This window comes from Periplaneta americana, chromosome 15 (genome assembly GCF_040183065.1).
Source record: "Periplaneta americana isolate PAMFEO1 chromosome 15, P.americana_PAMFEO1_priV1, whole genome shotgun sequence".
Classification (NCBI taxonomy): domain Eukaryota; kingdom Metazoa; phylum Arthropoda; class Insecta; order Blattodea; family Blattidae; genus Periplaneta; species Periplaneta americana.
In genome coordinates, this window is record NC_091131.1 from 79,785,097 (window position 1) to 79,857,185 (window position 72,089).

At 36.9% G+C, this 72,089-nt stretch overlaps 1 protein-coding gene across 2 annotated transcripts; it reads right to left on the minus strand.

The window, feature by feature from the left end:
• Positions 1 to 30,313: 30,313 nt before the first annotated feature.
• LOC138715144 (nebulin-like) lies at positions 30,314 to 60,080 on the minus strand. 2 transcript variants are annotated; one of them, XM_069847694.1, is made up of 9 exons: positions 59,976 to 60,080; positions 49,817 to 49,903; positions 49,656 to 49,719; positions 46,749 to 46,835; positions 43,720 to 43,769; positions 43,535 to 43,636; positions 35,269 to 42,675; positions 35,040 to 35,126; positions 30,314 to 30,731 (listed from the first exon to the last, which is right to left on the minus strand). In XM_069847694.1, the coding sequence occupies exons 2-9, from the start codon at positions 49,892 to 49,894 to the stop codon at positions 30,612 to 30,614; spliced, it is 7,995 nt and encodes a 2,664-aa protein (XP_069703795.1). In that variant the 5' UTR covers positions 49,895 to 49,903; positions 59,976 to 60,080; the 3' UTR covers positions 30,314 to 30,611. The 2 variants fall into 2 exon arrangements, with proteins under 2 accessions (XP_069703795.1, XP_069703796.1); XM_069847695.1 differs by lacking the exon at positions 35,040 to 35,126.
• Positions 60,081 to 72,089: the final 12,009 nt, after the last annotated feature.

Below are 72,089 nucleotides of genomic sequence, written 5' to 3' on the forward strand. Positions count from 1 at the left end.
TTTACGTGATTCATACGAGAACTTCCTATGGAGATGGTAACCATAGAAATCTGTAAAGTTTCCACTTATGTCAGAATCTTAAGGTATTAATACAATAAGAAGAAAAATGCAATATACAGTATACCTAAAAATTTTGTACGCTGGATAAATTCATTGATTAATCACTCATCCAGCCATCCATCCATCCATCCATTAATTAATTCATTCATTCATTCATTCATTTCTTCACTCATTCGCTTATTTCTTTCTCCGTTTATTCCTTTATTCGCTTATTCCTGTATTCCTTTATCCATTTTTTCGTTCGCTCATTTATTCATTAAATTAATTCATTAAATTCATTAATTCCATCCATTACATTTCATTCATTAATTCTATTCACGCATTCTATTTCATTTCATCCACTAGTTTATTCCATTTCATTACATTCACTCGTTTATTCCATTTCATTCCATTCATTTGTTTATTCCATTTCATTCCATTCATTCGTTTATTCCATTTCATTTGTTCGTTTATTCCATTTCATTCCATTCGTTCATTTATTCCATTTCATTCCATTCATTCGTTTATTCCATTTCATTCCAATCGTTCGTTTATTCCATTTCATTCCATTCATTCGTTTATTCTATTTCATTCCATTCGTTCGTTTATTCCATTTCATTCCATTCATTCGTTTATTCCATTTCATTCCATTCGTTCGTTTATTCCATTTCATTTCATTCGTTCGTTTATTCCATTTCATTCCATTCATTCGTTTATTCCATTTCATTCCATTCATTCGTTTATTCCATTTCATTCCATTCGTTCGTTTATTCCATTTCATTCCATTCGTTCGCTTATTCCATTTCATTCCATTCATTCATTTATTCCATTCCATTCTATTCATTCGTTTATTCCATTTCATTCCATTCATTCGTTTATTCCATTTCATTCCATTCATCCGTTTATTCCATTTCATTCCACTCATTCATTTATTCTATTTCATTCCACTCATTCATTTGTTTATTACATTTCATTCCATTCATTCATTTATTTCAATTCGTTCTAGTCATTCATGTATTCCATTTCATTCATTTATTCCATTTCATTCCATTCGTTCTTTTATTCCATTTCATTCCATTCATTCATTTATTCCATTTCATTCCATTCATTCATTTATTCCATTACATTCCGTTCATTCATTTCTTCCATTGCATTCCATTCACTCGTTTATTCCATTTCATTAATTCCATTTCATTTCATTCCATCCATTTGGTTGCATTCATTCATTTTATTTATTCACACGTTCATTATTTATTAATTTATTCATATATTCATTTGCGTTTTTATGTCTTCCTCTTTTCCTTCCTTTCCTTTTTTTTAAATCTCTCAATTTATTGCTTTCTTTCATCTTTCTTTCGTTTTATAGTTCTACAGTCCAGTGAAGACTTTGCCTGAGTCCATAACTGGACTTATTTCGATCTAAGGAGGTCAGCATTTCGCCAGATTTCAACCCAAGGCAGCACAGAATAATATAACACTGACTATTGTCTCACAACTTTCCCCAGACGGGACATAACCCACGGAGCATTAATTCTACGTACGTCTCAGATCCAGTCAACAAAATCTATAAATCACCGCGACCGTGACGTCGGAAACGCCCTCAAAATGTTTAAAATTCATCAGCAAGATTAAAACGTAGCGTTAGTAGTTGTTCGAAACGCTGCACCAAATTTCACTTAGCTATAACAGCATGAACTTGCATCGTTTTTGTGTTGTGGTGCTACTTTTTCTTTAGACATATTAAAATAATGTCCTAGGAAAGATAGTGTAAACCATGTCATTCACTTGTTATTCATATAAGTAGTGTCTCTACTTTGTCATTAATTTTCATAGAACATTAGTGTCAATCATAGCATTTACATCAAGTCATTAACATGAGCTGTGTTGTCATTTTGTTATTACAGAAATGTTGATGAGTTGCTACAGAAAAGAATGTTTAAATCATAGTATTTGCATTCGCAGTTCACATAAATAAAAAATAAATAAATAATAAACATGTATAATTTTAAAAGAAGCAATTATTGAAAATACAATTTTTAACTTTGAATGTTTTAGTGGTTGGTGGTTCAGTTGATGTTATATTGGACGTGTGCGTAAAAGAAGTGGCACTCGTTGATGTACATGGTTTATTCCTCAACTTACTCAGGATTTCGAACGGTGTTCTTCATTTATTTGTAAATATAGTTTCAGAGAAAATTCATAGCTATAAACAGTGATCTTTTTTAATTATTGTTCTTGAATGCCAATGCGAGTCATATTTGAAACTGCTGTGCATCGACTGGAGTGGTTTGTAATTTTCTGTTTTTTGACTTCCAGACCAGTTTGAAATGTTGGCAAAACAAAGAAACAAATGTTAGAGTAGTGATAAAAACAAACAAATGCTAGGGAAGGGATAAAATTAAATAAATGCTAGTGACGCGATAAAATTGTGCGATAAGCAGCCATGATTGGTTGAAAGACGTCCTTTCGTACCGTTTTATTGGTCAAAAGTAGTATGACGTAGTAAAAGTGTAATAGTAATTACAATACAATGATCTCTTAAACTGACTGAGCATATTGGTTATTAAATCACTGGCCTTCTCAAAACACGCTAAGAAATGTTTCACATAAAGTTATTTTAATCTCGAAAAAGAAGCAAAAACGAGCAAAACTGTATTAAACTTTCTTTTAAAATAACTCAAAGAATAATCCCTTGAAATTAATGACATTACTTACTGTTCACTCTGTATAGATGAAGGGATGTTTGGATGGATGTATGGATAGATGGATGGATGGATGGATGGATGGATGGATATTCCATTTAATGTTATGTGAGGTAAATGGAGACAATAATGGTGAGTGGATGGATGGATGGATGGATGGATGGATATTCCATTTGATATTATGTGAGGTACATGGAGACAATAATGGTGAATGGATGGATGGATGGATATTCCATTTGATATTATGTGAGGTAAATGGAGACAATAATGGTGAGTGGATGGATGGATGGATGGATGGATGGATGGATGGATGGATGGATATTCCATTTGATATTATGTGAGGTAAATGGAGACAATAATGGTGAATGGATGGATGGATGGATATTCCATTTAATATTATGTGAGGTAAATGGAGAAAATAATGGTGAGTGGATGGATGGATGGATATTCCATTTAATATTATGTGAGGTAAATGGAGAAAATAATGGTGAATGGATGGATGGATATTCCATTTAATATTATGTGAGGCAAATGGAGACAATAATGGTGAGTGGATGGATGGATATTCCATTTGATATTATGTGAGGCACATGGAGATAATAATGGTGAATGGATGGATGGATGGATGGATGGATGGATATTCCATTTGATATTATGTGAGGTACATGGAGACAATAATGGTGAATGGATGGATGGATGGATGGATGGATATTCTATTTAATATTATGTGAGGTAAATGGAGACAATAATGGTGAGTGGATGGATGGATGGATATTCCATTTGATATTATGTGAGGTACATGGAGACAATAATGTTGAATGGATGGATGGATGGATGAATATTCCATTTGATATTATGTGAGGTAAATGGAGACAATAATGGTGAATGGACGGATGGATGGATATTCCATTTGATATTATGTGAGGTAAATGGAGACACAATAATGGTGGATGTATGAATGGATGGATGGATGGATGGATGGATGTATGAATGGATGGATGGATGTATGAATGGATGGAGGGATGGATGGACGGATGGATGGATGGATGGACGGATGGAAGAAAGGTGAGTGAACAAACAGAAGGATATACAAATAATACTAAACTACTGCGCATTTTAGAGGAAGAATTCTGTCAGTGTTTAAATAACGCGACATAAAATGTGGCAGCTACCGAGTGAGTCTGCAGAAAGGTCGTGCGGGTGGGGAAAATGCCTTTGACAGTTTCTAAGAGGCGCATGCAGAGTGATGTTGGCTTGCACGGCAAAAGCATTCTTCCCATACTCCTGCAAACGTTTATCGGCACTAAAAAGCCATGTTGTAGGTTATAAGCAAAAGAACGAAGGCATGTAATATCAGACAACACGATGAAACGAGACAGACCTGTCAACACATGCGTACTCTCGCTCTAAATCTACTGTCACTTTAATGCTGTCCTCTGAATCAAACACCGAGATTTGATCTCTGGAGATTCTAGGATTCCTATGATTAGTACGCAGGTAGGATTGATGCATATTGTAATCTGATGGCGAATTCTGAGACTCGTTTCGCCAAATATCATCTTGGAATTATCAATTCCACCTATACTAAATAATCGCACATTTTATACACAGTTATTAAATAATGGATTATTTAATAAATTTCAGGAAGGTGAAACGTATTGTTACACATTTTATAACAATTTATTTTCTTTGTCATGTTCGAAATTGTATTACTATTTCAATTTCTTTCAGTGTACTATAAATAATAAGTACATGAAATAAATAATAATAATAATAATAATAATAATAATAATAATAATAATAATAATAATACTTTAATGCAAATAAAGAGACGAATTTTCTTATCATGGGTTGCAGACAAAAGTTAGTTTTCTTGTTTGTTTCGTTTGTTTCCTTGCTTGCTCGCTCATTATTTATTTATTTATTTATTTATTTATTTATTTATTTATTTATTTATTTATTTATTTATTTATTTATTTATTTATTTATTTATTTATTTATTTATTCGTTTATCTGTCTATCTGTCTATCTATCTATCTATCTATCTATCTATCTATCTATCTATCTATCTATCTATCTATCTATCTATCTATCTATCTATCTATCTATCTATCTATCTATCTATCTGTCTATCTATTTATTTCATTTATCTACTTATTTCATTTATCATACATTTATACATATTTGTAAGTAAGTAAATAGGACGTTTATAAATAAAGCGTGAAGGAAAATGAAAAATCTTTCAGCATTTCCAAATGGCATGTATTTGTCACCTCCACGTGGATAACTCTACAAAAAAGAATTACCAAACACAAAGGAAGCTGTTGGAGCGTATGCGGAGACTAAGAGGAAGTCGGAAAATAGGGAAGATTGAAGAATTCTGGATTTTCAGTGAAAGACTTCCCATAGACAAAAAATCATGACTGAATGAACTCTAATATACCTCGTGGTAAATAGACTTCGATAAAGGCAGATCTATAAAATATCTTATTTTCTACACTTTCCTCACTTTTGGGTGATTTTTTTCTTTAAAGGTAAGTTACTTTTGTTTTAATATCTATTTTGAAGTTGTAACGGTTCATTAATTTTTCAAGATAAGAGGAGATACCTGGAGATTACCTTCTCAATCACTCAAGACAACCTGTCCTTTCGCTAATTTCATTATATTCAGGATATCCTGATTTACTTTAAAATGATACATTAAACAATTCTGCCATTTGCTTATAGCGTAGACAAAATGGAAAGGTGACAGGTTTCTAGGAGTCTAGCTAGTATGTTATTGACAATTACGATTGTGCTAATAACGACAAAACGACTTCCGCTTCCCTCGTTATTTTCTTTCACTGTCACTCAGTTTTCGTCATGTAGTCACATCCTAAGTTTGGAATAGTCTCTCCTCTTTAAAAGTGTCATTTCACAGATTTCTCAAGAGGATTGCTCCTGTACAGATTTGCTCATGTCGCAACTGTAAATTTTGTTTTATACTTAAATGTGTCTTTAGCCTGCCGCTCTGGTACAGTTAACAGTAGTTGTGGCTACAATCTCAGAGGCCCTGTTCTTGATTCACGGCGAGAGCAATGTAGATGTAACTCTTTCCCGTGGGGAGCGGCGTGTTTCCCTGGCGCTACATTGTCTGTGTTAGATTAAGCTCTGGCTTTACACTGTGATAACATAGCACAGCCAGAGCGTGCTGGGTGTCTAATATTGGATATAGTCCCACTGAACTGACAAAGCAATCAAATTATTATCGTTATTATTCATTATTTTCTTCTATTACAAAGGCCATTTATTCATACAATGAATATGAATTCCATAATGTGTACAACTGTACGCAATATATATTATTACATTTACATTCAAAGAGAGGGAATAAATTACAAGAAAATAGAATTTTCCTTAATGTTTACGCGGGACAAACAACCTTCCCAGCAATACCACAGTGTTCAGTGATAACTTGTGGATTTAATTTAACAATTCTAATCTGTACAACTCTCGAAAACACCCTTGGAATTTATTTTGGAGCTGGTATAGGAGTTTATTTTGCCTGTCTGTAAGAACATGAGTTTTTCGTATATACAGGGTGGAAATGAAATACCCTTGCAGATTTTCGGAGCGAATATCTCATGTCAATATGTAACAAAAAACTATAATATCATATTGGTGGAAAGTTTAATTTTTTTTTTCGGAAAAAAAAAAAGTGTTTTTTTTTTTTTCAAGTGTTTAACAACCTCTTATTCGGTAACTGTTGCGAGTAGGTCGTGATTTTTGTCCATATCGATAGGAAATCTAATAGAGAATAATTTATCCCTCTGGTGTATTTCATTAGCGTGGACGGTTTTCGTGTAAATGTAGGCCTAATTTTAAAACCTCTAATTTCAAGCCACTGCATGATACGAAAATGTGACAACGTCGAGACAGAGAGCAGCTCGCCTACGAGATACACCGAGTTCGTTGACCTCTTACATCCGTATCACGAGTAGTGTGTATTAGCGGCGATGTTGCCGGAGTGCTCAAACTTCAAACTTAATTTTCTAATTAACCGTGCATTTAATCACAAAACGTAATATAGATTTTCTATTCATTTAAATGTGCTCTATCGTCCCTTTCAATCTTCAAGGTTATTTCACTTCCAACCTGTATATACTCCAAAATTCTTGGAAACAGTTTCTAGATATTAGGCTATGTATTAATAAACCAAAATTTTCTAGAAGAAGACGTGGATGATTCTAAAAGACCAGTTTTTTTTTTAGTTATTTAATGGCGTTGTATCAACTACTAGGTTACTTAGCGTCGATGGTATTTGGCAAGATGAGACAGAGAATTCGCCATAGATTACATGACATTCGCCTACGGTTGGGGAAAACCTTGGAAAAACTGAACCAGGTAATCAGCCCAAGCGGGAATCGAACCTGCGCCCGAACGCAACTCTGTATTGGCAGATAAGCGCCTTAGCCTACTGAGCTACGCCGATGACTAAGACTAATTTTTCATTTTTAGTGAATTGGAATTGGAACTCTATACATTAGGCCTAAGTCATGCTTAGAAAGAGTTAATTGTGCGATATGTTTTATGAAAGAGTGACTTAACTAGGAACTGTGATTGAAGAAAATACCGTCGTTGTTCCTGCAATAACTCCTATGTGACATATTTATCGATTTTCAGATTTTTGCTCTATTAAATAACTTAAATAGTGATACAGCAAATAATAAAATCTCCTATATGTAATTATATTTCTTTGTTTCGAAAATGTAAGAATTCACAGTCTCCTACGTACGGCTGCCATAGGATGAATAAATGTGTTTTTTCTTCTTATGAAAAATTTTATATTTTACACATAGGAGTTATTGCAGGAAGAACGACGATACGTTTCTTTAATCTGCTGAGTGATGTGTGAATTATGTCTAATTTGCTAGTTCTCAGTTTTTTATAGTACACAATATTGATTGAATCGAATAAATTAATTCTTCGCAATGAACTGAGTTATAGAATTAAATACAAATTATTTTCCTGGCAAATTTTTGTACTAGTTTAGCATATTCTAGGAGCTAGATACCCGGAACCTGTCTTACAAAGTTGAAACATGAGACTCTTGAGAAGAGTGCTAAAATAATTCATGTGAATATGGTTTCTGTTTTCGTTCGTTAATTTCAGTGAAATCTTTCTTTCACCGATGAAAGATTTTTTGATGTGCGTGTGGTTCCTCATCCCACTCACTGAAGCTGCCACTGACCCGCATGTGTTCAAATAGCATTACTAACAACAGAAATTCTAACAAGTCTATTGCAAATCGAATTACTTCCTGAAACAAACTGATTTTTGCATGCAAATGGTTTTATGTCTTCTGGAATTACGTTATAACATTGCACGCAATTTCCGTGATAATTGTTTGTAGAGTTGGAGGCAACTAGCTCCACTTGCGGCTTGTAATGGTATTACAGTGTGTTTCTCGTTGACCTAACAATTATGAAGTTGTAAATTATATTGTTTCTAAATTTCGAAGTTCAACAACTCATTGTTAAATTTGCCTCAATATGAAATTCAGTTCGTGTCATCCAGTAATAAGAACAACACATTCGAATTTCTCACTATGATTTAGGTAGTCCTCAAGTACTACAGTCATACTGTTAATGTTAATAATGTAAGTATCAATTTAAGTTAAGTATACAGGATTAATACTCTATATACAATAACGATAAATATTTAAAGTCGAATTGTTCATGATTATTCATACTCAAAGGCCAAAGACAGGAGCAATATCATGTACAATGAATGTAAGAGAATATTTTAGAGAAATATTAACGTCCGAAAATATATAAAATTGGCAGCAGATCATTTCGAGATATTAGAAATGAAAATGATTTCACAAATTCAATCTTATTCTTGTTTATAAAATAGTTTCATTATACGGAGTATTAGGAGTATGCATGCACCGCTACGTGACGTTGTTTCCTTTTGTAATATGACACAACTTTTCTTAAAAAAAGTTCATAGAAAACTTTTCAACATAAATAGGTATCATTATCTCAGAAACTATTAAAGATAGAGTGATGAATTTTTTTCATGCATGTACATTTTATGGAGATCTATACAACCGGTGAATACGTATTACTGTAACGTACCAACGCTCTCCCAACTGAGCTACCCGGGAACTCTACCCGACACCGATCCAATTTTTCCCTCTATATGCACAGACCTCAAAGTGGGCTTAATAAGTCACACAGAGTTAGTGTGCTCTCAATGTTGGTTGCTTGACGGTTGTCAGCCCACTTTGAGGTCTGTGGATATAGAGGGAAAAATTGGATCGGTGTCGGGTAGAGTTCCCGGGTAGCTCAGTTGGGAGAGCGTTGGCAAGTTTAACCAAAGGTCCCGGGTTCGATACCCGGCCCCGGAACAATTTTTCCCTCGAAATTATTCAAATTAACTTTACAGGGAGTTATACCTGAAAGCTTGATTTGCACTTATTACTGTATTTTGTAAAATTATTGAATTACAAAAATTTTGAATGAAAAATTAGCCTAAAAATACATATATAAATGATATTTTTTATATTTAACCCGAATATAAAAAGTAACAAAAGGTTTCACCAACTATTGAAAATAGGGTGTGGATAATAATACATAACATTTAAAACCTCATATGGGTAGTGGTATTGATACCTATATATGAAGTGTCCCATACAAAACCTGCTAAATGTGTAATTTTAGATATTGTGAAAAATGATAAAATTATTATATCTCGGTAACCGTGAATAATGCAATTCTTTTTTAATATAGCTAAGTTTGCAAACATATTGGCAATAGATTCGTTCAAATTACTGCAGCAGATAATGATATTTTAAATTGTACATTAAGCAGAGTTTTAAGTGAAGTTCCTACGAATCATCAATAAAATTAAATTTACGACAGTATATTTTACTCACTGCCTGCTGGATCACATCCTATGGCTGCTTACACTGCCTGCCCAATCAGCCCTTATGCGCGAGTAGCCGCTAGGTGGCAGGTAGTGATTTTGTATATACTGATAATGTTAATAGCGGTGGGCACTGCCTGCCACCTAGTGGCAAAATAACTTTGATTGAGCAGGCAGTTTATGCAGCTATAGGATGCGATCCAGCAGGCAGTGATTTTACTGAAAGATAAAATGTGGCTAATTGTTACATTTTTTTTTTCACAAAACAATGCTGTCGTAATGTAGATATAGCAACAGGAATGTTTGGTTGTTATGTATGAGTATCTGGATGATTATTAGAACTATGACATGGAATACAGTTTATATGAAAAATCTTCAGATAATTAAAGTTATTTCAATATTATACAGTGGCATCAAAAACTTTTTCCTTACATTTTTATTGTACCTTGTTTTTTGACTATACCATGCAAGCTTTGCTTAATGGTAAGTTTTAGTTGCCATGGTAATATTTTACACTGCATAGGTACAATGAGGACATAGTTAAAAATGTAAGGAAAAAATTTTTGATGTCACTTTGTAACTACAAAACAAGTGCTATTTTTAACATTAGAAGAACCGTACCGATCCAGCAAGCGTCCTTTAAAACTTCACAGATCGTACGGGATTTATGTTAGCGCCTTTATATATTGAATAACTTGTACACAAATTTGATTATTATTATTAAAGTTTCCTAAAAAATAAATCTCTGACATGAATGTAAAGAGAGTTATACGTGTTTTTAATTTAAAGGACCACCACAGTTCATTTTGACCGGTAGCAGCTATTGCTATATGCAATAATAAGCTTCTTAAACTTTTCCTTGTTTTATTTTATATAAATAAGTAAATAGATAGGCAGGCAGACAGACAGACAGAGAGACAAATAGATAAAAATAAACCCGATGTTGAAATGAGTACGTGTAAACTTTTTGCTTGATTTAGAGAAAAATATGTTATCTTCATCGATTAATTACACTGCAGAAAGATTTTTTTAAGTCTGCAAACGCTATTACATTACTAAGCGACCTTAGTAGGCTACTTGCATTAGGTAGATTCTGATACGGGATATTACTACTACATTAAGCAGGTTTTGCACAGAGCTTTACTTTTATAAGCTTTTTATATGGAAATATGGTAGAATTTGATGCCCATAGTTACTACATTTAGTAGAGTATGTTCTAGAGCAGCGATGCAGAACTCCGCTCCAATTGTAGCATACGACACGAGTCAGCCCTTTCCCCAAGGTCACGCGTCATCCACATGATAAGGTACAGAAGATTTGTATTCACTCGGTCTTACTAATAAAAACTCTATATATAGACGTTTAACTGTCTTACACTTATACAATGAGTAGCTCGTTTATAAGTCGTGTGTAAATTCCTTACTAATAATCACTACATACGTCGTGTATAACAGTATAACTGTTACACAGCTACGTCATAGTTTCGTCATTACTTCGTTACGAAAGGTAATAGAATATCTGAGGTTCTCTACTGGATCCGGTAGAGCGCTCTAGTGTGGCGTGTTAAATATCGATAGTACAACTGGCTCTAATCGATTACCACACTACATTTTGGTCAAAGAGTACAAGCTACAACAATATTATTCTAATAATTCTGTGATCTTTGGTTTGTTCTTCTGTGGTTACAAGGTAAACATCATCATAAAATGACAGTCGATACGAACAGCTGTTAAAGGGGCGGCCATTTTTTTCCCTATATACAACGCTTAAACAAGGGGTTTCGTGTATATAACTACTGCAAAGCAATTCCCATTGTATAGTTACAGCCTGTTTACACGTCCATAGCTTATTCACGGTTTATTAATAACGTTTTCTGTGTCAACTCTGCATAAGTCTCGTATAAAAACTATACACGGTTTATTAGTAAGACTGACTGTCTAGAGGTGGAATTCGAAGCAATATCGATCGGAAAAGTAGGCCTACTTCTGTATTCAAAATAATCACAAAGCACGTTGCCTCATTTGTGAACAGTTTATTGTTATAATTATTGTGGTCGGAAATATTTTCGTAATTTTTTCCGTGAGCACGAGTTTGTTGTAATCCGACACGTGGTTGTAGGCGAGTCACGGAGAAGTCATTCAACGCTTGTGAACTGTGGAAGGAGAACCAATGCTTTCCCCATGCTTCCACCCCTATCTCTGTGAGTTCTGCATCCCTGTTCTAGAGTACCTGATTTGGTATATAATTCAATTTTATCAAAAACTGAATTAAAAAGATTTTGAACCGGATTCCCTCATAAGTTGAAACTTTCTTTTTTTGTTTTATGTGCACTTCATAATTTAAAAGTTCCCAAAGGATTCATTCTCATATTTTTATATTTAAAAAGATGTGTTTAATATATGGTAAAGGTTTCAGGGGCCTATATTTAATATAAGTGAAAATATTAAATGTTAAACATTATAGCGTTTTTAGCCACAGAGTACAATACAATTACTGCCTGATGTCCTTAAACATCAACATACATTATCGGTCAAAATTTTTCGGTCACCTATCACAACTATGGATTTGTGATTAAAACAGGGATTTCGTTTTGAATATTCTATCATATCATAATGCTAGAGAGAGAAAATATTTATTTTGTTGGTCTATTTAGTTTTTCCGATGTGTTTGTACATTGAAATAAAGTATATAGTTGTTTTCATAGCTGATCGAAAGCTTTTGATCCATCTCTAACACCTTCAATAAAATAGTCATCATTTTAAGTATGCACATTTGTAGAATGTCATAATAGTCTTAAAAATACTATATTATTTAAGGGCAATGTAAATCTGAATACACAAAGTTACACAATCTAAACAAATCGAACATTCCGAACCAGTACATCAACTAATGTCTAAATTATAAGATATTTATTACTTTAAAGATGTGCTTTTTTCTAAGACATGAAATCAAAACAAAATCTAATAGATCTACGCGAGTCGTCTTCTTCCTGTCAGACGTGAGATCCTGGAGCCTGCAGTTCCTTCGTGCAGAACTATGAGTTAACTCGTACAAGTCGCCTATAATCCACCACCACTGTCATCTACCAAACCTCGGACAAACTGTGAGGACAGCTACTACGACGGACTGCCGATTCAGTACCGCACAAACTAAATGGTGCCCTGCTTTTGAAACAGAGATGATAATTAAAGAAGAATTGTGAAATTTACTGGTGGAACAAAAGGGGAAGAAGGGATAACCCTGAGAAAAATCCTCACGACTTTGCTTTGTCCGTCACACATATGAGCCGTTCAGAGCAGAAGTGGGTAATGAGGTTTAAAGTAAAAATTTTGTAAAATACAGCACAAAGTAGCAATTAATATGTCCTTCGTCCTATCCGCTGACTACTAATAGTTCAAATAAATTTAATATTAATTGCTATTTTGCGCTGTATTTTACAGAATGTTTTCCTTAACCCTCGTTACCCATTTCTGACTTACACCACTTCTGCTCTGAACGGCTCATATAAATCCGTCAAAGCCGGGATTCGAGCTTGGGTCCAGCGTCATCCTAAGCCAGCGCTCTACCAACCGTATAATAAAGGCGGCAGGTAAGATTGTCATACATTCCGAAAAAAATCCGAGTTTTCCCGATTTTTGGTTTTCAAACATATCCTGTCTGAAATGAAAATGTTCGTCAAAATTCCGACTTCGAAGGAATGTATATAAAATTATGATAAGGAAAGTACGTGATGTTCATTTTAATCACGAAATAATCAACGTTCTTATAATATCTTGTACCTCTTCTGTGCTTTCTTATTAAATTATTATTTAAGAGCAGAACAACTACTTGATTTGATTACTAGTAACATGAAAAATGTACACCATACTGAATTTTTGACTGCGTAGTAAGCATTAAACAACACATAGACTGAATATTCGGATGTCATATGACCTCAGCAAAACCCCCGCTGTAGCCAGAATGCCTTCACGCATAATAAACACAAAGTGTGACTTTCATGTAGCGCTAAAAAATGTCCTGCAAGCAGAGTCGAGGGTGTGAATGTTGGCACAAAATCATATCATTTTTTCACAGAGCAGAGAGAATTGACACCAAGGTCAAGAGGAATATTCACTGACATCGCATCAAACAACTGTTTCTGCTGTTTTAAACTCAAAATTCATAGTTTTCTTCTTCAGTGCCGTAAACTGGGGTTACTTTGAACACAGAGGAAACTTTGAACATTTTCCAGAAAATCATATTCAGGTTTCTACATGCTGCACGTTAATAGATGGAGGTAAATTTGGTATGAGAATGATTTTTATGATAATTTACCTCCATCTATAACAAGTGCAGCATGTAGAAACCTAAATATGATTTTCTGAAAAAATGTTCAAAGTTTCCTCTGTGTTCAATTTAACCCCAGTTTACGGTACTTCTTTTTTCTATCTTTGTCTTGTTCTACCTTCTCTTTTCATATCGACTTACAGTCCAGGGCCTAATCCAACATTCAACTTCGCAAAATTTTCAGTTTTCAACTTTTGAAAAGTGAAGAGTCTTTCTGTTCCTCATTAAATTAGAGACTTCTTTGCATTTTTCATTTCATTCTGTAAAGTTTTTGCATAATAGTAGTCATTGCAACTCTATATTGAGCTCCATTTCCTAGCCTATCAATGCTTATTTGTAATAAATTGTTCTTTAGATAAAACAGATAAACTTCTCACTTTTTGGTTCTAAAACAGGTCCAATTCTGTCAAGGACATGATCTGCTTGATTTGATGTAATTAAAAAAACTTTCACAAAATTGAGACAAATTGAGGTTATGGAAATTTATGTTGTTTTTATATACTCTTTTCTTGAGTTCTTCGTCACTTGAATCAGTTAATAATAAATGTTATCTTCATATTATATTTTTTCTCTCAATTATTTCGAATCCAAAGCAATAATAGGCTCAATATAATAAATTGAATTCTAATGGCAGTCACTTTTCAAAATTTTTGTAATAATGGAACAGAAGTAACCTAATAATATACAGAGTGGTTCACGAATTCTCCCCTCGTTTACGGAGGTGATTCCTGAGGTTATTTGGAACAAAAAATATAAATAAACTAATGAGATCACATTCATAATTATGGAGTTACGGTAATTTGAAAACGGCAGAAAAAACGTTTATTTCAGGATTTCACTGACAAAAATGCAAAAAATAATGTAAATACAAACAATTGATTGTTTATGTATCTGTCTCTTTTAGTTACAGTGAACTTAAATTACATTTTCGAAAATTCCTCCCTGAATCTCAAGACAACGGGGATTTAACGGGTGTGAACCGCACGTGTAGCATTTCGTAATTTCACACGTTTGTTCCTTATTGTAGCCGCGGCATCCAGAATGCGTTGCAGCAACTCTTCGCGTGTTTGTACCTCAACCTGATACACGATGTCTTTTATCCACTCTCAGATGCAGTAATCTAAGAGTGTTAAATCTGGGGATCTAGGAGGCCAGGTAATAGGGCCCCGCGACCAATCCATCGCTGTGGGAATTGTTGATTCAAGTGAGCTATTACACGTGGTAGAAGTGAACAGGCGCCCCACCATGTTGTAAGTACATTTGGCGTCTTCTTGCCAGAGAAACATCTTCAAGAAGCTGTGGTAACTGCTCTTGTAAACATTGAAGGTATATCGCGTCTGAGTATTTTTGACAAAGTAAATATTCAACGCCTTGAAAACGGTACAAATATTAAAGTTAGATTATATCAGTGTTCATAAATTATATAGGGGGTCTGACTCTAATCATGATTTGAGTCATTCCTGAAGGAGGTGTAAATAAGAGAAATTTTACATTTTATATGTAATAGAAAGAAGTGACATCATTCAGTGATAAGACATCAACACAACGTATTGCTATCGAACTTGGTTACGCAATCAATGGGATTTAAACGGGAATCACAACGCTGTACTAACAGCAGGTTATCTGGAATCTGTAAAGTTGTGATAGCGAGATGGTATTTTGATCAGATGATACCGAAGATTCGCAATAAGATTACTTACATTAGCCTTACAATTAGAAGAAAACCTCGGAAAAAAACCAACCACTTATCATTAACCTAAGCGAAAGCCTAAACCACTTCCCAGCATAACGTCGCAATACACACCTACATTCTTAATCCTATTCTCTAACTATTATATTATGTAACATATCACAGCCATAACTAAATCACACTACAATTCTACCTACGCATAACACAAACTGCAACCACAACTACAGCAACATAGAAACAGACATGAAAATTTTACACATTAACAACAGAAACTCGACATTGGAGAACAATATGAGATTTATAGACATACAAAAAAAAAAAACACCCACAATACATCCTTAACACTGAAGTGAATTTCAGAATACACAACCTTTTCGATAAAACACTACCAATCATGAGCACACCCACCATAACAGGAAGCCAGACTAGAATTCAGAGAATGGTGGGAATTACATCGAAACTAGTCGATCAGATAAAATAATACTATATTATTTAAATATTATCGTAGTGAAGTTATTTATTTAATTTAAATAACAGTTCATCAGTAATATAAAGGTTAGAAATATACCCTAAAGAATAAATGATCTTCCAAACCGAAGTACACAGAAGGAAGCGACCGGACAATTTTATGTTTGTCAGCCGGATAGCGCATGCGCGATGCCAAGCGCGGAATGAAGAGCAATACTGTGTGGACAGGTGACGGCGCTGCGATCGAACAGCTGACGAACTGGATGATTTAAGTACGTCAGTCTGACTCAGGCTCAGATTTTACTGCCCTGATTAACGCTCCATAATAAATAATTAACAAGGGGATTGTAATTACTTCAGGCCTGTCTATGGAACGATAGATGAGACTATCACAGAGATAACGCTGTCACACTGGTACGTACATCCTCAGGGTTGTCCAGAACAATTATAACACCAGTTAGAGTACGCGACAACATAACACAAACGGTAGTAATAGTAATAATGTTATGTTTTATTTAACGACGCTCGCAACTGCAGAGGTTATATCAGCGTCGCCGGATGTGCCGGAATTTTGTCCCGCAGGAGTTCTTTTACATGCCAGTAAATCTACTGATATGAGCACACTTAAATGCCATCGACCTGGCCCGGGATCGAACCCGCAACCTTGGGCATAGAAGACCAGCGCTATACCAACTCGCCAACCAGGTCGACTAGTAATAATAATAATAATTATTATTATTATTATTATTATTATTATTATTATTATTATTATTATTGCTAGGAGCGGATTTATATGCATTAAAAGTGGAAAAATATGCATGCATGTATTTCCTTGAGAACTAGGATATATGCACTAAAAATAAAATAAAAATTGATTTCATCTTGAGCATTTTACTTTCATTTATCGTTAATATATGTTATTAATACCTACAAAAGTTCAAATCCCTTATACTTTTTAAGTTGCATTGAAATTGGAGTAAATTATTATACAAGGCTATTCATAAGTCCGTGAAGCATTCTAAAAATTCATAACTACTAAACTACCCAACGGATAACAAATTATTTTACACTAAACTAAAGAGAAACTCTCCAAGTTTTGTTACACTCCTCACAGATGCTCAATGTGTCCACCTTTGCTCATACGGCAGACGTTCATCTTGCCTTTTTTTTTTCTCTCTATTTCTGTTTTCTGTTTTTCCGCTTTCTTAAACTAGTACGTACACAACACCCATGCCAAGACGGGACTCGAACCCACAACCTTTCGGACCAAGCGATAGAGACATACCGTGCCCCTACTGCTTGAGCCATCCAGGTCGGCTACGCCTCATACTTGCTCCAGCATGTCACGGTTGACCACAGCCACGGCAGCTTTAATCCGGTGGCGAAATTCCTGGAGATCAGCAGGGAGCGGAAGCTCATATACAATATCCTTCACAAATCCCCATAAGAAAAAAATAATACGGATTTAAATCCGGTGAACATGGTGGCCACTTCATTAACGCGTTATCTTTTCGTTCTATGCGTCCGATCCATCTTTGTGGAAAATTTCATGATTCACTGTTTCTTCGCTGGGTCCCGGACGTCCTTGCTAAGGAGTGGCGCACAGACACCCTCCATCAATGGAATTTCACATACCAATTCTTGATACTGTTGAAAACAAGTACTGCTGCCTTTGCGCTGGAAATCGTCGCTGCACAGTCACAACGGACGAGGTCTTTGCATATTCCAACACACAAAATAATAATAGTTCACGTTCAGTAAACGCCATTTTGCCACTATTGATAACTACTGCCACTTAGTGAAAAATCATGGCAACTAAGACCGGCTTTTCTTATTAAAGAAAATTTGGAGAATTTCTCTTTCTATCTGCATATCAAGTACCATGATTTGTTGCGTACTTTATTAGTTATTAAACTTTAAAATGTTTCACGAAATTATGAATAACCCTGTATTACGAGTATATAGACTACGTATTTACAAGTAAGATAATGAAATTATTCTGGTATACACAAGACACTTTAAGATTTGAACCTGAATTTTTCCGTTCCTTTCTTCGGAACGAAAGTAAAGTCGGAATTCAGTTTCAAAGGTTTAAAGCAAGTATATACCTACTCTAAGTGAGAGTATTATACTAAAAATTTGTCGGCCATTTCATGCACAGCTAAATTCAAATTCGATAATCATCCTCGTCTAACACTCTAATTTCTGGCACAGTGAATTCCGCCTTAGAAGAGCCCCCTACTTTAAAAATATAACTAAACATTATTAGACCAATAGAATCCCATAAAGGTCCCAGATTTTGACCATATAATAAAAACAAAACAAGATAGGTTAATACCTTGAATCGTCCGTCAAAAAATGCTGAAATATATACTGTATATGCATTTATTTTTACTTATTGTTTATTTGCTACTCATTTATTTATTTATTTATTCGTTTGTTTGCTCCTGCCCCAGCTCCTGTCCCTGTCCTTGCCTTTGCCCTTGCTATTACCAATTATTAATGTTCTTTCTTCATAGAGTCGTCCTCAGTGGTCCAGAGGTCACTTTTAATAAAGACTCGCGGGTCCAGACTCAGCCGGTAATGACCGATTTTGAAGAGCGATGTGATCATTAGTTGGTTCAATGATTTCTCACAGTAAATCTTTCTTCATTTTAAAGTGTGTTATGATTTTCTACATATGCTTATTATTCACTCTGACTATGATCATATTAGTCTTTTCTAAGTTTTTTTTAATTGTGGTTTATTTAACGATGCTCGCAACTGCAGAGGTTATATCAGCGTCGCCGGTGTGCCGGAATTTTGTCCCGCAGGAGTTCTTTTACATGCCAGTAAATCTACTGACATGAGCCTGTCGCATTTAAACACTTAAATGCCATCGACCTGGGCAGGATCGAACCCGCAACCTCGAGCATAGAAGGCCAGCGCTATACCAACTACGCTACTGAGGCCGACTCTAAGTTTCTGTAAACTAAAGAACATGTAAGTCCTTTTCGGATATATTTTTTTTGTCTATGCAGCCATAGTACATCTCTAAGTAACTTCGTTCCTTTTCTCCTATTCCCTAATCACCAGGCTTCGGCCTAGGGACACAGAGTAACCAGTATCAGGTTTAGAGTACACGGAGTATAAATGACGTCATGACTGCAACAGCACAGGTGGGTCCGTAATGTGCATTACCGTTGTGTGTATTGCTGCTTGGCTGCGGTACGTGTAACAGGCTTCAGCGTAGGGACACCTGATTGAAGGTTACAACTTACGTTAATGATTTAATGGTAGACATTTATTGTCTACACTAGGAATGTAATGTATATACTGCATCTGTACAAAGTTAAATATATTTTGTACCGTACTATAACGGACTGTTTACATTTTGAGACACGAAGTAACGGCGCACTCCATCTCCCACTCCACTCGACCAACAGAACACTATCGCCCGTGCGTTCTGAACTTCATGCGTTTCTGTGCCCAGGACCGAAGCCTACTAATTACATACTGTCGAGCATTCTAAGGTTTTATAAGCTCAAGAACTATAACATTTCGTCGAAAAATGTTCTCCAAAGACTTCTTACAAGTGATACAGTGTTATCAGTATAACATTTAGCCTACCACAATGGCTACTATGCAAGGTTATATGAACTCATTCCAGTCAGTAACAATATATTTTGACAGATTTCTTATTTGTTTATATGAGACGCAATTTACGTTTTATAAACTGCGGGCGACAATTTCTTTTATGAATGTTCATGGTGATCATGATAATGATGATGATGATGATGATGATAAATAATTAAAAGGACTACAGTTTTGAGTATTACTGTTATTCTTATTGCTACAAACTATTTTCGAACTTCTGAAGTTATTATTAATAATTCAAAATATACTTTAATTTCTGTTCTAAATTAGAAACATGTTTTCCAACTTTATTACTAATTTAAATTTCAAAATTTTGGCTAAAATATCAGGTTCAAATAATCAACTAAAAACACCGTCTTTTTCCACTACAAATTTTATTTTAAGTCTCTGAGACCTCTTGACTTGACCTTTTGTTTCCTCTAGATGAGAGATAACACTTTTAATATTAATGTACTTCTTTCTAAAGGAAATGCTAACTTAATAATACTACAAGCTAAAGACGGTGTCAATAGTATTACTCAAGTCATGTGTTTTGGCACCCCTGTAATTTTCCTATATAAGCACATATATCTACCATTGATTATTGTATCCACACATAAAGGGGTAGATAACCGCGATCTATTCATAGAGCGACGTGCGGCGATTTTCATTTCGTTGGTCTTTCTGTCAGAGTACCACTTTGCCCACAGTTCGTCCACAAAACACTGTAATGTAATGGCGCACATTTCTACTAACAAGGCATGTCCACAGGTACTGAATAGACGCATATGTAGTATGTGTATGTCTCACGCATGTATGTGCCTATGCATATAGGATTAACCGTAAGTAATGTCATTAATTTCAGGAGGTTATTCTTTGAGATATTTCAAACAAAAAAGTTTAATATAATTTTGTTCGTTTTTGCTTCCTTTCCGAGAAAAAAATTATTTTATAAGAAAAGCATTTTTGGGAAAGCCATTGATTTAATTCCTTCGGTCAAATTAAGAGAACAATGTATTATTAGAATAAATTATTGAAAGAATTTTAGTTTTGTCCTTTAAATTTTATTCGAACAAATGTAACTTTTCGTTCTGAAAAGGAATTTTAAAATGTTATATTTGTTCGGAACAAATTTCTGCACATTTGAAAGACAAAGCTAAAATTTATTATCATAATACACTGCTCTCAAATTTATTGACGTGAGCATATTGAGAATTAAATCAATGGCTTAAAAAACGCTATGAAATGTGTCATATAAAATAATTTTTATCTCGAAAAGGAAGCAAAACCGAGCAAAATTGTGTTAAATTGTTTGTTTAAAATATCTCAAAGAATAACCCCCTAACATTAATACATTGCTTATTGTCACTCTGTATATATGCGAACGATCACGTAAGTATCCGATTCACACTTGGTGTTAAAGACGCTGCCACTTTCATTTTGACCGAGGGTACATAGACCTATAGCCTAATATGTGCGCGTGATTGTTTCTTTTTGTGAATGTTTCCACTTCAACACCGGCAAAAGAACTAGAATCCGCAGGAGCATCAAACAGAACCGCTGTCACTCAAGCTATCACGAAAGACAAATGCATTTAAAAGATGGGACAGCGGTCTAGTGAATCCACAGTGTTGCTCTCGCATACTGCAAGGCTTCGTAACGTACGAGGAGACCTGTTAACGTCAGCAACGAATTTCATATTGTCTTTGTCCTGTGGTCGTACGTCAAATAATGTACAGAAAGCAAAGTTTCCTCATTACCTGGTGTATGTAATTTCACAGCAGGAGAAATAATTGAATCGCAATTTGTTAAAAGGTAATGAGTCCATGGAAGTGAATTGTTGGAAAACTGAATTTATAAGTTCTACCAACAAAGGTCGCGCTTCTGGCATTATTGCAAAATAAAAAAAAAATCCTTCTGAATTAAGAAAAATATCCCTGTCCAAAATGTATTATTTGCGGACTCCCAGAATGAGCTTCGGGGACCCCACTTTGAGAACCAGTTCTAGACAGTTATTGTAGGCCAGCGGTGTCCAAACTGGGTATCGTGATTACATCCTGTAATCAAAGACATTCATCCTAGTAAGAGAGTTTCCTGTACATTGCTCTTGTCTCGCTCACGTACTGAAGGTAAGCAGTGTTGGTACCATGTCGCTCTACAAACCCTCTGTCTCTAAGAGCAGAAACAGAAAGTTTCGTAGAGAATGGGAAGAGCAATTTATTAGCTGTTCTGTCGGAGAAAATGTAACATGTTGCTTTGCTCAACGGTTCAGTTAGTAGGGCATTACACTGAATAAACAGGCATAACAGATATTATTATTATTATTATTATTATTATTATTATTATTATTATTATTATTATTATTATTATTTATTAGCAAGTGTTACCATAATTCTTATATATGTGCCTGAATATATAGGCCTACATCTTCCCTTGAAGGATAAAATAATTACTAGGCTACGCTATATCTCCATTTTATTTATTTATTTGTTATTCTTTTGATGACTATTATCAGTTATTTACTAGTTATTGATTTAATAATAATAATAATAATAATAATAATAATAATAATAATAATAATAATAATAATAATAACGGAATACTAATAACAATATTGATCGCATTATCAGTAGCAGCAGTAGCAATAATCAATAATAATAATAATAATAATAATAATAATAATAACAGTAATATAGAGAACCTGATTGAATGTTACGTGCTAGTGTAGTAATGAAATGAGCTATTAAATTCAAAGAACTGAAATTAGCCTTTCGTCATGAAGAGGAAGATGACAAATAAATGTAAGGAAGCCAGCTATCTAGAGGCGAACGAAATAGTTCCTTCTCTTAAGCATTCCAACGAAGAAGAGTTTTTTTAAAAGGGTAAAATAATCAAGATGACTAAAATAATTTGTCCAATGAAAGTTGTTAATTAATTTTGAAAAACTGCACATTTTTCTTCTAAATATTCAGGAAATTTCTGATTGTGTTCATGAGGAATATAAAAAAAAAGCAAGAAAATTTGTATATATTTTAATTGGCTCTCGATGACAGTAGTGACATTACTGATACAGCAAAATTTGCTATTTTTGAAATACATTAAAGATGATATGTTACAGTTGTATGAACACTAATAAGTACAATAAGTTTATTGAAGATGTTAATCAGACATGTTTCGGAGATGTTTCTCCATCTTCAATGACTAATTACAACGATGTGGTTCAGTTGTTCGAATCGTGCCCTCGCTTGGCTTAAAGGAGACTAACTGAACTGAACCACATCGTCGTTGTAATTAGTCACTGAAGATGGAGAAGCATCTCCGAAACATGTCTGACTAACATCTTCAATAAACTTATTGTACTTATTAGTGTTCATACAATTGTAACATATCACCTTTAATGTATTTCATAAATCAATTAACACTGTATTATTGACCTAAGATCTGTGTTTTATCACTTGCTATTTTTATTCGCGGGGTTGATGAAGAACTCAATGTTAGTGCACGAACCACCACTGGTTGTAGTTTTCATGCCAAGTACCTCTACCCCATCTCCTTACTTCGTAGCCTGTCTCTCGCGTGTAATCACTGCCATATCACTGCCGTCCGAGTTTTGCCACCGCTGTTGTAGGCAGTGCATAATTCTCCCGCATGGCGCTAAAACTCGCCCGTTTCGAACAACATCCCCTTCTCCACCTAGCGGCGAATACAACAATCATATTGTCCGACTAGCAACGAGATCTACTACGAACACAGCAACGTATATTCTTCCTTTCGAATTTTTTTTGTAAAAATACACGGAAACTGATATAAATGAACAAAAACATAGCAACCACAAATTTCGTACTACAAAATAGTTCCAAATATAATTTATTTGTTTAATATATGTTTCAATTTTAACCTTTAATTGAACATAAACATAAATGTAACACATCAACAGTTAAGATACGTGTGTCAAGGTCAACGCTACGATAAATGGTAGCATTCATAGCACAGGAACAACGAGTTAGAAAGAGAAAGATATAGAGTGGTCATTGCGCCGCCATGTTTGAAGAAAATTGAACGACCGTCGGTAATGAACTTATGCGCCCAAAACAAAGTGGGCGTGGTGATAACTAACATTAGAATCGTCAGCTGTCTTAATTTCGTTTGCATAAATCAGTTAAACTGAAGTGGAAAAACCTAGTATTTCGTCAAATACGTGCTAGGAACTTAATCTAAACTTATGTACGCTAAATTTAAAACACTTGAGCTATTCCTAGAAGGAATGCTTAAAAGAATAACCTAAGCAAAATTGTCATGTAGTATGACAAGAAGTCCTAGCAAATATACTGAAGAAAATGTTAATATTCCTAGGTTCTTTTAAATGCGACCTGCAAGATTGCCTATAAAATGAAAGAGTATGATTCGGATGATTTATTAAATTGTTTTCCCAGTCTCTACACGTTGCAAAACTATTTACTATACCATAAGATATAGAATGAAAGTAGGCCCTATCTGTAGTAAACAACCTTTACCTCCAAGCTTGTAACGTGGGTGAAACATGACAAAACACGCTTTCAGTTTTTTTGTTACAGTAAAGTATAATTATTATCGAAATGTGAACGTGAGGCCAACAGCCGGCTGGTCTGTCTGTCTGAGCCTTTCAAGGGCTGTTGCACCACAGATAATTATTAGTGTATAATTGAGCACCCACGTACAATAATGGGGTAAGTAGTTACGAAATATATTCATACTTACCCCATTATTGCACGTGGGTGCTCAATTATGTTCTTTCATGTCCTTCCAGTCAAAATACTAACAACAATACGACCTACCCCAGAGTTTTGCTTATTTTGGATGCGAGTGTCGAAATACAATTTTAATATTTGATTGCTATTACTAGGTTTGAAACGGAATTGTAGCGGTTTTATCCGTATTTAGTTTAACTTTATTACTAGTGAACCATTTATTTGATTAATCGTTTGTCTTCGAAATAGGCCTACTTCTTATAAGCTACAGCTCATCGTCTTCTTGTATAAGCAGTAAGGATAGAAGGAGCAGAAATAAAGGATGCCTGTGTCGAAATACAGTTTTAATATTGTATTGCTATTTGTTTTTCACTGGGTCTGAAACGGAATTGTATTGGTTTTATCCGTATTTAGTTTAAGTACATTACCAGTGAACCATTTATTTTGTTTATGCCGGGCGTTGTTAACATTTATGCATGAAAAAAAATGCTGCTAATTAACAAAACTATGGACTTAACTTAATAAAATTTACATGAAATATGATATATCAGTTGTCTTTTTCCTTTTGACATTGCAGTTATATGCAGCACACACAACAGGCATGTTTTTTCTTCGTTTTTTTGTACTTCTTACCTCCGTTATACAACATTGTAAGCAGACGAATTTTTACAAAGGTGGGCGCTTAGCTCAGATCTGCCATGTTTCGCGGTGGCACCGCAAAGAGCGCTGTACAGGACAACATGGCCACTCTATAGTCTTCTCTTTCTAACTCGTTGCACAGGAAGAATTCTTGAGGGAAGAACGTGCACGCAAACAGGAATGGTGATCGATGATCATAATCCAATTCTTGGCTGAGCTTGAAATTCGAACCGTTGTCCCAAGAAGTAATATACTTGGTAGTGCTCTTCTTCTGGAGGAAAAGTGGTGGAACACTGGATAGAATACATTATAGCAGACGGAGAGATGATTACTGTTCAGTGCACGAGAATTTTGTCGTTTTAACCTCCTCTTCGTCCAAGTCGTTTTCGTAAATGTGTATTATACCCTATTTGTTCTAGTCAACTGACTGTACCGAGCAATATTTTGTTTCAAGCATAGCAGTATTCTGTACAAGTCTCTTTACTACCCTGAGTTGATGTATTGGAATTGGAATGGAATTTACGGGATGGGAGCATTATGGCCCAGCACTGCGACCTCTTACGATCTATTGCGCTAACCCTCAAGCTAGGCGCACTCCCAAACCGACACCGGCTGACTACACTAAGGTTCGCTGCGTACCCAGGTTTCGAGCAGGCAACCCCCCCTCGTTCATAGACCAGCCCCCTCCGTGCATCGCCAGCCGACAATGGAAATACTATGGAATAACGAGGAAATGGAAAAATGGTGACGGAAGAGTTGATTTAAACAACAGGACTTGTATAACACGCGATGTAGTTAACTTCATAGGTTCGGTGCCCGAACTTCCATCCCATGCGTTATCATTTAAGATATTTCGTTCCGTTCAATACACAAAGACGATTACGTTTATAACCGATAGAATAAATGAGTATTTTATGTAGATAATACTTTGAGGACGATTAGTTATTCCTACAGAAGTCGAAAAAAATAGCGTATAATAGTACCGTGTGCAGAACAATAAACATTCAATGTAAATTGTAAAGGCAAGATAACGATGAAAGCAGGACTATAGAAAATTATAAAAATTCACGGTAATTTTAAAGATACGGTGGAAAGGTATGATGTCATAAAATTCCTCGGCCTCACATCACTTAAATACGTCCCTGAACTAACCCACTAACCTTTTCACATTCCTCTGTTTAATGTCTCTTAGCTATCTCCTCATTTAACCCATCATCATCATCAACCGTCACAATTAGGCCTGTGTAGACCTGTTTCGGCCCCATCTAGCAGTCTTCTAAAGGGTCTTCCTAACCGTCGCTGTCCTCTGGGTTGATATTGCATTATCATTTTGGGAATTCTTGAATTGTCCATTCGTTTTACATGGTGTAGCCAATTTAGTTTGTATCTTGTTTATTTTTAATTATACTGACTCTACTTTTAATTGTTCCAATATTTCTTCATTCTTTTTTCGATCTAAAAGAGTATATCCTGTTGTCCGTCTGAGAAATTTCATTTCCGTTGCTTTCATTCTACTCATAAGTATGTCTTTTCCTTATTGTCCAAATCTCGCTTTCATTTAACCCATCCAACCTATAAAGAAACTTAAATCAGACATTGGTCCCTCTCTCTTCCATGACATACCTTTTCATCGCATCTTTAAAATTACGAAATTCACAATAATTAATTAACTAATAAACTTGCTGAAGAGTGTGTTGAAAACAGTGCACAATATCCAGTTGTAAAGAATGACTGAACAATAAAAATAACTTACCTTTCTGGTTCATCTCTTAAGTTCCGTTGGCGATCTACAGAAGCAAACTACATCTTACTATAGTATAGGTTTATTTCCGTCCTTAATAAAGTATATTCATTCTATACAATTTGTAAGACTCCGCACAAAACTAAACGCAAAACTGCACTTAGTCACGTCAGGCTGAAAAGACGTATCACTAACTAAATCAAATAATATAATTACACTGAGTAATTAGCATAAAATTTTGAATAAAGATATAACCACTCAGATTCATAGATATAACCACTCTCAAAAGGAACTTAAGTATTTCAACGTCCAAACGATGTCACTTCTGCCACATTCACTCAGGTTCTCTGTCTACGCATCACTTGTATAACTGAAAGCTACATCATCTGATAAGCTGAGTTTGCTGTGCAGTAACTGGATATATGAATTCGAAGAAGCCCAAGTCTCTTTATTTTCAATTAGTGAACGACCGCTACGTACGTAAGCTAACGAACACTATCTCCCGCGTATTAATACACCACTCATGTTTGAACATAGCTCTCTCTAGTCTAGAGAGGACTATGGTTTGAACCGGTTTGAACACATAGAACTGATGAACCAGAACATATGATTGGAGTGTTAGTAAAGTACTGTCCAATCGCTCGCAGAAAAACTTGGGGAAGGAGAAAGTCAAATGAGTCAGCTACCGAAACTCTGAGAATTTTGAATTTAGTTTTATAGCTGATCGATCCATATGAAGAATGTTATTATTGTCGGTATTGTTACCGTGACTAGTCAATATAAATATTACAAATATTAGCGTTAATGATATCGAATTAGTAGCAATGCTGCTATTGATTTATTAATTCCAACAAAATCGCGACAGAGGTATGAAGAGGAATATGAGAAGTTTGAATAATGACGTAAGAAATAAAAGGTAGAGAATGTTTCTGAAAAGGTTATGCTGACATATTTTTTATTGAAAAGTGAAAAGGAGAAATCAATTCTCTATGGACTCATTACTCTATGCTACGGTGTACGATCTCATTGAAGAAAAACGTGGACATTAGTAAGTACACACAATTTATTGTTAGCTTTTTAAAAGCGGGAAAGTGAATTGTGAAAATGTTACTATTAATGTGTATAACAAAATGTTTACTATGACATTCAGTGCGGTAAAGTTGGTAATTTTTCACTCACGACACTCAGTGCGGTAAAGTTGGTCATTAGAATATTCGTTTCAATGTTATTATCTTTCACTTTACGTTATCAAAGCGGATAATAGCTATTTATGCAACTATTGGAATATGAGCATAATTACCGCTCTCATTTAATTACAGAACTCGACTTATGCTTCGGTAATGATTTACATATCGCATTCAGTGCGGTAATAACTTACATATCGCACTCAGTGCGGTAATCAATCAATTCTACACATCCAACCAAAAAGCCATAAACTAAACACACTAGAACAATATGAAATATACCAACACACAAACACATCCAAATGAAATTCTCAACACACAACTCAATTTCAGAACACACATACTCTTTGACGCCACATTATACTACACAAACACAACCCCACAGGAAACAAAACAAAAGGCGCCAAGACCAGAACAACCAGTTCTGATGATGGCCAATAGCAGGCCGAAACATGTAACAAGGTAACATAAAATTTAACACGCGAAAGACATACAATACGTTTTCCAAAGTGATATAGTGTTAAAAGTTGTGTAATCAAGATGTAGCATAATATAGCCTATGTATAATTTTATCATACTATGACGGAAAACTGACACTGCAGATTTATGAAATGTATAAATGTAAAATATAAAATCAAAATATTTCCTTCATTAAACACAAAACTAATGTAACGTACAAAGCAGAAACAAAAGAGCATCACAACAATACAACAATGGTCTTAGCTTATTACATTATGTATATTAGGTGTAATTTAATTATGGCACGAAAAAGATGCATAATTTATTATTAGAGATGATAGATTTTCGCAACCACGATATGCAAGGTGTGCCCAAATACTGCAAAAGTGAGTAATTTGACGCTTAAAATCATGTTAAGTTCATTGCTGTAGTGTTTAATCCGTAAAAACTATTTTTATGGCAAAGCCCGATATTTTACTCGTACTTATCACATTCGGCCACGTGAAATTATAGTTTATGGTAACAAGAAACACGTTACGGCAAAAACTCTCTAATAGCTACAATATTCCGCCTTGAGCAAAGACAAAAGATTGTGGCATGGATGGAGATGTTTCAGTGATTCCCAAAAAATATGAAGCGTACTCCATCAGTGATCCACATCTAGATTAACCATTTACAGCATTTATGACAAGTTCGTCGAAACCGGCTCAGTTGCCGACAATTATAAAGCGAACAGCGGTCGACCACGTACAAGCCGATCACTTGAAAGCTTAGTTGTTGTACTGTACAAGACTTTTCTTACTTAGTCCAAGCTAATCAACAAGACGATACAGTGCAGATCTGGTTAACTATATGGAAAATCTGGTATTGTGTTTCACGAACATATCTTAACAAAACATTTCAACAAAGATTTATTGGTACAGGAGAACGAATACAATGGCCAGCACGTTCACCGGATCTTACTGCGATTTTTGGCTGAAAGACTGTGTATATGCAAGCAAGCCACGTAATGTTGAAAGTCAGCGAAAGAGAATAAGGGATAGGCCCATAGTTGCTACAAATTCACAAGAAATGTGCATCTAAGCTCTGCATACCACATGGGAAAGATTCCTTAAAAGTGCTGAACAGGATAGTGAAAAAGTGGAAAAAATTTTAACTTAGTGTAAGTGTGAATCAGTGCCCATACCACATACGTGTTTACATTTTTAGAGACACGCTGCATATGTATATACATAGTGTAGTATAGCATAGTATAATATATTTATTTATTTATTTATTTATTTATTTATTTATTTATTTATTTATCCATTCATTCATTTATTTATTTATTTATTTATTATAGACCTATACATATATGTATTTGTATTTTAATTATTTATATTGTATTTATAGCCTATTTATTTCTCCACAATCCCATGATTCTCTTTCATGCCTGTTAGAGAGCACATTTTTCCCACGAAAAGGTGGTGGCTTATCACGAAAGACGGTAAGATTATGTGTGAAAATTGAGTTAATTAGGATTAAGTAGGAGGCGGGTGGTGGTCCTTTGAAATTGGTACTAGCCCAGTATTCGCCTGGAGAGATTTGGGAAATCACGAAAGGCCCAAGTCAGGATAAACGGGCTCTGAGATCGAACCCCAGATTTCCCAAAATAATATCATCATTCGACCCTGCTCGGTAAATTAGCATAATATAATTTCGAAATGCACTGAAATTGTTAAAAGGAAGAGAATTGACAAAGGTTTTTATAATGAAAGACAGTATTGCGTGCAAAGGTTGAGGTAATGGAGACTTTTTAAAATTAATGAAAAACAACCATTCGACGTTAAGTTTATTTTCCAGACAGTCCATGAGGTTCACACTATCTACAATATAGCTGTACAAGAATATATGCATACATATGGAAAATTATTGCTGTATAATATCACAAATTGAATTTTATTTTGTGACAATGTTGCAAATTGTTGACTGGAATTGAATAGTAATTCATGAACATGTCTACGATGTGCGACAAATTAAAGCAAGATATGATACAGGGTTAATATAAGAGTTGCATTTAGTTGTATAGGAAAGGTATCCGTTCGACCGAAAGCGGCACACATTCTTTCAGAATTAAGCAGAGGCAGCAATGGTGGTAGGCTCTGAAGTCTCGATAAACATGGGAACTTTATCCAAGAGAGGAGCCTCAGTGATGTTTTTGAGGAGCACATCAAAGTTTCTTTCGCTGTAACCCTGCAACAAAACACAGCAAAGCGTTACAACTACGTAGAAAAAAAGTAGATTTTTTTTTGAGCCATTAACAAAGTCAGTTTACAGCAGAACGCTGGAGATAGCAGTCGCGTGTGCACAACTCGCTAACACGGTATAAAGGTATTGGCTTGAGGAAGAAGCGAAGAATACAGTAAGAGAAGATGGAACGGTGGTTACGGAAAGAGACATCAGGAAAGGATAAAGTAAGTGAATTAAGTAGAGAGGAAAGGAATAATAAAACAGGCTTGAATCAAGTAGAACTAGAAACAGTAATGAAAGGTCAGAACTTGCGACAGTTCAGGATTTAGCAGAGATATTTGATATGTGTAAAAAAAAATTGGGGATGTGATCAAAAAGTGCAAGTAAAGTGAAACTGGAAAAGATTGAGAAGTATAGGGGAGAGAGAAAGTGTATAAGAAGATGTGTAGAATAAAATATAAGTGGGAAGTGGGAATAGTGACAATGGATTTTGTGTAAGCAGGATAGTGAGAAAGTGAAAGTTAGCGCAAATAAGAATGAGTGAAAATAATGAGAACGGGTTAAGAGAAGTGAACAAGTGACAGCATAAAATTAGTACTAACATTTGAACGTTGGAACAGTAAATGAATAAAAGGTCAAAGAACAAATAAGACAAATAATTCAATATGATAATTTATACAGAAAAATTGAATTTGAGATTTTAGTGAATAGTAGTTAGAGGAAAAGGGGGGTGTGAAAGGAGTATACAATATTAGCTATATTAGGATTAATGAACAAATAGAGAATAGCAATTGAAATATAGGAGAAATACTGTAGGGGAGATTGACCAAGTAATAAAAAATGTACATAGTGTAATTGGGAGTATTTGTGTAGACGTGTACTGCAAATAATGTGTTATTGTAATAATATGTTAATGGTGGCACCGGATACAGAAATGTGAGGTTCACCATTACATGTAAAGAAGTGCTGTGAAGAAATATATATCATATATCATCATATTAAATATTAACAAAGTTATGGAACATATCCGATTCAATGATGTTTACGTTTCAGAAGTCTGAAAAAAATTATTATAAGCAAGTCGAGTTACAGTATATATTTGTATCCGAAGAAGACTTTACCAATTATATAAATCAATAATATAATTGTAGAGTGTGATCTCAAAACGCATTAAGTCCATTTTTATAAAAGGACTGGACTAGTTTTTTATCCATTGCTCTACGGACTGAGCGATTTTTCAAGTGACATGCATAATAACTAGGGCTGAAAAAAGTATTATAGGCTACGCTGCATCGTACGTAGAGCTCTGTGTTTACAAAATGTTTGTGTGCACGCGATTAGTTACGGTAGCGGCTGCTCGTACAGTCCGCTCCGTATGAATGAACTCATAGTACAATTTACATTTACAGGATTACTTATGTTTCAAATTAATTCACTCGTAGCGAATATTACATTTACAATAAATATCATTATCCAGTAAGTCAAACACAATTTCCCCATGTTCTGAATTCAGTCCTCTTTATTATCTGTTCTTTGTTGGATTTTTGTTTCGGCATTCTGATACAACCTCGGGTCACTTTAGCAGGTCTACTATTGAGGAGAGTCGGATGTTCACTCTCTGTGCCCCTTACAGACAGTAAAGACACCCGACAACGCGACGCATTTTGTAAGCAATGTATATAGAAATTATTTATTACCCTGATATCAATATTTTTTTCGGCCTTAATAATAACAAACTTTCAGACAATGATTGGAGTTGTTCTGGCAGAAAACAAGCTTAAAATAATATGACAGAAGTCATAAACATGATCATATTATATATATTATTTTAATGTACCGAAGTACATATGATATTTCCATGCAGATATTCTGCGTCATCATACGATGAAAGAGTAATGGAACGGAGAAAAATTCTCTCCGGCGCCGGGATTTGAACCCGGGTTTTCAGCTCTACGTGCTGATGCTTTATCCACTAAGCCACTCCGGATACAACCCCGGCGTCGAATAGAATCGTCTCAGATTAAGCTCCAACTCTTCGGTTCCCTCTAGTGGCCGCCCTCTGCAATACGTCATAGATGTCTATGAACGTAGGACCGAAGTCCACACATGTGCTGAGGTGCACTCGTTATGAGTGACTAGTTGGCCGGGATCCGACGGAATAAGCGCCGTCTTAAATCACGAAGTGATTTACGCATATCATATATATTATTTTAATGTACCGATGTACATATGATATTTCCATGCAGATATTCTGCGTCATCATACGATGAAAGAGTAATGGAACGGAGAAAAATTCTCTCCGGCGCCGGGATTTGAACCCGGGTTTTCAGCTCTACGTGCTGATGCTTTATCCACTAAGCCAACTAGTCACTCATAACGAGTGCACCTCAGCACATGTGTGGACTTCGGTCCTACGTTCATAGACATCTATGACGTATTGCAGAGGGCGGCCACTAGAGGGAACCGAAGAGTTGGAGCTTAATCTGAGACGATTCTATTCGACGCCGGGGTTGTATCCGGTGTGGCTTAGTGGATAAAGCATCAGCACGTAGAGCTGAAAACCCGGGTTCAAATCCCGGCGCCGGAGAGAATTTTTCTCCGTTCCATTACTCTTTCATCGTATGATCATATTATGTATAAATCATAGAAATGACCAAATGGACTGAGCCAGTTTTGGAATCATACTCTTCATTTAATTCTATGATTAAGGTTCTGGCTGATATGTACAGTAGTGGCAAAAAACCGAACCGACCCTTGTAGCTGATTTCAGAACCCTGTTCACTCCAGAGCACGATAGACTGGTAATTAAGACTTTCGTGGTTCGAATCCTCCCTGGGTAGGAGACTTTTTTTTGTTCCTTATTCAAATTTACTCCCAATACATTTCGATTGCAGCGATATTTTACTACTTAATTAACTTATTATTCCCAGAACATGAATTTTACCAGCAATCGAAAAGTATTCGGAATAAATTTGAATAAGGAACAAAAAAAAGTTTTCTTCCCAGGCAGGATTCGAACCACGATAGTCTTAGTTACCAGTCTATCGTGCTTTGGAGTGAACAAGGCTCTGAAATCAGCTACAAGGTCGGTCCGGTTTTTTTTGCCACTACTGTATATCTATTATCAGACAGTACATCTCACTTTACGTTATATGTCAGAGGAAGAATAATTGTTGGTATGCATCTGAAGTCTGATTAGTGTAATATGTAACTAGTCGGCGATATATGCAATGGAGGGGGAAAGGAACTGGCCATCCTACTCCTATCTCCTGTCCTAGCTGCCTCATGAGTGGTGCCTTCTTGATATCACTTGTGAGGTTCAGACCTGTCTTCGGACAGTAGACTAAACAACTCTTCATTTATTCTTTGATTAGAGAGGATACAAAGCAGATTACGAGTGTAGAAGTTCGATATTGTTAGATCGAAAAATGCAATGAGAAATTAATTTAAGCCTGAAATATTTAGTTCATCATATCATCATCATCATCTTCATCAATGTTCTGCTATTATATTTTGTCACTTGTTGCGGTCTCTTGCAAGCGTTTCGGGAGTGGGGGGGGGTCTTTCCTCAAAGAGTTTCTACTCTCTTTTAGTAAATGATAAGCTGTTGAAGAATACGTCGTACTCCGTGCTTCCAAGAAATATATTGTTGGCAGTTGAATCTGTATTCATAATTATACAATATTACAGAGTAAAGTTATGACTCTTGCACAAACTCCATTTTAAAATTATTTTAAAAATAATTTTGTACATCTATCTGTTCTTAAAAGTCTCATTTTTGTGGCCACGATTATTTCCTCTCGACTTCTACTCCATACAAAACATTAATCTTTTCCAAGGTGTTCTAAACTTCCGTTCTTGCAAGTGAGGACTGTTCAAATACTTAGTTAACAATGCCTATTGTTAAGTTATAATTTATTATTGTTCGTAGCATATTAAAATTTGTAACAGACAATATAATGGTTAAAAAATTTAGCTATGAATACGCTTTCAATAGTTTATTACGAAATGGTTCCTTACTTTCAAACTTATGAACTCTGACTTACATAATGAAAGTTCATCTTTTATTACTCTATCAAGAGTATAACCAAAGTTGACATCCATAACCGCCTTTCGCGAGGAATATTGTAACGACCATCACAATGTATTGCATCCAGTTCAAAATTTCAGATATTTTAAGTAATTCAAAATAATATAATATTTACATTACATTGCACCGGCACTCCAAACTAGCTGACAAAACGACTGACTAATTTATAAATACAATGAGTGGCTGAAAAAGAAAGACACAAAACGAGCTCCTATGCATACCTCAGGCACGATATCACTTCCATATTTAACCATTGGCTTCAGCAGGTTATTATATAGATCAATGGATTCAGCCTCAATGTCCTTAGCCTGAAAATGAGGGACGGAAGAATTATAGCATAAAATATATCAAATCTAAGTATAATACATAATTTTTCTTAAATAAAATAAAAAAGTATATGTTCTATTGCTAATGGCACAGTATTTATACTAAAAACAAATTACCACATACCTGTCCTACAAATTCAATTCCCACTTTCACAAGAGGTTTCAGGATGTTCTTGTACAGGTCAGCAGACTCCGTCTCCACTGACTTCGCTTCACTAACAATGTCCATACCAAGCTTAACCATGGGTTTCATGATGTTCTTGTACAGATCAGCAGACTCCGTCTCCACTATCTTCGCTTCACTAACAATGTCCATACCAAGCTTAACCACGGGTTTCATGATGTTCTTGTACAGATCAGCAGACTCCGTCTCCACTGCCTTGGCTTCACTAACAATGTCCATACCAAGCTTAACCATGGGTTTCATGATGTTCTTGTACAGATCAGCAGACTCCGTCTGCACTGCCTTCGCTTCAGTAACAATGTCCATACCAAGCTTAACCATGGGTTTCATGATGTTCTTGTACAGGTCAGCAGACTCCGTCTCCACTGCCTTCGCTTCAGTAATGATGTCCTTTCCAAGCTTAACCATGGGTTTCAAGATGTCCTTGTACAGGTCAGCAGACTCCGTCTCCACTGCCTTCGCTTCACTAACAATGTCCATACCAAGCTTAACCATGGGTTTCATTATGTTCTTGTACAGGTCAGTAGACTCCGTCTCCACTGACTTCGCTTCACTAACAATGTCCATACCAAGCTTAACCATGGGTTTCATGATGTTCTTGTACAGGTCAGCAGACTCCATCTCCACTGACTTCGCTTCAGTAACAATGTCCATACCAAGCTTAACCATGGGTTTCATGATGTTCTTGTACAGGTCAGCACACTCCGTCTCCACTGCCTTCGCCTCCGTAACAATGTCCATACCAAGTTTAACCATGGGTTTCATGATGTTCTTGTATAGGTCAGCAGACTCCGTCTCCACTGCCTTCGCTTCAGTAACAATGTCCATACCAAGCTTAACCATGGGTTTCATGATGTTCTTGTACAGGTCAGCAGACTCCGTCTCCACTGTCTTCGCTTCAGTAACAATGTCCATACCAAGTTTAACCATGGGTTTCATGATGTTCTTGTACAGGTCAGCAGACTCCGTCTCCACTGACTTCGCTTCAGTAACAATGTCCATACCAAGCTTAACCATGGGTTTCATGATGTTCTTGTACAGGTCAGCAGACTCCGTCTCCACTGCCTTCGCTTCAGTAACAATGTCCATACCAAGCTTAACCATGGGTTTCATGATGTTCTTGTACAGGTCAGCAGACTCCGTCTCCACTGCCTTCGCTTCAGTAACAATGTCCATACCAAGCTTAACCATGGGTTTCATGATGTTCTTGTACAGGTCAGCAGACTCGGTCTCCACTGCCTTCGCTTCAGTAACAATGTCCTTTCCAAGCTTAACCATGGGTTTCATGATGTTCTTGTACAGATCAGCAGACTCCGTCTCCACTATCTTCGCTTCACTAACAATGTCCATACCAAGCTTAACCACGGGTTTCATGATGTTCTTGTACAGATCAGCAGACTCCGTCTCCACTGCCTTGGCTTCACTAACAATGTCCATACCAAGCTTAACCATGGGTTTCATGATGTTATTGTACAGATCAGCAGACTCCGTCTCCACTGCCTTCGCTTCGGTAACAAAGTCCATACCAAGCTTAACCATGGGTTTCATGATGTTCTTGTACAGGTCAGCAGACTCCGTCTCCACTGCCTTCGCTTCAGTAATGATGTCCTTTCCAAGCTTAACCATGGGTTTCAAGATGTCCTTGTACAGGTCAGCAGACTCCGTCTCCACTGCCTTCGCTTCACTAACAATGTCCATACCAAGCTTAACCATGGGTTTCATGATGTTCTTGTACAGATCAGCAGACTCCGTCTCCACTGCCTTGGCTTCACTAACAATGTCCATACCAAGCTTAACCATGGGTTTCATGATGTTATTGTACAGATCAGCAGACTCCGTCTCCACTGCCTTCGCTTCAGTAACAAAGTCCATACAAAGCTTAACCATGGGTTTCATGATGTTCTTGTACAGGTCAGCAGACTCCGTCTCCACTGCCTTCGCTTCAGTAACAATGTCCATACCAAGCTTAACCATGGGTTTCATGATGTTCTTGTACAGGTCAGCAGACTCCGTCTCCACTGCCTTCGCTTCACTAACAATGTCCATACCAAGCTTAACCATGGGTTTCATGATGTTCTTGTACAGGTCAGCAGACTCCGACTCCACTACCTTCGCTTCACTAACAATGTCCATACCAAGCTTAACCATGGGTTTCATGATGTTGTTGTACAGGTCAGCAGACTCGGCCTCCACTGCCTTCGCTTCAGTAACAATGTCCTTTCCAAGCTTAACCATGGGTTTCAAGATGTTCTTGTACAGGTCAGCAGACTCGGCCTCCACTGACTTCGCCTCAGTAACAATGTCCTTTCCAAGTTTAACAATGGGTTTCATGATGTTCTTGTACAGGTCAGCAGACTCCGTCCCCACTGCCTTCGCTTCAGTAACAATGTCCATACCAAGCTTAACCATGGGTTTCATCATGTTCTTATACAGGTCAGCAGACTCCGTCTCCACTGCCTTCGCTTCAGTAACAATGTCCATACCAAGCTTAACCATGGGTTTCATGATATTCTTGTACAGGTCAGCAGACTCGGTCTCCACTGCCTTCGCTTCAGTAACAATGTCCTTTCCAAGCTTAACCATGGGTTTCATCATGTTCTTGTACAGGTCAGCAGACTCCGTCTCCACTGCCTTCGCTTCACCAGCAATGTCCATACCAAGCTTATCCATGGGTTTCATGATGTTCTTGTACAGGTCAGCAGACTCCGTCTCCACTGCCTTCGCTTCAGTAACAATGTCAGTACCAAGCTTAACCATGGGTTTCATTAGGTTCTTGTACAGGTCAGCAGACTCCGTCTCCACTGCCTTCGCTTCAGTAACAATGTCCATACCAAGCTTAACCATGGGTTTCATGATGTTCTTGTACAGGTCAGCAGACTCCGTCTCCACTGCCTTCGCTTCAGTAACAATGTCCATAGCAAGCTTAACCATGGGTTTCATGATGTTCTTGTACAGATCAGCAGACTCCGTCTCCACTGCTTTCGCTTCCGTAACGATGTCCATACCAAGCTTAACCATGGATTTCATGATGTTCTTGTACAGATCAGCAGACTCCGTCTCCACTGCCTTCGCTTCACTAACAATGTCCATACCAAGCTTAACCATGGGTTTCATGATGTTCTTGTACAGGTCAGCAGACTCCGTCTCCACTGCCTTCGCTTCACCAGCAATGTCCATACCAAGCTTAACCATGGGTTTCATGATGTTCTTGTACAGGTCAGCAGACTCCGTCTCCACTGCCTTCGCTTCAGTAACAATGTCAATACCAAGCTTAACCATGGGTTTCATTAGGTTCTTGTACAGGTCAGCAGACTCCGTCTCCACTGCCTTCGCTTCAGTAACAATGTCCATACCAAGCTTAACCATGGGTTTCATGATGTTCTTGTACAGGTCAGCAGACTCCGTCTCCACTGCCTTCGCTTCAGTAACAATGTCCATAGCAAGCTTAACCATGGGTTTCATGATGTTCTTGTACAGATCAGCAGACTCCGTCTCCACTGCTTTCGCTTCCGTAACGATGTCCATACCAAGCTTAACCATGGATTTCATGATGTTCTTGTACAGATCAGCAGACTCCGTCTCCACTGCCTTCGCTTCACTAACAATGTCCATACCAAGCTTAACCATGGGTTTCATGATGTTCTTGTACAGGTCAGCAGACTCCGTCTCCACTGCCTTCGCTTCCGTAACAATGTCCTTTCCAAGCTTAACCATGGGTTTCAAGATGTTCTTGTACAGGTCAGCAGACTCGGTCTCCACTGACTTCGCTTCAGTAACAATGTCCTTTCCAAGTTTAACAATGGGTTTCATGATGTTCTTGTACAGGTCAGCACACTCCGTCTCCACTGACTTCGCTTCAGTAACAATGTCCTTTCCACGTTTAACAATGGGTTTCATGATGTTCTTGTACAGGTCAGCAGACTCCGTCTCCACTGCCTTCGCTTCAGTAACAATGTCCATACCAAGCTTAACCATGGGTTTCATGATATTCTTGTACAGGTCAGCAGACTCGGTGTCCACTGCCTTCGCTTCAGTAACAATGTCCTTTCCAAGCTTAACCATGGGTTTCATCATGTTCTTGTACAAGTCTGCAGACTCCGTCTCCACTGCCTTCGCTTCACCAACAATGTCCATACCAAGCTTAACCATGGGTTTCATGATGTTCTTGTACAGGTCAGCAGACTCCGTCTCCACTGCCTTCGCTTCAGTAACAATATCCATACCAAGCTTAACCATGGGTTTCATGATGTTCTTATACAGGTCATCAGACTCCGTCTCCACTGCCTTCGCTTCATTAACAATGTCCTTTCCAAGCTTAACCATGGGTTTCATGATGTTCTTGTACAGGTCAGCAGACTCGGTCTCCACTGCCTTCGCTTCAGTAACAATGTCCATACCAAGCTTAACCATGGGTTTCATGAAGTTCTTGTACAGGTCAGCAGACTCCGTATCCACTGCCTTCGCTTCACTAACAATGTCCTTACCAAGCTTAACCATGGGTTTCATGATGTTGTTGTACAGGTCAGCAGACTCCGTCTCCACTGCCTTCGCTTCACTAACAATGTCCATACCAAGCTTAACCATGGGTTTCATGATGTTGTTGTACAGGTCAGCAGACTCCGTCTCCACTGCCTTCGCTTCAGTAATAATGTCCATACCAAGCTTAACCATGGGTTTCATGATGTTCTTGTACAGGTCAGCAGACTCCGTCTCCACTGCCTTCGCTTCACTAACAATGTTCATACCAAGCTTAACCATGGGTTTCATGATGTTGTTGTACAGGTCAGCAGACTCGGTCTCCACTGCCTTCGCTTCAGTAATAATGTCCATACCAATCTTAACCATGGGTTTCATGATGTTCTTGTACAGGTCTGCAGACTCCGTCTCCACTGCCTTCGCTTCAGTAACAATGTCCATACCAAGCTTAACCATGGGTTTCATTATGTTCTTGTACAGATCAGCAGACTCCGTCTCCACTTCCTTCGCTTCCGTAACAATGTCCTTACCAAGCTTAACCATGGGTTTCATGATGTTCTTGTACAGGTCAGCAGACTCGGACTCCACTGCCTTCGCTTCAGTAACAATGTCCTTCCCAAGCTTAACCATGGGTTTCATGATGTTCTTGTACAGATCAGCAGACTCCGTCTCCACTGCCTTCGCTTCAGTAACAATGTCCTTTCCAAGTTTAACAATGGGTTTCATGATGTTCTTGTACAGGTCAGCACACTCCGTCTCCACTGACTTCGCTTCAGTAACAATGTCCTTTCCACGTTTAACAATGGGTTTCATGATGTTCTTGTACAGGTCAGCAGACTCCGTCTCCACTGCCTTCGCTTCAGTAACAATGTCCATACCAAGCTTAACCATGGGTTTCATGATATTCTTGTACAGGTCAGCAGACTCGGTGTCCACTGCCTTCGCTTCAGTAACAATGTCCTTTCCAAGCTTAACCATGGGTTTCATCATGTTCTTGTACAAGTCTGCAGACTCCGTCTCCACTGCCTTCGCTTCACCAACAATGTCCATACCAAGCTTAACCATGGGTTTCATGATGTTCTTGTACAGGTCAGCAGACTCCGTCTCCACTGCCTTCGCTTCAGTAACAATATCCATACCAAGCTTAACCATGGGTTTCATGATGTTCTTATACAGGTCATCAGACTCCGTCTCCACTGCCTTCGCTTCATTAACAATGTCCTTTCCAAGCTTAACCATGGGTTTCATGATGTTCTTGTACAGGTCAGCAGACTCGGTCTCCACTGCCTTCGCTTCAGTAACAATGTCCATACCAAGCTTAACCATGGGTTTCATGAAGTTCTTGTACAGGTCAGCAGACTCCGTATCCACTGCCTTCGCTTCACTAACAATGTCCTTACCAAGCTTAACCATGGGTTTCATGATGTTGTTGTACAGGTCAGCAGACTCCGTCTCCACTGCCTTCGCTTCACTAACAATGTCCATACCAAGCTTAACCATGGGTTTCATGATGTTGTTGTACAGGTCAGCAGACTCCGTCTCCACTGCCTTCGCTTCAGTAATAATGTCCATACCAAGCTTAACCATGGGTTTCATGATGTTCTTGTACAGGTCAGCAGACTCCGTCTCCACTGCCTTCGCTTCACTAACAATGTTCATACCAAGCTTAACCATGGGTTTCATGATGTTGTTGTACAGGTCAGCAGACTCGGTCTCCACTGCCTTCGCTTCAGTAATAATGTCCATACCAATCTTAACCATGGGTTTCATGATGTTCTTGTACAGGTCTGCAGACTCCGTCTCCACTGCCTTCGCTTCAGTAACAATGTCCATACCAAGCTTAACCATGGGTTTCATTATGTTCTTGTACAGATCAGCAGACTCCGTCTCCACTTCCTTCGCTTCCGTAACAATGTCCTTACCAAGCTTAACCATGGGTTTCATGATGTTCTTGTACAGGTCAGCAGACTCGGACTCCACTGCCTTCGCTTCAGTAACAATGTCCTTCCCAAGCTTAACCATGGGTTTCATGATGTTCTTGTACAGATCAGCAGACTCCGTCTCCACTGCCTTCGCTTCAGTAACAATGTCCATACCAAGCTTAACCATGGGTTTCATGATGTTCTTGTACAGGTCAGCAGACTCCGTGTCCACTGCCTTCGCTTCCGTAACAATGTCCTTACCAAGCTTAACCATGGGTTTCATGATGTTCTTGTACAGGTCAGCAGACTCCGTCTCCAATGCCTTCGCTTCACTAACAATGTCCATACCAAGCTTAACCATGGGTTTCATGATGTTCTTGTACAGGTCAGCAGACTCCGTCTCCACTGCCTTAGCTTCAGTAACAATGTCCATACCAAGCTTAACCATGGGTTTCATGATGTTCTTGTACAGGTCAGCAGACTCCGTCTCCACTGCCTTCGCTTCAGTAACAATGTCCATACCAAGCTTAACTATGGGTTTCATGATGTTCTTGTACAGGTCAGCAGACTCCGTCTCCACTGCCTTCGCTTCACTAACAATGTCCATACCAAGCTTAACCATGGGTTTCATGATGTTCTTGTACAGGTCAGCAGACTCCGTGTCCACTGCCTTCGCTTCAGTAACAATGTCCTTTCCAAGCTTAACCATGGGTTTCAAGATGTTCTTGTACAGGTCAGCAGACTCGGTCTCCACTGCCTTCGATTCAGTAACAATGTCCTTTCCAAGCTTAACCATGGGTTTCAAGATGTTCTTGTACAGGTCAGCAGACTCGGTCTCCACTGCCTTCGCTTCAGTAACAATATCCTTGCTAAGTTTAACCATGGGTTTCATAATATTTTCGTAGAGATCAGCTGCTTCGTTTGCAACTGTTTTAACAATCTTGTTGTCCTGAAACATTAACCCTTCATTATTCCTGAGGCTCTATGAGTAGTGATCGAACATGTTGCTAAGAGTTTAAGTTTAATTTGGAATTATTTTTAAACAAAAATTTAATTTCTAAATTTCTTTGTATATATATAGCGCTAACAATGTAGTGCGTCACGTGAATACACGTACATTTTAGGTGTTAGTGGAGCAGCAGTATGTACTTTGGAAAATATTATGCTATCCAGTTTTCGGGGTTGTATTTTAGAGGAGCGATGGCCTCTGATTATTGGTGTTGCTTTTTCTTTAGTTGTGAACCATTTGCGGACTTTCAATTTGTTGTACAATATTATTACTTTACCGGTACTGAAACATTTTCCGTAAACTTTAGATTTTATTATCTCTGAGAAGAAAATTATCCTCCTCTTTTACGGTGAAAACTTTTAAAAAGTAACTTGCAACACCTGTACAGCATCTCGACTTATTTGTATTGCTACCACTTATTAATCGTGGTGACTTATAGAATCCTGAAAGCCCTGTTAGTTTTGATAAGTTACGTTCATTTACACATTTGAAATCGGTTATTTGGAGAGTCTATACCTACTGCAAGATTATCTAACATCGATTTAATTTGTGTTAAATTGAATTCGGAGAAATTTGTCGGAGGATAAACAATGAGGGATTGCCTACTATTCGCTTTACAGCTCTGCAAAATCTTTTAAATACTCAAGCAGGTAATATGGTGCAATTTGGTTCCAACTCATTCCCTATCGCAATATTGAAATACTTGTCCCTCTGACTACAATTACACAACGTCGATCTGCCCTGAAAGCAGAGAAAATATTCCCTTATCGTTGTACACTTTCTAGATAATAAATATTACCTGTTTTCCAACCGCCTTCAACCCTCCTCGCATAAGAATGGCAGCCAGCCGATACACTTTCTCCTTTTCCTCTTTGGTAATTCCTAGAGTATCCATTTCATCCTATTCATAAATAGAAAGAATGTTAATAAGCATCACTGAAAGAAATAAGTAGCTAAACCATCATCACAATAAGTAGCACTTACATCCTGGACAGAGTAGATGGCATCTTGGAATTCGCCATTCACAACTGATTCTGCAACAGCACAAAGTTTTATGTTACGCAACTAGATTCAAATTCTCGTCTTTATACTCCTTTTGGGAAATGAAAACAGACTTCATTAGATAATGCAGATTTTGGTAGATATGTACACCCTTTGACACGGAAAATGGTCGCTCTCCTGTAGCGTGCATTTCTCTAAGTATCGTTCGGGTTATCGCGAGATTCACACGAGGAAATATTAAGCATCGAGATCCGAGGATGAAATTAAGTCGTAATAGCGACGTATTTCTAAGTCACGTAGCGACATTATTACTCTCTATGAAGCCTTTATGACTTAGCGATAAAGCTATTTCTTCTCGTTCTAAAGAATAGTCTCGAATCTATTTAAAACTCACGAGTGTAAACACTGCGCACACGATGATTTCCGAGCTATTCCGAGGTGGGACTTAGCCTTTGAATAGCGACCAATTTCCATGTCAAAGGTTGTAAAGTATGTGCCAGTTCAGAAAACCTCTACGTCAGGCCTGGGCGTTATTAACTCGATTGAGTTATTGCAGACTACCCCTTAACTCCCCACTCATCTTCCCCGGCTGAGACAGTTATGTTCCGGACCGATACGAATGCACAGATAGTCAAGCGTTGCTGAGTGACGGATTGTAAAAGACAGCATAGTTTTCGGCTCTCGCTGGTCGCCTAAAGCCCACCATTTCTACACAATGCCTGACCAAGATTATCTTGATGCCTGGTTATTTGTTTCTAAAGCGGAGAACGCGAAAATAACATGGGCGGGGGTATCTCCTTTCCTTTTCCCTTCCCCTTCATGCCCAGGGGTGCTCTACGGTATAAGCATGGCTTCTCAGGTTAATATGGCTTCTCAGGTTAATAAATCGATTTCAGAAGGGATCGTAAAATCCTTTAACATACTGGAATAATATATAACATCAGTACTTCGGATTCTTTTAGACATGTTTCGTAAAATGATGGACCAATGTCTTGTAATATATGAGGAATAATTGAGAGAATCAAATTTAGCTTCAGATTATGCTAATTCGTAGCTATAATATCAAAGAATGAAGCAGGAAATGCAGTCTCTTGAAGAACTTATATTTTGTCACGAGGACAATAATATATAACATCAAATACTCCGTAACGACATCACCCACGATCTTCACGCGTAACAAAGTATAAGGACGTAGCGTCAAAACAATGCATAATCAAACATGTATTAGTGAATTGAGCATGTATACAGTATATTGGCTATATAAACACCATTACAATAACATAGGCTGCTTTGTGTATTTTCATTCTATAATGAAACATGAATTAATATTGTTTTACAAAAGAAAGCTATAAGGATAATGGCAGATGTGCGTAAAAGGTCACCATGTAAAAAATATTTTCCAAAATTTAGAAATATTGACCTTACTTTATGAGCACATTTTTTTCTGATGTTTTACATTAAAGTCCAAGATACAACATTCATCATTTTAATACAACACAAAAATCAGATCTCCATTTACCCTCTGTTAGTCTCAGCGGTTATAAAAAAGTAGTTCGCTATTCGTGTATTATGGTCTTCAATGCACTGCCCAATTACTCGTATCTTAAAGTTTCAGAAAAATGCTAACAACATTTCTGTACACTCATACCTTCTACTCAACTGATGAAATACTTAAGCTCGCAAATTGAATTATTCTACTGTATTTACTATGTAGGCCTATTGTATATTTTTGTATAATTTTGACTTATTCCACATCTCAAAGCTATCTTCCAATGCTGACATAAGATCTATGGAATATAATAACAAATAAATTAAATTGAAAATGAACCTTTCCTATCACTTTGTAACCTATGTTTCATTTATATCCTGTATTATATGCACAACTAAACAAATGAGTTCACAAACTGCACCTCTTCTAAGGAAATTCTAATTGAATACAGATACGATTTATCAAAATCATACTCAACATCATCATCACTTTTCCTCCCAATATATCTACAACATTGTGTATGAATTATCCAGATATTTATTATGGAAATTCAAATAGACTTAATAGTATATATAGTGATAGCATGTTATTTAACATCTGAAATGGTTACTCCGCAACGAGAAATGGCCTCGTGCCCTTTGCCGGGGACAATATTTATATGTCGCAAATATATTACACAGGACCCACAGCTCTAAGGATTTCAACATCATACTCCATCGGCAAGTCAATCGTGCTATCAAAAAAGGCGTGCGTTATATGGCAGTAAAAATTTTTAATAGCCTTCCTATTGATATAAAAAATGAAACTCAAAACATAAAATTATTTAGGGCCAAATAAAAGAAGTACCTAATTTCTCGCGCCTTCTATTCTGTAGGTTTCATGACATTCAACAACGCTTCATGAATATTTCAACTAGACTGTGACTATAATTTATAAAGACTTTATAGTACTATTAAGATTTTTTTTTCATTTGACATGTTCCATATTCTAGCTGTGAAGCGATGTACGAATACCATGGAATGTAAATAAATAGTACAATACAATACAATACAACGCCCTTTAAGCTTCATGGCTTTCCTCCTGGCTTGAAACCGCGAACTTTGCGAAATCCGAAGTTCGCGGATTTTAACTACAAGATCACTGAGAAAGCCCACACGCTACTGTCGTGGTTCTATCTACTCAGTTCTCATCTTGGATGATATAATGGTTACAATTGTTACCGCTGAATTCGAGGTTCGCGGCTTTAAATTCTGCCGAGGGTGATGGATTTCCAAAGACGATAAAAATCCTCAGCATGACTTCCTTCGGGAAGGAACTAAAGCTACAGATCGCATGTATTTGATTTATGGAAATTAAAAGAATCTTGTCTCTGGTAGAGGGTACCAGGCAACATTTTCTTCTCATTTTTTTTTCTACTTCAAAATTTGTAAACAGCATACTTAATGGAATCAATGTGCACATGAAGTTCTTTATCCTCCACCCACAATTCATAACAAATCATACTCAGTTCAGCTGTACTTACCATGATGTCCTGAAATCATGTCATAGAAGATGCAGTAGGACTCCTCAATCGCCCGCGGTGGCAGAGTCAGAATCTTGTCCACCAGATCTGAGACAGACCGAACAAACCAATCTATTGAAGTTAATTTAATTAATTAGTCCGTGGTGCTACAGCCTAGACCGACCAGCTGGCTGCTGGTCTCACGCCCACATGACGAAGCAGAGGTGGACGATCATCCAACCAGAATGGAGGTATCGTGTGGTTAGCTCGATGATCCCCCCAGCCGTTATAGCTGGCTTTCGCAACTGGATTTCGCTACCTATTGTAGCTCCTCACGTGCATCACGATGCTGGGTGGGCACTGGTCCCATACACTGACCGAAATTTCATGAGAAAATGTCTTCTCCTATGAGGACTCGAACCAGCGCGCATTCCGTAACACGAGTCCTAGGCAGGATGCCTTAGACCACGACGCCACGGCGAGGGACATCTATTGAAGTAACGTTTGTTAATTTAATTAACAATGTGTATTATGAGCATTGATTTCATTGAAGCAGTAAGAAAAAGTACTCTCAATTTTCATCCATTAGGATTTTCGTTTTTACGTATATGGCACCTTATAAAAAACATCCCGAACGTAGCTGAGTTCTCTGAGGCGTCATGCCTTGCACTAGCGTTACAGGATGAGCACTTGTTCGATTCGTCATGGGGGAACACGTTTTTTTTCATAAAGTTTCAGTCAGTGTATTAGAGATGGAAACCCCGATTCATTTGAAAGAATTGATTCAGTTGTAATGATTCACTGATATAATTCGTTCATTTGATTCAGAAGTTATCAGATATCAATATGTACGTATAAGACTGGATTTCAATTTCTATTCAGCGATGTCGTTCACTTATTCACTTTCACGCTTTGCCCACTAAATGACAGCATATTGAGGTTGACTGAATTAGTGAAAAATTGACGCAGTAAAAAATGTAGGCGCTCGTGCTCTGGTGGTCGAGTTAATTGACATAATAATATAAAGATATTAAAAACATGGATAGATGTAAAACAAGTGTCTATTCTTTCCCGACATTTTACATTTCAATGCCTGAATATGATTCTGGTCATGCGGTACATTCTCAAGGGACTAAAAATAACCATAACATAACTGTTCCTAAAATAATGTAGATTGTCCCAGGTATGTAATAGCCATTTTGTTATGGGTGTGAAACTTTTTAATAAAATTCGTCTTAACATTAGAAATATTAGAGTCTTTAAAACTAAACTAAAAAACGTGCTCTTTAGTAAAAACTTTTACACAATACAAGAATATATTCAATGTATTTTAATTAATTTTATATAAACAGTTTTACGTAATTCTGACTAAGGCTATTGTTGTAATTTTATATTATTTAATGGCTTTTAAATAAACTCGACTAAACTATGTTCTAAAAATATCACCTTTTATGTGTTTGTAATACCGATATTTACAACTTTGTTGTTTTTTTTTTTAATTTTTCTGTAGGCCTAAATTGATATTTTTAAACTTCAAGCATATTTTTATTCAACAAATGATTAGAGATGTTGCCTTATTCTGTTTACGACAAAGATATTTTTATTAACGTGATAAGTAATAATAGTCTTCATAACTTTAAGATTAAATTAGACATGATTTTTATGAATAAGTTGGCCTACGTAAATCCAATTAAGATTCAATCATAAGTTCGAATGGGCTAGACTGGTAATTAAGAAAAAGACAGTTGATACACAGCGAAAACAGAAATTTTATTACCTACCCGTTTCAGAAAACATATACCAATTCATTTAAATACAAACACAGCATTGAAAACTTCTATTCATCAGTCTACAACGATTAATAAAAACAGTTGATCTTAAAAAAGTTCTTCTATCAGCCACCAGATGTCGCACACCCCAACGTACGTTGTACAGATCTTATATTTTATCTCTGCCTCTGTGCAACGTCATGTTTGCGGTGGGGAGGAGAGGAAATAGCAGAAGGTTATAATGTTTTTTAATACGCTGACAGCCAAGGCTAAGATAACCACTTGAAATTTAACGGTCAATTACCGGCAGAGATAAAATGAAACATCCGTATCAAAGTTATGTCACTTTGTTTCGCTGCCTTCAACACCGTTTCTCCAACCTGCAATCAAAAGCGAACGTGCCCTTTCTATATGACATAGAACGATGAAGTAACCTTGACTCAGAAGCTTCACTACAGAAAATGAACGGGGACCAAGCAGACGATCGGTTAACTTTCGTTTACAAAAGAATCGATTTATTTCGTTTACTGAATTATGATTCGTTCATTCAGTTTAATGATTCGTTCATTACGAACGACTCTTTTTACAATCCCTCCCATCACTACAGTGTAGCAAGCAAACTACACTCCGTTTATGAACTCTGTAGAGTAAGTCAACGCATTTGAGTGGAGCCTACAAGTGAATGGGCTTAAACTATTAGTGCGGGAATGTGTTGCGGGCTGCATCGACTCACGGTCGCTAAGGAGTAAGATGCGCATGACAAGGTGATAGGTAGGGTGGCATTTTAGACGCTCGTCTTCAAGCAATGCTTTCCCCCAGAGCGGTCATTGGACTGGCCCCCTCCACTCACCACTTGCGCAAAGGACTTGTTTCGGTCCCTATATTCTACAGATTCCATAAACGGAGTATAACTATAACGGCTGGGGGGATCACCGTCCTGCCACAAGTTACCCCGTACCGGTTGGATGATTGTTTACATCTGCTGAGGCATGTGGACGTGAGGCTAGCAGTCCGCTGGTAGGCCTTCGCCTTCTATGAGCTCTTGCCTAACGGATTTTTATAGATCACATAACTATGCAGCTAAATTACAACCTTAGCCGTAACGTACATCGCGGCCGACGCTCAGAGGTGATATTCTGAGTAACTTGCTATAACTTACACGACTCCAGAGCAGAGGCGATCAACTTGCGACACAGATCGACGTTGATTCCAAAGAGCTCATCCTGAAATCCCAAACAACAGAATTCAATTAGCTATATAATTAATAGAAGTGCTTTCACTTCTCTGCTGTGTTTGTTTCCTTTTCAAGTAATCACATACCTTTAAGATATTGACTGCCTGACGAATGCAGTCATCGCCCTCAACAGAGAACTCAAAGTCCTTCAGAACAAGAGCCATGTCTGATACCTGGAACAAAAGATTGCACTTTTTATACAAACAGAAAATGTTGCAACGTTTTTCTTGTAGCCGCCGATTATTATCTCTCGCTCACAGAAGAGTCACAATTACATTCCCAATTCGTCCACCGAGTTAGCTTTTTGGTAGCTTGTCTACCTCCACACTTGCCGGCTCGGGTTCGATTCCCGGCGGGGTCAGAGATTTTCGTGTAAAATTTCTACCACGGGACTAGGAGAGGTGGCGGTGCACAACTTCTAATCTCTAGATCAGCGGTCATCAAAACAGTGCACGCTTGGGCTAGCGTCTCTTACCCGCGGACAAGACACAGCCCTAGCGTGCAATCGTGGCTGCTGGCGGGTATGCTGTCTTTCTATCTCTTATGCATGACGGAGCAGAGTTCCTTATCCTCTATGCACTCTACCCATTTCAGTGAGTACTGACGACCATTGCTCTAGATCAGACGTCTCAATAGGGTCTTCTCGGAGCACTTCCTCCTCTTTTTCTTTTTCAATGTAAGAGTGGAACATGATGCGGGACCAGTTCGTGTATCTCCGGATGACGTCATTGACCGCGACGTTAGAATAGACATCTGCAACCGCTACGATGTTGTGTCCATCTCCGAGGAAAGAATGTCCTTATTACCGCAAATGTATGAAGAAATAAAAGCTTTCATAGGGAGACGAAATTGTGGGAGTCGCAAGTTTCAGTGGGTAACTGTTACCATTTTATTAATCTAAAACTGTTATCTAATTTGATTCAAGACCAGTGTAACAAATATAATGAAGTACTGAAGGACTTGAGAAAAGAATTTGAAACCAGATTTAAGATTTGAATAGTTCTAATTTAAAATAATTGTTTGTGAATTTCTTAGATGTTTAGGTTATTTTTAATTATTGAAAACATTACGAAACATTATTTAACTATTATTGTAATTAATATATTAATATTAACGTAACATATGAATACTTACTTTAACAACCAACAAGTTTAATTGTAATTTTATTATTATTATTTAATTGAATTTTATTTTATTAAATATAGTATATTAAAAAAAAAGAGCGCTACCAAAATCCATTTACTAGAAATGAAATATTGTTATTGTTTAGTCAACTGTCCGAAGACAGGTCTAAACCTCACAAGTGATACCAACAAGGCACCACTTATGAGGCAACTAGGCCAGGAGATAATGGAGTAAGGTGGCCAGTTCCTTGTGCTTAAATAATTACGTAACATGTATGGTTCTTCACTCTTCAGATATCTTCTTTTTACTCATTGGTAGTATATAATTAGAAAAAAAAATAAATTTATTATTATTATTATTATTATTATTATTATTATTATTGTTGCAAACTACTTAAGAAATTCCTTCCGAAAACCGTCTATTGTCACAGTACAGCTCAAAAGTGCAGCTTTGTGGAATTTCTCCCGCGCCAGTTGCAACTTAGCTCGCTCATGCTTGTAAAATTAATCAACGATCGGCTATCTTCGGGTACTGCGCTTATCTCTTCAGCTGACTATGTTATCTACACTCGCTCTCTGTAACAACTTTCATGCGTTGGCCTTGAGACGCCTGCTCTAGATTGTGCACCAATATGCCTGGATTAAATCCCGAATCTCTCCGCAGTGCATATGAAGAGAAGGTATATGTCACTGTTGATAGTGGGGACGTCAAGCCAGGCGGCCCTGCTATTCGACAAAAGTAGGCTACGTGCCAGCACCCGGTTTCCCCTTCTCTCTTCCTCATTTTCATTATCATCCTCACTCATTCCCTACACTACACTTACAAGAACACTTGCACATACACTCAGCCTAGTAAATGACGTAACTCTTCACAGACACATCATTCACAGCGTGGCCCGCCGAAGTGGTGTGCAACTTGAAAACGGGTCACAATCCTGCCATCTCTCCGCAATATGCAGAACCCGAATCGCGCAAGTGAAGTGTATAGGCACTGGACACACACACACACACACACACACACATTCCCGATTCGTGCAAAACAAAACTTAGTCGTGGATTTTTACTTCTGATTGCGGTGAGATGAAAAGCTACTAGAGGATGAAAATGTTTAGCCTACATGTTTGGGAAAGTTGTATTGTGAACTAGTCGTTACTTTGTAAAAGTTTTTTCACTCCGACTTATACACTAAGCTCTAATGCTTAACCTATGAGTTGCCATAGCTTCCCGAAATAAAACAATTTTTTTTTAATGTTAATAAAAGTACTTTATTTAAAATTATCAATCTTTTAAGAACTAAGTTTTTACAAACAATAATGAATAGAGATAACCCTATCGGAGAAATAAAATCCCGATGCAATGTTTAAAACCGAAAATCCGTTCTACACGATATATCAGTTGAGAAATCAAATCCGAATCTCTTTGATTTATAGTCAAGAACGTTACCACTTGGGTCACTGTCTACACATCTACATTGCTGATAATTCAACGGTAGTACAAAAATTGTCCCTTGCCGCGTCTGTGGCTACACTGATAGAGCGCTAGCCTTCCGTCCAGGCGGCTCGGGTTCGATCCCCGGTCAGGTCGTTATGGAATTTATGGCGAACAAAGCACACATTGCATAGGGTTCTTCTTGAGGTACTCCCGTTTCTTTCTATCACTCCATCAACACTCTCCACTTCCCCCTCATTTCATCTATCATCCGCAATAGTAAAAATAGGCTGAGGCAGTACGGGTTCCCGATGCTGATATAGAAAGGCCTTGGTGCTCCGGGCCCCTGGCGCATATCCGGCAACTCGTTCGCGAAACGGGACCTGGTTCTATCAGGGACTGAGGCAGAATGGCCCACCTGTCGGCGTCGGATTCACGAATGCCACCCAGGTCAGCAGCCGGACTTGAAAATCATCGCATATAAGGGCGCCAAAGCGTGCCTAAGTGAACGGACCCGTCCAGGATCCAGCCCTCGTCAAAGTAAAACCAAGCCAAAACTGTCTCTTTGCCTGGAAGGATGGACGCTAGTGAAACTAGACTCGCACGGTCACCTAGTGTGGTTGTTTACGGAAATGTGATCTCCGACTACTGCACGAATACAATGTCGATACTAAAACCTGCAATACAGCTGAACATAATACGTAACTCCTGCAGTATGTTATTTAATACATGCTCTGCAGTTTTATTTTAGAAGACGTGATGGTTAACGACCAAACGCGTGCCTAGGTCACGGGGTGGAAGAGTGCCAACAGTACACTCGCGGACATCTGTATTCAGTTTGCATGACGTCAGCTAGTTGTGAGCGAAAATCAGAAGTCCATCAATTGCAGTCGATACCTCAGATACAGTGGTCATAGCTAGAGCCCGAATGTTTAGGCATTTATTTTTGTTAAAACAAGCAAGCATATAGGCACTAAAAATAGTAAAAATAGTAATTATTCATGGAAACAGACCAAAAAATAGACAAATACTTAATAAACTATCCCATACGGTACTCACTTTCCTTGGTTACATGTCACAACAAGATGCTTTTTAAAGTTGTCAACTGTCATAGTGAGCCGCCTGTCAGAGAGAACGTTTTTCATGGTGGAAAAAGAACTTTCTACTTCTAGTGAAATGATTGCACCAAACTTAAAACAACTTATTTCAGAAGGACTGCCTCTACTTTCTTTCAGAGATCGGGAAAAACCGACTGTGTTTTGTCTCAAAAAGAGGGATGTGAGAAGGGATTAGAGACTTCAAAGTATGCGTGACTTGTGCGTGCAAGCGACAACAGTAACGGGACCTGGAGACTTGCTTTTAATACTTCCCTCATCCCCTTTCTTTCGCTGGTAAACCCCGAAGTGACCTGAGTACTGAAGTTATACTGTTCAAACATCTCTGTTAAGTGACATAAAAGATGGATTCGGTAGGGGAGAAAAGTTTCAGACTTCATGGAAACATATGTATTGCTGGAGAACAAGATTCTCAGCAAATATTTGTGTAAGGTGAATATATATATATATATATATATATATATATATATATATATATATATATAATTTGTACAACCGTTCTTTTTTGTGTTTTGATATAATTCGTGTGCGGTTTATTTTAAATGCATTAAAATATAGAAAATGTACAATAACGACGTAAAAAGGCTAAAAAAGGCATTTAACAACCCTAAAATATGCCACAGGAGCTAAAATAAGCAGAAAAGGCAAAATAAAAATTGGGCCTATCGTCCCCAAATGTGTGGAAACGTGTTTATCTCTAATAGATCTTTCATACATACACTCAGTTTAAAAAAGGCATTTTGCCTAACATCCGGGCTCTAGTCATAGCACACAAAAATGTTAAGGCAAAACTGTGGTATTATGTTAAGCTTACGATTGAATCTTGTCTGAGGCCTGGGCATATTTTGTAAGTTGTACTTTACATACATAATTATTTGTTGAGTCATGAGTAGAGGTATCCCAACCTCACGAGGATTTCATCAAGTAAGTAGTCAAATAAAGTGGAAAATCCTCCATGAGTATAACTTATGTAGTTAAAATATTATGAATCCAGTATTTCCTTTTTATTGTTTTGGATATTTATTTCTTTTCTTTCTGCCTTTTCACATAAGTATGCTGAAGCTACTATGTGGACCATTTTAAACACTCTTCGATTCGATTCGATTCGATTCCACTAGATGTGAGCGGCAGCAGGCGTTTCGTTTCGATTAGGTTCGATTCCACTAAGTCGGAGCGGGACTTAAGTCCGATAAGTGCCCGGGTGGCATTCATGAATCCGATGCTAACAGGTGAGTCATCCTGCCTGAGCCCTAACAGAGCCAAAACTTCACCCTATACTGCTGCAGATCATAGATGAAATGAGGAGGAAGTGGAGAGTGCTATGGAATGATAGAGGGAAACGGGAGTTCCCCGAGAAAACCCGTCTAGATGGAAAACCAGCGCGCTAACCCTTGAGCCACAGACTTGGCATGGCCTGCATCAGGAACAAAGTTCATTTTCATGCCGTGAGTCCGTGAAGCTCACCAGCTGACTAGCTAAGTTTCGTTGACAATCTAGGTTTTGAGCAGGCAACCCCACTCATCCCTATACCAACCCTGCATGTGTTGCCAGCAGGCGGCAGAGGAATGCTATGAAATGATAGTGGAATGGAGATCAGAAAGAACGATGTTTTTCTTTAGTTGGTTATTCAACGACGCTGCATCAACTACTGGGTTATTTAGCTTCGATGGAATTTGTGATAGCGAGATGGTATTTGGCGAGATCAGGCCGAGGATTCGCCATAGATTACCTGACATTCGCCTTATGGTTGGGGAAAACCTCGAAAAAAACCCAACCAGGTAATCAGCCTAAGCGGGAATCGAACCCACGCCCGAGCGCAACTACAGATCAGCAGGCAATCGCCTTAGCCGACTGAGCTACTCCGTGGCCCGGAATGATATTGATGCCTAACGTGTAAAAACGGGAGAACCTCGAGAAAAACTCGAACTGAGCTCTTGTCCGTCACAAGTGTCATTGTCGATTTTGCATTGAAAAATCCCGGGCCTAATCAGAACTCAGACCAGGATCGCTTGCGTGATAGGGAACATCGCATAAACAGGATACAGATTAACAGAGAGAAAGACTTAATTTTGTATTCCATTTTCTATTTATCATGTAATGCGAAATGCGTTAACTGTACTTGTATATGAAAGTGAAGACATCGCTATACCGTCCGAATTGACCATTTCTTACGTCATCCGGAAGTCCTAAGAAATTATGTGTTCCTTTTTTAGATTTTGGCTGCCACACGTAGAATTGGCAAAGGAGCCGTAATAATTTGCACGACAATGCAGAAAACTATGTGTGCAAGCTTTCACTTTTAGTATAGACTAAACACTCTAAACAAACAAACGCCTCAAATTATAGAATTTGAATTCATTATCCCTTTTTGTTGTAATGAGAGAGTGAAACTTGGGTATCTCCCCTCACTACACATAGGAGTGAAAACGCACTCAATTGATTGAAACCTTTTCATATTCTTTGGCTTCACATCACTTAAATATCCCCTCAACTAACCCACTAACCTTGTCATATACCTCGGCTTCACGTCACTTAGCTATCCCCTCATTTAATCCATCTAACCGTCTAACTCAGCGGTCATCACAACACTGCACTATCGGGATATCGTCCCTTACCCGCGGACTAGACACTGCCCTAGCGTGCTTTCGTCACTGCTGGCGGGTATGCTGTCTCTCTATCCCTTGTACATGACGGAGCAGAGTTCCTTACCCTCAATGCACTCTAACCATTTCAGTGAGTGCTGACGACCATTGGTCTAACCCATAATAATAATAATAATAATAATAATAATAATGATAATAATAATAATAATAATCCATGGCGCTACAGCCCGTGAAGGGCCTAGACCGACCAGCCGGCTGCTGGCCTCACGCCCACATGCCGAAGCAGAGGTGGACGATCATCCAACCAGAATGGAGGTATCGTGTGGTTAGCACGATGATCGCCCCAGCCGTTATAACTGGCATTCGCAACCGGATTTCGCTATCTATCGTAGCTCCCCAAGTGCATCACGATGCTAGGTGGGCACCGGTCCCATGAGAAAATTTCTTCCCCCATGAGGACTCGAACCAGTCCTAGGCAGGATGCCTTAGACCACGACGCCACGGCGCGGGACGGTCTAACCCATAACGAAACGAAAATCAGACGTCAGTCCCGTGTGTGATGTAGGCCTAAGGACGATATCGAAGATTGGCCAGAAAGCACTACTGTTTGTGATATATCAGAAAATACAAATATATGAGGAAATTAGTCCTTTACATAAAAGCTTCACGTCTGCTGATGCACGTGGACATGAGACCAATAGTCGGCTGGTCGGCCATGGCCTCTCATGGGCTGTCCTGCCACGGATTATTATTATTATTATTATTATTATTATTATTATTATTATTATTATATACCTAGAAATAACCTTAGTGATCAAATTGTGGATATAAATTACAGCTATTTCTTAGTGTGGCGGGATGTAAAGACTCCACCTCACGAGCAGCAGCAGGGATGTCAGCTTTTCATGCTGGTCATTTTTGCACCAAGAAAATACTTCGTAGTCATTTCCGTTAGAGTCTAAGTGAACCCTAGAAACTTAGTGCTGTCGGAAGAGTTAAATCAGGGATTCTTAACCTTTTTTTGGCCAAGATCCAAAGTCAACTAGGTGATCAACTTGCGCGGCCTGTGGATCCATTTTGAAGTTCAACAGTGTTATTGTAATAATACCGTATATTAGACCAAAGAAATCACTACTAATACTCTTCAACCTGCAGACATTATTGTGTTTGCATTACTTTTCGTAAAAACGTAGTTCTGAAAAACCTTATAATTTTAAATTAAGTACTATGTACTTCCATACATCATAGTAATATATTAAATTAAGTACCTGGATTAAACTTTTTCTTAGGGAAGCTACGGCAACCCATCCCGAAAACCATGGCGACCTAGTCGTAGCTCGGTCGGCTAAGGCACTTGCCTGCAGATCCGGAGTTGTGCTCGGACGCGGGTTCGATTCCCGCTTGGGCTGATTAGCCTACTTGCTTGTATTCTTTCAAGATTTTCCCTAACTTTATTGTTTTCATAATGCATGACTTGGTTACTGAAGCCTGATTTATCATTGTGGAAATTTGAAAATAATATCTACACCACTTGTTGAGAAAAATTGTATCTACATTTTTTTAATGTTTAGTTGGGACGCCGGAGGGAAAAAGACCTTTAGGGAGGCCGAGACGTAGATGGGAAGATAATATTAAAATGGATTTGAGGGAGGTGGGATATGATGATAGAGATTGGATTAATCTTGCTCAGGATAGGGATCAATGGCGGGCTTATGTGAGGGCGGCAATGAACCTTAAAAGCCAGTAAGTAAGTAAGTTTTAGGCAAAACTCACATTTAATTACAACAGCGTATATTTAAAAGTCAAAACGGGTCTTTAAAAACAGTGAAATCTAAGTGATTTGCTACTAGGCCTACATATCAACCAGTCATAATCGAATTCTTAATCATTCATTCAATGATCATTTAAATTCTTCTATTATAGGTCTTACATATCAATATTTGTAGGGGAGGGGAAGATTCTATGGACTTACACACTAGACATCGACACGGACAACACAGAGCTTAGGGGCCTCCAATGAGATACACGCAGGACGGAACAATAACAAAGGCCATCCAATCCATGCCCGTGGCGGTATTCGAACCCACGACCGCACCGCCTAAGGGTAACGCGCCTTAGACCACGTAGCCACCCGGTCCGGCGAATTCTTAATGCATGTAAAACTGAATAGAATTCCTTATAAATATTGTTTGATAATTTAAACTTCTAATCCCCTTCGGGCGTCCTCTTCTTAAATTAGAGTTTCGCAGTGATAAAGACAAACATCAATTGAAGAGTCCACATTTATGACAAGACTGTGCTGGTTTTTCTCATCTACCGGCCTACGGACTGAGATAGTTTTCAAGTGGCATGCACGAAATCAGAAACTTTTAGACAAGGATTGGCGTTGTTGTGCAAGAAAACAAGCTTAAAATATGAACATAATCATATATAGGGTGAACCGTAAGTAATGTCTCAAAATTATTTAAGATGTGCCTACTTTTCGTTCTTTCAGTCGATAATTAGGTATGCCTTAATTTTCTGGCGAAATGGTAGCAAAATAGGGAGTGTCTTGATTTTGCAAAAGAAAGCCATTAGAATTCTATGTCAATCAAACTATCTTGAACATTGTCGACCTCTTTTCAAACAATCACAGATATTAACTGTCATAAATTTACATATATACGACCTAGTCCTTTACACTTGACAAAATATAGCCAATATACATGATCATGAAATTAGAAATAGTGAACAAATTAATATTCCATACTGTAGATTACATAAAACTAGTACAAATTTTTCTGTCATGGGAATGAAATTATATAATAAGCTTCCCAGTCAATATTATAAGTTACCAACCAATAGTTTCAAAACTAGATTTTATAATTGACTTTTAATTAATCCTTTCTACTCTGTAGATGAGTCTCGTAACATAAATTCATACGAAATTGTTTTTTAATAAAGTTATTTACATTTAGTTACAAATATTACATTAAGAGTGAAGTGTTTTCATTAATTTTAGAGTTTCAAAATGTTTTGTGTTTTCATTCTAATTAAGCTTTACTGTTTTCAATTATATGTGTATTTTCAAATGTATGTTTTTGTGACGAAGCCTATCACTATATGTTTAATGGCTTAATAAATTGAATTGAATTGAATTGAATTGAATTGAATTAACTTCAGGGGTTGTTCTTTGAAATATTTCAAACAAAAGAGTTTAATACAATTTGCTCGTTTTTACTTCCTTTTCGAGAAAAAAAAATTGTTTTATATGAAACATTTGATACCGTGTTTTGGGAACGTCATTTATTGAATTCCCAATATGCTCAGTTAGTTTAAAAGAGCAGTGTATTATGATAACAAATGATTGAAAGAATTTTAGTTTTGTCCTTTAATTGTTTAGAAGTTTAATCCGAACAGATATGTAACATTGCAAAATTCCTTTGCACAACGAAAAGTTACATTTCTTCGGATAAAATTTCTACACGATTAAAGAACGAAACTAAAATTCTTTCAATCGTTTGCTATCATAATACACTGCTTACTTAAATTGACTGAACATATTGAGAATTAAATCAATGGCTTTCCGAAAGAATGCTATGAAATGTTTCATGTGAAAGAATTTTTATTCGAAAAGGGAGCAAAAATGAGCAAACTTTTATTAAACGTTTTTGTTTGAAATATCTCAAAGAATAATCAATAACCCCTTGCAATTAACGACATTACTTACGGTTCACTCTGTACTCTAAATCATAAAAATGGACAGCGAGTTTTGGGATCACGTTCAATTATTAGGATTACTTATAAACTTCGGTGAAATTGGAACCCTATATTATTAATTTCCAAGGACTATGGAAGCTACGTCCTGACCATTGGACACACCACAGCCGAAAACTGTCCATGTTGTGGTCATAACTTTCAAACCACAGCAAAGGGTTAGCATCTGCAAGCAAAGGTTATCTAGACTTGTTAGTAACCGTTGCAGGTTGTGCCTACCTATCAGAAATGTGGGTGTTGCGAAGAGCTGAAGGTGAGCTGCTTGGTGCCTCTGAATCTTCTGCCATCCCGATCCAGCGGACGCCTCATATAGGCCGCCAAGGAGCGACGTGGCTCGACGTGGCGTACGGAAGCTTCGCCTCATTGGCTGTTGCTATCAGCTGACCACATGAAACTTGTTAATATTTTAAGGAAAAGAGCCAAACCACCGAAACAGCCTAAATAATTTACGCACATTCAAACCACGCCAGCGCGACTTCACAGGGCTTCTATTTTACAACTGACCGTTTGCATACCTCTACTTTTCTTGTGGTTTTAATGCCTCAGTAAAGCATACAGTTGATCTCAAATAGTACCACAAGCATTGAAACCCAAGACTACTAAGGCTTATTTTTTAATAACACTTATCTTTTTATTAGTTAATACTTACAAAGCAGACACTGCAACAAGGAGGCTGATATAGTATCAGTAAAAACCCCCCTAAATTGAACACTTACGGTTTCACCAAAATGTTTATAACTTACAGAGATGTTCAAGATATAGAGGGGAACAAAAATATTGAAGAGTATGATCCCAAAACGCTTTCAGTTCATTTTTATGAAAGGATTGGACAAGTTTTTTATCCATCGGTCTACGGATTGAGCAAGTTTTCAAGTGGCATGCACAATAGCACAAACTTTTAGGCAAGGATTGGCGTTGGTTTGAAAGAACACAAGCTTAAAATATAATGATTAAGGTCTCATAATCCTATATATGTATAAATCATTAAAATGGTCAAATTGACTGAGCACTCTTCGGGTGCTATTCATAGACATTTCGCTAGCCCGCACTACTAGTGTGCTAAACTAGCCCCGGCTATTGACTGGTTACTTGTACGGAATTCATAGCATATCATTTCGCTAAGACTGGTTTATGAATACGAAAAACATTAGTTCGCTGATCATCCACCGGAAGCCCGCGCTAAGAATGTCTATGAATATGGCCTGTAAATTCTAAATGCAGTAGTATAGGCCTACCTTGGATGTGGTACTGAACATGGAAATCATACAAGGTGTTTGATGTTATAAACAGTGTAATAGCTGAGTAATTATCGCTTATTTCAGTAACCTAAATATAAATTCTGTGAAGTGTTTGTTTAAGTGGTACATGCTTGTTGTTATTATTATTATTATTATTATTATTATTATTGTTATTGTTATTATTATTATTATTATTATTATTATTATTATTATTATTATTATTATTATTATTATTATTAAGAGGGATGAAGTTACAGTAGAATGGAGAAAGTTACACAAAGTAGAACTGCAAACATTGTATTCTTCACCTAACATAATTAGGAACATTAAACATTAAATCCAGACGTTTGAGATGGGCAGGGAATGTAGCATGTATGGGTGAATCCAGAAATGTCTATAGAATGTTAGTTGGAAGATCTGAGAGAAAAAGACCTTTGGGGAGGCCGAGACGTAGATGGGAGGATAATATTAAAATGGATTTGAGGGAGGTGGGATATGATGCTAGGAACTGGATTAATCTTGCTCAGGATAGGGACCAATGGCGGGCTTATTTAAGGTGGCAATGAAGCTTCGCGTTCTCTAAAAAGCCATTTGTAAGTAAGTATTATTACCATTATTACAATTACTTACTTACTTACTTACTTACTTACTTACTTACTTACTTACTTACTTACTTACTTACTTATGGCTTTTAAGGAACCCGGAGGTTCATTGCCGCCCTCACATAAGCCCGCCATCGGTCCCTATTCTGTGCAAGATAATCCAGTCTCTTTCATCATATCCCATCTCCCTCAAATTCATTTTAATATTATCCTCCCATCTACGTCTCCACCTCCATAAAGGTATTTTTCCCTCTGGCTTCCCAACTAACACTCTATACTCATTTCTGGATTCGTCCATACGTGCTACATGTCTTGCCCATCTCAAACGTCTGGATTTAATGTTCCTAATTATGTGACATGAAGAATAAAATGCGAACAGTTCTGCGGTGTGTAACTTTCTCCATTTTCCTGTAACTTCATCCCTCTTAGCCTCAAATATTTTCCTAAGAACCTTATTCTCAAACACCCGTAATCTCTGTTCCTCTCTCAAAGAGTCCAAGTTTCACAACCATACAGAACAACCGGTAATATAACTGTTTTATAAATTCTAACTTTCAGAATTTTTGACAGAAGACTAGATGACAAAAGCTTCATATGTACTTCGGTACATCATAATAAGCGTAAGTAATCACTTCGTAATTCAAGACGGGCTTGTTCCGTCGGACACCAGCCATTTAGTCACTCGTAATGACATCGTGCCACTGTCACATAATATACTGTAACACAGTACATGAGGATAGGCAGCAAAGGGGAACAGAGAGGTAGAACTTAAACTGAGAGGGATTCAATCCGACATCGGAATTTGAACCTGGTGTGGTTTAGTGGATGAAGTGTCAGCACGTAGAGCTGAAAATTCTGGTTCGGATCTCGGTGCCGGAGAGAATTTTTCTCCTTTCTACCCATTCTTCACCATTTCTCATGATGTTTGAAATGTGGAATGCTACTGTCGTCGAGAAAACAATGCATAACAATATATTTTCTAAATTCTCCAGTGCAGTGATGTTCTTCTCTCACTAAGAATGTTCTTAAATATATAAAATGATTTTTCAACCCCGCAAGAAGTGAGTGGAACATATTGAAACAAGTAACATGATTTTGCTCCAATTCTTGCACCTTTCCACGTAGTGAGGGTGTCGCTATTTTCATTACTGTACCCCATCCAGGATTCTGAGACTTAATAGTCTTAATATCTTTTCAATCTTCTCCATAGTTGTTATTGAAGTGTTGTATCAGTGAAGAATTATGTTGTGTCAGTGAAGTGTGTTGTATCAGTGAAGAAGTATGTCGTGTCAGTGAAGTGTGCTGTGTAAGTGAAACGTGTTCCTGTCAGTGAAGCTGTATAGGTTATAGTGGCAGTGCAAAGTATTTGAACAGTGAAATGTTTTTGAAGTGTTAGTGAAATCAGGATAGAATCAGTGAAATGTGTCGTAGTTCCAGTGCAGTGAGTGAGTTGACAGCGAAATGAGTGTAATGTTGAAAGGTACTTGTGCAGATATGAACATATCATACTCGTGGGTTTTAGTTCGATCTTAGTTTTAAGATACAAATTAGATTTATTTCAAATGTTATTTTAAGTGATCGTTTCATTTAATTTAGTATATTCCCTGTTATTATTATTATTATTATTATTATTATTATTATTAGTAGTAGTATTAATTATTAGTATTATCATTATTGTATTTTTAATTAATAAGTTTATTATTGTCATTATTGAGTGTAATTAGTTACCACTGCCACCGGGTATATACCCATTGCAGTGTGAATAAATACATACATACATACATAGCAACAGCTCCAATCTTTCGTGACGTTATATTTACTTCGTGTGGATTAAGCAGGGTCTTTCGTTTTTGTCCATTTCCCAAGAAATTCTTTCAGTGCGTTATTTTCTGAAATTATTGCAACCCACATTTCTGCACTATTTTTTCTGCTTGTCATCATCTGATGGAAGTTGAAAAAAAATCGCTGCTTTGATTTTTGTTGTCTGGTAAAGTTTCTTTAAAGGTTGTTGTATTTTTATGTTGTTAGAGATTATGATATTTTCTTTTTTCACATTTAACCTGAATATAAAAATAATCCATGAACTCTGAATTCATGTTCTAAATCATACCTGCACAAACAGCGCTCAACGAGCGCGCGCGCTCCTTCGGAGCGGGAGAGCCGTGTTTACCGCTCGCCGAAACGGAGAGGAAGATACGTCAGAATGACATAGACTTGCTATAGACTGCTACAGTACAGTATGGAGGAATCTAAAAGACGGAACATAACATTTAGCATTTAACGATTTAAAGCTCGAACTTATTGATCTTCAATGTGACCTAAGGGCTAAAGATTGTTTGAATAATACTACTAGCCTGGTTGAGTTTTACAAGACTAAACATTAGCAATAATATCCACGACTACACAGGCTGGCTGTGAAAATGATTGCTATGTTTGGCTCAACATTTATATTTGTGAGCAACTGTTTTCTATAATCAGCTTTAATAAAGGCAGACATCGAACATCTGTAACTGATGTTTCATTACGATCAGTAGGCTACTGTTCCTTTCAGCTGCCAACAGCATAAAACCTCGTTTTGATGTACTGATAAATAAAAATATAACAAAATGATATTGTACATTTAAGTAGCTATAGAATTTATATTATTTCTGTAAAATAAATATTTCTGTATTAATTAATAAGTCCAAGATAGTTTTGCAAACACTGAACGGAATTCATTTCATAAACACTCGTAACAGTACTTCCTTTTGTGTATATTTTGTACGAGATCACCCCTTCTTCCAGTCCACCCTTATACAGAGCGCAGCTAATATCTGCATTCCACTCATGAGCTGTGAGCCGACTCGGAGAGAGCAAACCTTGTGCAGGCCTGTTCTAAATGATGGATGTTAGATATCCACAACAAAATATCAAAACCTCACAACTTACCTCTTTGCAGCAACATTGACAGTAGCTAACCTTACTGTTTGTTGTAAAATTAGAACCATTTTTAGCAACATATTCTTAGACTATGCTTGCTTTGGCATTGTTTTGGCTTAAAAACTATTCTCGTTGTTTTGTGATTTAATGTTCAGTCCGTACCAAGCTCACTTGTTTCGTTCAAATGACGTAACACTCGTAATAACAATGCAAATTATGAAATAAAACAACTACAATAGACTGATGTCTAGAACAGAACAGTGATGTCACATGCTACAAACCATTATCCATGCTACAACCTTAGCTACCAACTATGGCATAATCTGATGTGTTAAAACAACGTGATTTTCTTTGCCATAGAAACGAGCTAAACATCCGCCAGAATATACTTTTTTAGTTCCTTTTGACAATGGAACGAAGGAACGGACCGATTTTAAACTTTGAAAAGTTGAAAGACCGAAACAGGCATTATTTACAGGCCTCAATTCCATAAATAGGCAGTATCACAAAAATAGACAATTTTAGGCACTATAAAACTCCCACTCAATAATAATAATAATAATAATAATAATAATAATAATAATAATAATAATAATAATCCCACTGATAGGAGTGGTTGTGTCACAGACCGTGAATGTGAACCAAATTCGACTTTCAAAATAACTTCCAAAGGGGTTAGAGAGAGAATAACGAAATTAAAAAATCGGAAGTCTCGAGGACCAGATAGTATTGCTACAGAGATTCTTAAATTAGGTTCCGAGGCCATAATTCCATACTTAATGCGTATATTTCATGTTTCCATAAACAATGCAGCTATTCCATGTGACTGGAAATCAGCTATAGTGGTACCCATACATAAAGGTGGAAATAAATTAGATGTCGGAAACTACAGACCGATTAGCCTTACATCTGTCGTATGTAAAGTCATGGAGCATTTGATATCGGATTATATTCGTCATGTTCTAAATGCGAAAGACTGGTTTTACAACCGCCAGCATGGTTTTAGGGAAGGCTTCTCATGTGATAGTCAAATTACGTCGCTGGTTCAGGATCTAGCTGAAGAGGTAGATAGAGGCGGAAGAATCGATGCAGTTGTGATTGATTTTTCGAAAGCATTTGATTTGGTGCCACATGACATATTAATAGATAAGTTAAGTAGGCTAGGAATAGATAAAAGAGTGGTGCTATGGATCCAAGAATTCTTAAAAGGTAGAACCCAGAGAGTTAGAGTAGGTCATGAAATATCGGAAATTGGAAATATAAGTTCAGGGGTGCCACAGGGCAGCGTTCTGGGTCCATTACTCTTTATAATATACGTAAATGACCTATGCCAGAATATTACATCAAATGTGAGGCTATTTGCAGACGACTGCATTATCTATAGAAAGATTAGAAATAATTCAGATGTAGATGCTATTCAAACAGACTTGAATAAAATTTATAACTGGGCGTTAAAGCATAGGATGAAAATAAATGGTTCTAAAAGTAAATCTATAACATTTTATAAAACCCGAGAGGAAACTAGTCTTAATTACGAATTCAGTGGTGTTGTAATTCCGCAAGAACAATGTTGTAAATACCTAGGAGTGTATTTAAACTCCAAACTTTCTTGGGGAGAGCATGTTGATAATGTTACGGGTAAAGCATGGAGGGCACTTCACTTTATTATAAGAATCTTGAGAAAGGCTAGCCCCAAATCGAGGGAAATAGCATATCTAACGTTAGTGCGACCGTTAATGGAATACGGAACTACGTGTTGGGATCCCTATAGAATATACCAGATAAATTCCTTAGAAAGAATCCAGTATAGGGCAGTGAAATTTGTTAAAGGTAAAAGAGAAGATGGAAACGATACGATAAAAGAACTTAAATGGGAAACTTTGGAAAACAGACGTAGGAAAACTAGAATAACATCAATGTATAGAGCACATCTAGGTCAGAAAGCATGGGTAGACATAACGGCTCGGTTAGAAAAGCCAACGTACTATGGTAGGAACGATCATGATTTTAAAATCAAATGTAGGAAACAGAAAACGGATGTAGGTAAATTCTCATTTTTAAATAGAACTATAAATGATTGGAATGACCTACCTGCAGCGGTCTTTGAGGGCTGTCCTTCCTTAAGGAGATTCAAGAATAATTTTAAAAGTTGTATATAAAGTGAAAATTAAAATTAAGGTGACATTCAACATTTAATTTTTTAAGGTGACATGTATTTATCTAGGCTGACGAGTTTACTTCCTTGGTTTGAATTGTAAATTATTTAAAAATAGCGTGTAAGAGGGCCTTAGACTATAAATGTTTAGTTTAAATGTAGTTATGTTTATAAGTATGCATAAGGATGTAATTATTTGACTTATTTGAACTGTTGTATCAGTGAAGCGAGGTGAGTCAGTGAAGTTATGGTTTTACAGTGCAGTGAACAGTTCCGATCAGTGATAATTTATAGCGTCAATGAAATGTGTTCTATAGTGTCAGTGAAATGTGTGCTAAAGTGTCAGTGAAATGCGTCATAGTGCCACTACAGGGAATGAGATGAGAGTAAAGTGAAAGACTATTGAAACTTATTTAGGACCTATAGATAATTATGTAGGTTGTATTGTAAAATTAGGTATTTTATTTTATGTTTTATTATTATTGTGTTAAATTGTATTGTGTATTATTATTGTATTGTGTGAAAATTGTATATGTGTTGTAAAATTGTATTGTGTATTGTAAATTTTGTGTATTGGTTATCATTTTATTGTGTATTGTTAATATTGTATATACCACTGCCACCGGGTGCTTGCCCACTTGCAGTGTAAATAAATACATACATACATAAAAAATATCTTAATATTAAGGCTGTATAATGGATATGTAATTAAATTGCCTATAACTTAACAAAGGAAAAAAAATTCAAAAAGGGTAAAGTCACAGCTTACAATTTGATCGTCAGTAAATAAAAGTTCACCTTCATGGCGTCACTAATAAAACCACCATCTAAATAAACATTGAATAAAATGATTGGGGCAAGAGAGCATTCTTCTCTGACTTCCACGTTCCTTCATTGAGGTATAGTACAATTTATGAGTCGATAGTTGGTTTTAATTTGTCTGTAATTCTCTTTTTTTTTTGTGTAGGTTTCTACAAAATCTTCGCCAGAACAATACTGTTTACAAATATATGCCACATTTTGTTCTAAAATTTTCTTGTGCAGAGTAACACGCATCTCCCACGTGAAAGTTCTAAAAATTGTCGTGACCTGCAAAGTGGTGTGATGTTAAATGAACGTGACAGACATGATGAAGGTACGTTGTGATCACGTGATACTTGCAGGACAATGCTCAGAAACAATCTGATTGGTCCAGTTTCACACCTGTTTAGTTGCTGATCATTCCTGCTGAAGACGAGTAGTGTTGTGTGTTTAAATTTTTAATATCATGTACTGGTTCTGTGAATTCTATTGAGACATTTTATAGGTAATATTGTTTATGTGAAATCGTTTTGACTAGAATATCACGTGTATTTATCTTCGTTTCCTTTTCTGATGAATAACGCCCATTATAATGAATCCTTTCCCTAACTACATATTCACAACCTATTTCGAAATCAACGAATGTTTCTATCATACTAAAGAATAAAACTTTTTATTTTATTTAACAGTACTCAGCGGTTTAGGTTTAGTTGGCCCGAAATGCACCGAAACGGCGTTCCGGAAGATAAAAATGTTTTATTATTATGCTTTTCCAATTCACTGCAGCCTAAAGCAAGGAGCTACACTATCACCTTCACTTTTTAACTTTACTCTAGTCTAGAATTTGCCATTAGGAAAGTCCAGGATAACAGAGAGGGTTTGGAATTGAACGGGTTACATCGGGTGCTTGTCTATGTGGATGACGTGAATATGTTAGGAGAAAATCCACAAACTATTGGGGAAAAACACGGGAATTTTACTTGAAGTAAGTAAAGAGATAGGTTTGGAAATAAATCCCGAAAAGACAAAGTATATGATTATGTCTCGTGACCAGAACATAGTACGAAATGGAAGTATAAAAATTGGAAATTTATCCTTTGAAGAGGTAGAAAAATTCAAATATCTTGAAGAAACAGTAACAAATATAAATGACAGTCGAGAGGAAATTAAACGCATAATAAATATGGGAAATGCTTGCTATTATACGGTTGAGAAGCTTTTGTCATTCAGTCTGCACTCAAAAAAGCTGAAAGTTAGAATTTATAAAACAGTTTTATTACCGGTTGTTCTGAATGGTTGTTAGAGAGGAACAAAGGTTAAGGGTGTTTGAGAATAAGGTGCGTAGGAAATATTTGTGGCTAAGAGGAATGAAATTACAGGAGAATGGAAAAAGTTACACAATGCAGAACTGCACGCATTGTATTCTTCACCTAACATAATTAGGAACATTAAATCTAAACGTTCGAGATGAGCATAGCATGTAGAACGTATGAGTGAATCCAGAAATGCATATAGAGTGTTAGTTGGGAGGCCGGAGGGAAAAAGACCTTTGGGGTGGCCAAGACGTAGATGGGAGGATAATATTAAAATAGATTTGAGGGAGGTGGGATATTATCGTAGGGACTGAATCAACTTTGCTCGGGATAGGGACCGATGGCAGGCTTATGTGAGAGCGGTAATGAACCTCAGGGTTCTCTACAAGCCATTTGTTAGTAAGTAACCAGTATAAGCCTGTAATATTTATTTATAGTTGAGTAACAAAAGGACAGGGGTCCATTCGAAAGAACAAATCGGAACACTCTTATAAAAATTAAATTTTAAATATCATAACAAATTAGAAAACTTGCCAGAAACTTATGGCCCTTCTGAGCTTCTATAAATTAATATTCTCATCCAACTAAACCACTGACAGTACTGAAATAAAAATAAATGTTTCTCGAAGTCAATTCGATAACGGAGTATAGAGGCTCGAGTTTTTAATATGAAACTACTAAATGAGCAACTAACATATTCTATAATGTAAGAAATAAACAACGGAATATATGAGTAGGCTAATAGTTAGAGCTTTTAATATTAAACTATATAATTGATAACTAATATAGTATTTTAAATGTTTACCTAATCCTGAAACGATAGATAAATAGCCCAATTTTTAATAAGAAACTACCAAAAGCATGATCCTTCTATTTCGAGTTCAGCCATTTCTGGTAGTGAAATTATAGTGTCTCAAATGTTTGACAAATGTTCGATTTTATCATCGATGGCTATCGAAATTACTATTAAACTATAACATGGAATGTAGAATCCAGTTTTCAACATGAAACTACAAGTGTGTTTCGAAATCAACGAACACCGATAACAAGATACAAGTTTGTATATGTATGTATTTATTCACACTGCAATGGGTATATACCCGGTGGCAGTGGTAACTAATTACACTCAATAATGACAATAATAAACTTATTAATTAAAAATACAATAATGATAATACTAATAATTAATACTAATATTATTAATAATAATAATAATAATAATAATAATAACAACAACAACAACAACAGGGAATATACTAAATTAAATGAAACGATCACTTAAAATAACATTTGAAATATTCTAGTTTGTATCTTAAAACTAAGATCGAACTAAAATCCACGAGTATATGTTCATATCTGCACAAGTACCTTTCAACATTACACTCATTTCGCTGTCAACTCACTCACTGCACTGGAACTACGACACATTTCACTGATTCTATCCTGATTTCACTAACACTTCAAAAACATTTCACTGTTCAAATACTTTGCACTGCCACTATAACCTATACAGCTTCACTGACAGGAACACGTTTCACTTACACAGCACACTTCACTGACACGACATACTTCTTCACTGATACAACACACTTCACTGACACAACATAATTCTTCACTGATACAACACTTCAATAACAACATATCGTTTACACCCTTTAAGTACTGTGTATAATTACCGTCTATTAGTAAGGTCCTTAAGCCTATTTTTAAATACATTTTTGGTTTAGTGTCCAATTCTGTAATAATATTATGATAGTGCTGAATTAATAACTGTTGAAGTTAAGAATTAACCAACTTTTATAAGGGAAAATAGACGTTGCCAATAAAAATATTTTATAATTTATTTACGATTATTATATTTCGAAATCAATTAACTTTGATGACGAAGTACAGGAATTAATGCTTTCAGAATAAAACTATTAAATTTCTAACCTGTGTATTCGAAGTCAAGCAATTTCTATGAAGAAAAGTAGGTATCGAACTTTATATAGGGCGTTCGGAGTTCAGAAAATACTATTGGGTGAGTAGGTGTCTTCTTAGCGGACATCCTCCTATTTGTAATACACACAGCGTTCGTTTATACAGGGACATCACTTTATTTTTACTTGCATTTTTATTGTACCTGCGTTTCTGAATGTACTTGACTCCCACCCCTTTCACTAATGTTCTTGCTCCCGTCAGCGACACAAACTTACGGCCGCTGTAGCAAACGAAATCTGCTAGCAGTGAAGTAAATAGTACAGAGTATAGTGTGTTTCAGAAATATGCTTGCGTTTTCCATAGAAGGGAGAGCCTATATTATTGAAGCTTATTTCCAGGGGCAGGTATTTATGGATATTAATTTTATCATTTGTGTTTTTTAATATTTGTGTCGGCGGAGATTGTTGGAGATTGATTTGTACTCTTGTTGGATATTAATGGAAATTTTGGAAAGTACAACTATTTTGAAATTGGAATATTAACTCAGTATGAATATTACTTTCCAAATAATTAACATTAAAGATTCATTGGATTCTGGTAAAGATGCGGTATGGCCAATAGATAATATTTGTTGGATTGAGACTGTATTTAACACACATTCATTAAAAACGGAAAAAAAAAACTTGCAACCCTCAAATAATACTTCCAAATTATTAGTGAAATATTTAATTTTCCGTCTTTTGAATTCACTAATGTAATTAGAACAACTGGAATACCATGTAATGTAGCCTACTTGAATGGGCAACAAATTCAAATGAAAAAAATTTCCGAAAAAAGAACTCAGGATATGAAATTCGCTATAAAACGACACAATAATAATAATTCGCGAATGTATTCATATTTCGCTATTGGAACTCTATTTCGCGATTTGTCGTGATTGTTTTATCCGCATATTATTAATCATAATCACTTAATTCGTAAAGATTAGTAAAAATCTATTGTACGTATATCTATTATGTCGTGATTTTCGCGATCTCCGTAAATACCCTCCCCTGCTTATTTCGCACAGGTACGGTGTGTAACATGACTGAATAACTTTATTTGTGTGGACTGAGCAGAAGTGAAGATTAGAATTACCGAAAGTACGGTAATATGCTGAATAAAGTAGCCATTTATATTTAATACAACCGCCTGAGGAGTAGAGTTTGTGGAAAAAAATGTTACTACTCTACTGTATTTTGGTAAAATACCGTAAAGTAATGATCAAACTGAAAATCGTAATATCGTATTTTCCTGTAACATAAATGGATACACTACTTTTCTCTCCTCCTATAACTAGTAAAATGATTTGTTTACATATTGCACTAGTAACACCAAACTCCTGT

Coding starts and splice junctions, on each gene's coding strand:
- LOC138715144 (XM_069847694.1), bottom strand. CDS start 49,894: ATGGCTCTTGTTCTGAAGGACTTTGAGTTCTCTGTTGAGGGCGATGAC. Junction 49,720..49,816: donor AGGCAGTCAATATCTTAAAG/GTATGTGATTAC, acceptor TTGGGATTTCAG/GATGAGCTCTTTGGAATCAA. Junction 43,637..43,719: donor CCATCTACTCTGTCCAGGAT/GTAAGTGCTACT, acceptor ATTTATGAATAG/GATGAAATGGATACTCTAGG.